At 42.1% G+C, this 72,089-nt stretch overlaps 1 protein-coding gene and 1 long non-coding RNA gene across 2 annotated transcripts; one reads left to right on the top strand and one right to left on the bottom strand.

The window, feature by feature from the left end:
- Positions 1 to 33,762: 33,762 nt before the first annotated feature.
- LOC137770205 (uncharacterized) lies at positions 33,763 to 55,216 on the bottom strand. The gene is made up of 4 exons (XR_011075135.1): positions 55,123 to 55,216; positions 50,925 to 51,070; positions 41,415 to 41,489; positions 33,763 to 33,856 (listed from the first exon to the last, which is right to left on the bottom strand). It is a non-coding gene; the product is annotated as an uncharacterized lncRNA (long non-coding RNA).
- A 3,860-nt stretch (positions 55,217 to 59,076) lies between these two features.
- Positions 59,077 to 71,180, top strand: LOC137770995 (NUT family member 1-like). Its single transcript, XM_068554021.1, has 12 exons — positions 59,077 to 59,119; positions 61,075 to 61,789; positions 62,743 to 62,871; positions 63,918 to 64,090; positions 64,544 to 64,839; positions 65,225 to 65,341; positions 65,785 to 66,401; positions 67,355 to 67,483; positions 68,530 to 68,702; positions 69,156 to 69,451; positions 69,837 to 69,953; positions 70,392 to 71,180. The coding sequence occupies exons 1-12, from the start codon at positions 59,104 to 59,106 to the stop codon at positions 71,178 to 71,180; spliced, it is 3,567 nt and encodes a 1,188-aa protein (XP_068410122.1). The 5' UTR covers positions 59,077 to 59,103.
- The last annotated feature ends 909 nt before the right edge of the window (positions 71,181 to 72,089 follow it).

Genomic DNA, 72,089 nt, shown 5'->3' with positions numbered 1-72,089 from the left:
GAAGAACTACAGTCCTGCAGCCTGTGGAACAAAAACCACATTCACAGAAAGATAGACAACATGAAAAGTCAGAGGGCTATATATCAGATGAAGGAATAAGATAAAATCCCAGAAAAACAATTAAATGAAGTGGAAATAGGCAACCTTCCAGAAAAAGAATTCAGAATAATGACAGTGAAGATAATCAAGGACCTCGGAAAAAGAATGGAGGCAAAGATCGAGAAGATGCAAGAAATGTTTAACAAAGACCTAGGAGAATTAAAGGACAAACAAACAAAGATGAACAATGCAATAACTAAAATGAAAAATACACTAGAAGGAATCAATAGCAGAAAAACTGAGGTAGAAAAACGTGAGTGACCTGGAAGACAGAATGGTGGATTTCATTGCTGTGGAACAGAATAAAGAATAAAGAATGAAAAGACATGAAGACAGCCTAAGAGACCTCGGGGACAACATTAAATGCAACAACATTCACATTATAGGGGTCCCTGAAAAAGAAGAGAGAGAGACAGCACCAGAGAAAATATTTGAAGAGATTATAGTTGAAAACTTCCCTAACGTGGGAAAGGAAATAGTCATCCAAGTTCAGGAAGCACAGAGAGTCCCATACAGGATAAACCCAAGGAGAAATATGCCGAGACACATAGTAGTCAAAGTGGCAAAAATTAAAGACAAAGAAAAATTATTGAAAGCAGCAAGGGAAAAATGACAAATAACATACAAGGGTACTCCCATAAGGTTAACAGCTGATTTCTCAGCAGAAACTCTACAAGTCAGAAGGGAGTGGCATGACATACTTAAAGTGATGAAAGGGAAGAACCTACAACCAGGATTACTCTACCCAGCAAGGATCTCATTCAGATTCGATGGAGAAATCAAAAGCTTTACAGACAAGCAAAAGCTAAGAGAATTCAGCCCCACCAAACCAGCTCTACAAGAAATGTTAAAAGAACTCTCTAAGTGGGAAACAAAAGAGAATTATAGGACCTGCAAAAACAAACCCAAAACAACTAAGAAAATGGTAATAGGAACATACATATTGATAATTACCTTAAATGTGAATGGATTAAATGCTCCACCCAAAAGACACAGGTTTGCTGAATGGATACAAAAACAAGACCCATATATCTGCTGTCTAAAAAAGACCCACTTCAGACCTAGGGACGCATACAGACTGAAAGTGAGGGGATGGAAAAAGATATTCCATACAAATGGAAATCAAAAGAAAGCTGGAGTAGCAATACTCATATCAGAAAAAATAGACTTTAAAATAAAGAACGTTACAAGAGACAAGGAAGGACACTACATAATGATCAAGGGATCAGTCCAAGAACAAGATATAACAATTATTAATATATATGCACCCAAAATAGGAGGACCTCAATACATAAGGCAACTGCTAACAGCTCTAAAAGAGGAAATCAACAGTAACACAATAATAGTGGGGGACTTTAACACCTCACTTACACCAATGGACAGATCATACAAACAGAAAATTAATAAGGAAACACAATAGACCAGATAGGTATAATTGATATTTATGGGACATTCCATACAAAAACAGCAAATAACACTTTCTTCTGAAGTGCACACAGAACATTCTCCAGGATAGATCACATCTTGGGTCACAAATCAAGCCTCAGTAAATTTAAGAAAATTGAAGTCATATCAAGCATCTTTTCTGACCCAAAGGCTATAAGATTGGAAATCAAATACATGGGAAAAAATGTAAAAAACACAAACACATGGAGGATAAATACTACGTTACTAAATAACCAAGAGATCACTGAAGAAATCAAGGAGGAAATGAAAAATTACCTACAGACAAATGACAATGAAAACACGACAATCCAAAACCTATGTGATGCAGCAAAAGCAGTTCTAAGAGGGAAGTGTATAGCAATAGAAGCCTACCTCAAGAAAGAAGAAAAATCTCAAATAAACAATCCAACCTTACACCTAAAAGAACTATAGAAAGAAGAACAAACAAAACCCAAGTTTAGCAGAAGGAAAGATATCATAAAGATCAGAGCAGAAATAAATGAAATAGAAACAAAGAAAACAATAGCAAAGATCAATGAAACTAAAAGCTGGTTCTTTGAGAAGATAAAGAAAATTGATAAGCCATTAGCCAGACTCATCAAGAAAAAGAGGGAGAGGACTCAAATCAATACAATTAGAAATGAAAAAGGAGAGGTTACAGCAGACACCACAAAAATACAAAGCATCCTAAGTGACTACTACAGGAAATTCTATGCCAAAAAAAATAGACAACCTGGAAGAAATGGACACATTCTCAGAAAGGTAAAACCTTCCGAGACTGAACCAGGAAGAAATAGAAAATGTTAACAGACCAATCACAAGTAATGAAATTGAAACTCTGATTAAAAATCTTCCAAGAGACAAAAGTCCAGGACCAGATGGCTTCACAGGTTAATTCTATAAAACATTTAGAGAAGAGCTAACAACCATCCTTCTCAAACTCTTCCAAAAAATTGCAGAGGAAGGAACACTCCCAAACTCATTCTATGAGGACATCATCACCCTGATACCAAAACCAGACAAAGATACTACAAAAAAAGAAAATTACAGACCAAAATCACTGATGAATATAGATGCAAAAATCCTCAACAAAATTCTAGCAAACAGAATCCAACAACACATTGAAAGGATCATACACTATGATCACGTGGGATTTGTCCCAGGGATGCAAGGATTCCTCAATATACTCAAAGCAATCAATGTGATACACCATATTAACAAACTGAAGAATAAAATCCATATGATCATTACAATAGATGCAGAAAAATCTTTTAAAAAAATTCAACACCTATTTATGATAAAAAACCTGCTGAAAGTGGGCATAGAGGGAACCTACCTCAACATAATAAAGGTGACAAACCCACAGCAAACATCATTCTCAATGGTGAAAACCTGAAACCATTTCCTGTAAGATCAGGAATGAGACAAGGATGTCCACTATCACCACTGTTATTCAACAGTTTTGGAAGTCCTAGCTACGGCAATCAGAGAAGAAAAAGAAGTACAAGGAATGCAAATTGTAAAAGAAGAAGTAAAACTGTCACTGTTTGAAGATGACATGATACTATACATAGAGAATCCTAAAGATGCCACCAGAAAACTACTAGAGCTAATCAATGAATTTGGTAAAGTAGCAGGATACAAAATTAATGCACAGAATTCTCTTGCATGCCTATACAATAAGGATGAAAAATCTGAAAGAGAAATTGAGGAAACACTCCTATTTACCACTGCAACAAAAAGAATAAAATACCTAGGAATAAACCTACCTAGGGAGACAAAAGACCTGTATGCAGAAAACTATAAGACACTGATGAAAGAAATTAAAGATGATACCAACAGATGGAGAGATATACCATGTTCTTGGATTGGAAGAATCAATATTGTGAAAATGACTATACTACACAAAGCAATCTACACATTCAATACAATCTATATGAAAACACCAATGTCATTTTTTACAGAACTAAAACAATAAATCTTAAAATTTGTATGGAGACACAAAAGACCCTGAATAGCCAAAGCAGTCTTGAGGGAAAAAAACGGAGGTGGAGGAATCAGAATCCCTGACTTCAGACTACACTACAAACCTACACTAATCAAGACAATATGGTACTGGCACAAAAATATAAATATAGATCAATGGAACAGGATAGAAAGGCCAGAGGTAAACCCACGCAACTATGGTCAACTAATCTATGACAAAGGAGGAAAGATATACAATGGAGAAAAGACAGTCTCTTCAATAAGTGGTGCTGGGAAAACTGGACAGCTACGTGTTAAAGAATGAAATTAGAACACTTCCTAACACCATACACAAAAATAAACTCAAAATGGATTAGAGGGCTTCCCTGGTGGCACAGTGGTTGACAATCTGCCTGCCGATGCAGGGGACACGGGTTCGAGCCCTGGTCTGGGAAGATCCCACATGCCGCGGAGCAACTAGGCCCGTGAGCCACAACTACTGAGCCTGCGCGTCTGGAGCCTGTGCTCCGCAACAACAGGGGCCACGATAGTGAGAGCCCTGCACACCGCGATGAAAAGTGGCCCCGCTTGCTGCAACTGGAGAAAGCCCTCGCACAGAAATGAAGACCCAACACAGACAAAAATAAATAAATAAATAAATAAATAAATAAATAAATAAATAATTTTTAAAAAATGGATTAGAGAGCTAAATGTAAGACCGGACACTATAAAGCTCTTAGACGAAAACATAAGAGGAACACTCTTTGACATAAATCACAGCAAGATATTTTTGATCCACCTCCTAGAGTAATGGAAATAAAAACAAAAATAAACAAATGGGGCCTAATGAAAGTTAAAACCTTTTCCAAAGCAAAGGAAACCATAAAGAAGACAAAAAGACAACCCTCAGAATGGGAGAAAATGTTTGCCAATGAATCAACTGACAAAGGATTAATCTCCAAAATATACAAACAGCTCATGAAGCTCAATATTAAAAAAACAAACAACCCAATCAAGAAATGGGCAGAAGACCTAAATAGACATTTCTCCAAAGAAGACATACAGATGGCCAAGAAGCATATGAAAAACTGCTCAACATCACAAATTATTATAGAAATGCAAATCAAAACTACAATGAGGTGTCACCTCACACCAGTTAGAATGGGCATCACCAGAAAATCTACAAACAAAAAATGCTGGAGAGGGTGTGGAGAAAAGGTAACCCTCTTGTACTGTTGGTGGGAATGTAAATTGATACAGCCACTATGGAGAACAATATGGAGGTTCCTTAAAAAACTAAAAATAGAATTACCATATGATCCAGCAATCCCACTACTGGGCATATACCCAGAGAAAACCGTAATTCAAAAAGACACATGCACCCCAATGTTCATTGCAGCACTATTTACAATAGCCAGGTCATGGAAGCAACCTAAATGCCATCAACAGACGAATGGATAAAGAAGATGTGGTCCATATATACAATGGAATATTACTCTGCCATAAAAAGGAACGAAATTGGGTCATATGTAGAAACATGGATGGATCTAGAGACTGTCATACAGAGTGAAGTAAGTCAGAAAGAGAAAAACAAATATCGTATATAAACGCATATATGTGGAACCTAGAACAATGATACAGATGAACCAGTTTTCAGGGCAGAAATTGAGACACAGATGTACAGAACAAACGTATGGACAGCAAGGGGCAGAGCAGCAGGGGTGGTGGTGGTGGTGTCATGAATTGGGAGATTGGGATTGATATATATATACTAATATGTATAAAATGGATAACTAATAAGAACCTGCTGTATAAAAATATAAATAAAATTCAAAAATTCAAAAAAAAAGAAAAGAAAATCGGAGCTGGAGGAATCAGGCTCTAGGACTTCAGACTTTACTACAAAGCTACAGTAATCAAGACAGTATGGTATTGGCACCGAAACAGAAATTTAGATCAACGGAACAGGATAGAAAGGCCAGAAATAAACCCAAACGCATATGGTCAACTTATTTTTGATAAAGGAGGCAAGAGTATACAATGTAGAAAACACAGCCTCTTCAATAAGTGGTGCTGTGAAAACTGGACAGCTACATGGAAAAGAATGAAATTAGAACACTCCCTAACACCATACACAAAAACAAACTCAAAATGGATTAAAGACCTAAATGTAAGGCCAGACACTATCAAACTCTTAGAGGAAAACATAGGCAGAACACTCTATGACATAAATCACAGCAAGATCCTTTTTGACCCACCTCCTAGAGAAATGGAAATAAAAACCAAAATAAACAAATGGGACCTAATGAAACTTAAAAACTTTTGCACAGAAAAGGAGACCATAAAGAAGACGAAAAGACAACCCTCAGAATGGGAGAAAATATTTGCCAGTGAAGCAAGTGACAAATGATTAATCTCTAAAATTTACAAGCAGCTCATGCAGCTCAATACCAAAAAAACAAACAACCCAATCAAAAAATGGACAGAAGACCTAAATAGACGTTTCTCCAAAGATGATATACAGATTGCCAATAAACACATGAAAAGATGCTCAACCTTCACTAAGCATTAGGGAAATGCAAATCAAAACTACAATGAGGTATCATCTCACACCGGTCAGAATGGCCATCATCAAAAATCTACAAACCATAAATGCTGGAGAGGGTGCGGAGAAAAGGGAACCCTCTTGCACTGTTGGTGGGAATATAAATTGATACAGCCACTATGGAGAACAGTATGGAGGTTCCTTAAAAAACTAAAAATAGAACTACCATGCGACCCAGCAATCCCACTACTGGGCATATACCCTTAGGAAACCATAATTCAAAAAGAGTCATGTACCACAACGTTCATTGCAGCTCTATTTACAATAACCAGGACATGGAAGCAACCTAAGTGTCCATCGACCGATGAATGGATAAAGAAGGTATAGCAGATGTATACAATGGAGTATTACTCAGCCATAAAAAGAAACGAAATTGAGTTATTTGTAGTGAGATGGATGGACCTAGAGTCTGTCGTACAGAGTGAAGTAAGTCAGAAAGAGAAAAACAAATACCATATGCTAACACATATATATAGAATCTAAACAAAAAAAAGGTTCTGAAAAACCTAGGGGCAAGACAGGAATAAAGACACAGATGTATAGGATGGACCTGAGGACATGGGGAGGGGGAAGGGTAAGCTGGGATGAAGTGAGAGAGTGGCATGGACATATATACACTACCAAATGTAAAATAGTTAGCTAGTGGAAAGCAGCCACATAGCACAGGGAGATCAGCTCAGTGCTTTGTGACCACCTAGAGGGGTTGGATGGTGAGGGTAGGAGGGAGATGCAAGAGGGAGGATATATGGGGATATATGTATATGTATAGCTGATTCACTTTGTTATCAAGCAGAAACTAACATACCATTATTGGAGTAAAGCAATTATACTCCAATAAAGATTTTTTTAAAAAAAGAAAAATAAATAAATAAAATATTAAAGACAGACTTTCAAAAAAATAAAAAGAAACTTCTAAATAAATAAATAAATAAATAAATAAGGTCTACATGAGCCAACTAAAAGAGCTTCCAATGGCTAAAGCTGAAGCAATTTGACCAATAAAATAAATAATTTAGTATTGGGTTATAACCCAAAGTATAAAATTAATATCCATGAATCCTTATTAATAAATAAATGAGTAAGAAAGAAAGGATGGAAGGAAGGAAGGAAGGAAGGAAGGATAATAGAAAGTATCCTGTACAGAAGAATTCCAAATAACTTATATAGACACTCTGCTCTCAGGAGGTGCAGTGTAACTCCCCACTTTTTAACTGTGGGCTGTACATTGTGTCATACTGTCAAAGAAGACAATATGGAAAGGGAATAAACAGACTATACAGTGAAGAAATTTGACAGGAGCCCACCTCAGCCAGGAGACTAAGGTCAACAACACTAGGGAAAAGTCATGTTGATAGTATGTGCCATTGATATGTGAAGAGAATGACACTTTACATCTGTGGTCTTCCTCCCCAAATCCTATAACTTCCATCTAATCATGAGGAAACATCAGGCAAATCCCAAATAGGGGACATTCTACAAAATAGGTGACCAACACTCCTCAATACTGTCAAGGTCTTCAAAACCAAGGAAAGTCTGAGAAACAGTTCAGCCAAGAGGAGCCTAAGGAGACTAAATGTACCTTGGTATCTTAGATGGAATACTAGAAACAGAAAAAACACTTTAGGTAAAAACTAAGGAAATCTAGGGACTTCCCTGGTGGCGCAGTGGTTGGGAGTCCACCTGCCAGTGCGGGGGATAAGGGTTCAAGCCCTGGTCCGGTAAGATCCCACATGCCGCGGGGCAGCTGGGCCCGTGCGCCACAGCTACTGAGCCTGTGTTCTAGAGCCCATGAGCCACAACTGCTGAGTCCATGTGCCACAACTACTGAAGCCCGTGTGCCTGGGGCCTGTGCTCCGCAATAAGAGAAGCCACCGCAATGAGAAGGCCGTGCACTGCAATGAAGAGTAGCCCCCGCTTGCTGCAACTAGAGGAAGCCTGCGCACAGCAACGGGGACCCAATGCAGTCAAAAATAATAAATAAATAAATTAATTAATTTATTAATTTATTTTAAAAAACTAAGGAAATCTGAATAAAGTGTGGACTTTAGTCAATAATAATGTATCAATATTCATTTATTAATTGTCATAAATGTGCCATACTAATACAAAATGTTAATAGAAGAAACTAGATGTGAGGTATATGCAAGCTGTATTATCTTTGCAATTTTTCTGTAAATCTAAAACTATTCTAAATTTTAAAGTTTCCTCTAAAAATATATCATTAGAACAGTAATATCATTATTGTGATTTCTGTGATTAATATCATTAATCACAGAAAGCTGGAGTGGTTATATTAATGTGAGACAAAATGGACTTCAGAACAAAGAAAATTACCAGCGTCAAAGAGAGAGATGATAATGATGAAAGGGTCGATTCACTAAGAAAATATAATCCAAAATGTGTATGCACCAAAAAACAGAACTGATAGGACTGAAAAGAGAAGCAGACACATGGTCAATTATAGGCAGGGATTTTGACACGCATCTCACAGTCATCGATAGAACCACCAGATAAAAGCAGCAAGGGTATGGAAGAACGACACTATCAACAAAATGCCTACAGTATTTTGTGTAGATGTCGATAGACTGATTATCAGATTTTGTGGGAAGGCAAAGAAACTGGAACAGTTATTTTTAAAAGTTTTGAAAATGAAGAATAAAGTTTGAAGACTCACCCTGCCCAAATTTACGGAGTTGTGTATATCTATAGTAATCAAGACAGTGTGATACTGGCAGACAAATAGACCCATAAATCAATGGAATAGAATAGAGTCCAAGAATAGACCAACACAAGTATGGTCAAATGTTTTTGTTTTAAATTGAGATATAATTCACATACCATAAAATTTCCCCTTTTAATGTGTACATTAAGTCGTTTTTTGTATATTCACAAGATTTTTAATATGTCCACAAGACTGCAACCATCACTACTATCTAAACCAGAATATTTTCATCACCCTCCATAAGATCCCATACCAATTAGCAGTCACTTCCCATTCCCCTCTCGCCCCAGCCCCTGACACCCACTAATATACTTTCTATTACTGTGAATTTTCCTAGTCTGGACATTTCATATAAATGAAACCATACATATGTGACATTTTGTGTCTGGCTTCTTTCACTTAGCATAATGTTTTCAAGGTTCATCCATGTTGTAGCATGCATCAGTACTCATTCCATTTTATGGCTGAATAATATTCCGCTATCCGGATATACTTCATTTTGTTTATCCATTCATCAGGTGATAGACATTTGTTTCCACTTTTTGACTCTGACGAATGCTGCTATGAACACTCATGTACAAGATTTTGTGTGAAATTATGTGTTCAATTTTCTTCGGTGTATTTGTAGGAGTGGAATTGCTGGATCATATGTTAACTATGTTCAACTTTTTGAGGAGTTGACACATTGTTGTCCAAAGTAGCTGCAACTGCAAAAGTTTACATTCCCACCAGAAATGTATGAGATTCCAATTTCTCCACATCCTTAACAACATGTGTTATTGACCATCTTTTTTATTCCAGCCATCCTAGTAGTATCTCACTCTGCATTTTATTTGTATTTTCCAAATAACCAATGATGTTGAACATTTTTCTCGTGCTTTTTGGCCATTTGTATATCTTCTCTGGAGAAATTTGTGTTTTGGAGCAATTTGTGTTTGGGATATTTGTGTTTTTATTGTAGACTTGTAAGAGTATTTTATGTATTCTGGATGCTAGACTCTTATCAAATATATGACTTGCAAATGTTTTCTTCCACTCAGGGGTTGTTGTTTTTTTGTGTTTTTTTTTTTTCACTTTCTTGATAGCGTCCTTTGAAGCACAATTTTTTTTTATTAAGTTCAGGTTATCTATTTTTTTCTTTGGTTGCTTGTGCTTTAGGTAGCATATCTAAGGAATCATTGACTAATCCAAGATCACAAAGATTTATGCTTATACTTTCTTCTAAGAGTTCCGTAGGTTTAGCTCTTACACTTAGGTCTTTCATCCATCTTTTGTAGATAGTGTGAGGTAGAGGTCCAACTTCATTATTTTGCACGTGAGGATATATAGTTGTCCCGTCAGTGTTTGTGAAAAGACTATTCTTCTCTTTTTGCATTGTTTTAGAACCCTTGTCAAAAATCAGCTCCCCATAATGATTGGATTTATTTCTGGAGTCTCAATTCTACTCTGCTGATTTATATGTCTGTCCTTATGCCAGTATCACCTAGTCTGGATTACAGTAGCTTTGTAGTAAGTTTTGAAGTTGGGAAATGTGAATCCTTAAACTATATTCCTATTTTTCAAGATTGTTTTGGCTATTCTGGGTCCCTTGCATTTCCATCTGAATTTTAGGATCCGCTTGCTAATTTGTGGGGAAAAAAGTCAATTTTGTAGAGATTGTAGTGAATCTGTACATAATTTGGGAAGTATTGCCATCTTAAGAATATTAAGTCTTCTAATCCATGAAGACAGGATATCATTCTATTTAGTTAGATCTTCTTTAATTTCTTTTTTTTTTTTTTTGGTAGTTTTCAGTGCATAAGTCTTGTGCTACTTTTGTTAAATTTATTCCTAAGAAGCTTATTCAATTTTTGCTATTGTAAATAGAATTGTTTTCTTAATTTTATTTTCAGAGTGTTCATTGCTACTTTATAGAAATACAACTGATTTTTGTATATTGATCTTGTGTCCTACAACATTGTTGAACTTTATTAGCTTAATAGTTTTCTTGTGGATTCCTTAGTATTTTTTATCTACAAATAGAGATAGTTTTACTTCTTGCTTTCTAATCTGGGTAGCTTTTACTTCTTCTTCTTATCGGATTGCCCTGGCTAGAACTTCCAGTAAAATGTTGCATGTAAGTGGAGAGAGCAGACATTATTGTCCTGATCCTGATATTCGGGAGGAAATTTTCAGTCTCTCACCATTAAGTATGATGTTAATTGTGGGGTTTCCATAGACGCCTTTATTAGGTTGAGGATGTTCTCTCCTATTTTTATTTTGTTGAATATTTTTATCCTGTAAGGGTTTCGATTTGTCAAGTGCTTTTTTCTGTGTCTATTGAAATTAGCATGTGAGATTTGTCCCTTATCAATATGATATATTACATTTATTGATTTTCTTATGTTGAGCACTTTGCATTCCTGAGACAAATCCTACTTGGTTGCTGTGTATAGTCTTTTAAACACACACACACATACACAGACACACAGATACTTTATTTTTTGAGAAGATTTAGGTTCACAGCAAAACTGAGCAGAAAGTACAGAGAGTTCCCTTATACTCCTTGTTGCTCTGCACACACAGCTTCCCCCACCATCAACATCCTGCACCAGAGCGGTACATTTACTACAATTAATGAACCAACATTGACACTTCATTATCATTGAAAGTCTATAGTTCACATTAAGGTTCACTCTTGGTGTTGTATATTTTACGGATTTTGGCAAATGTATAATGGCATGCACCCACCACTATAGTATCATATATAATTATTTCACTGCCTAAAAGTCCCCTGTGCTCATTCTATTCATTCCCTTCACCCCAGCCCTTGGCAACCACTGAAATTTTTACTGTCTCCATAGTCTTGGTTCTTCCAGAATATCATGCAGTTGGAATCACACAGTAATTGGCTACTTTCACTTACTAATATGCAATTAAAGTTCCTCTATGCCTTCTCGTGGCTTGGTAGCTCATTTCTTTCTCACACTGAAAAATATTCCATTGTCTAGATATACCACAGTTTATTTACCCAATCACCTACTTAAGGGCACCTTGGTTGCTTCCAAGGTTTGGTAATTATGGTACAAAGCTGCTATAAACATCCACGTGTAGGTGTTTTTGTGGAATTAAGTTTTCCACTTTTTTGGGTAAATACCAAGGAGCACAACTGCTGAACTGAATGGTAAGAGTATGTTTAGTTTTGTAAGAAACTACCAAATTGTCTTCCAAAGTGGCAGTATCATTTTGCATTATCACCAACAATGAATGAACATTCCTCTTACTCTCCATCCTCACAAGAATTTGGTGTTGTCAGTGTTTTGGATTTTCACCATTCTAATATGTGTGTAGTGGTATCCTCATTGTTGTTTTAATTTGCAGTTCCTAATGGCATTTGATGTAGAGCATCTTTTCATATGTCATTTGTATATCTTCTTTGGTGAACTGTCTGCTCAGACCTTCTGCCCATTTTAAAATCAGGTTGGATAACAGTGCTTTATCAGCTGTCTTTTGCAAATATTTTCTTCTAGTCTGTGGTTTGTCTTCTCATTATTTTGATATAATCTTTTTTATACTTTCTTGATTTGCTGTGCCAGTATTTTGTTGAAGATTTTTAAAGTCCATTTTCATTATCCATATCCACTTTATCCATAAAGGATACTAGTTTATAGTTTTCTTCTGATATCTTTGTCTGATTTTGGTATCAGGGTAATACTGGACTCATAAAATATGTTGGAAAGTGTTCCCTTCTCTTCTATGTTTTGAAATATGTGAAGGAGTGGTGTTAATTCTTTAGACATTTCAGAGAATGCACCAGTGAAACTATTCCTGGGCTTTTCTTTGTGGGAAGTTTTATGATTATTAATTACTTGCTATGTATATATTCAAAGTTTCTTTTCTTCTTGAACAATTTCAGGAGTCCATGTCTTTCTGTAAATTTGTCTATTTCATCTGGATTATCTAGCTTCTTTTGCCATGCAATTGTTCATCGTATTCCAATATAATCCTTTTTTTTTTTTTTTACATCTGTTAGGTCAGTAGTGATGTTTTTCGTTCATTTTTTTTTTTTTACAGCTAAGATTTTTTATTTGTTTATAGATTTTGTTCTTTGTGGAATAATATTGAATGAATCTGGTTTTATTTCTGGGTGCCAAACTGATATATTCCCATACTTAGTGAAAACCTAAGTAAGGGTCATAGAAAATGGGGAAATGGAAATCTCTCCTCTCCCTTTTTAAATTTATTTACTTATTTATTTTACTGATTTTTTTTTTTTTTTTTTTTTGCCTGCGTTGGATTTTTGTTGCAGCATGCGGGCTTTCTCTAGTTGCGGTGAGCAGGGGCTACTCTTCCTTGTGGTGTGCGGGCTTCTCATTGTGGTGGCTTCTCTTGTTGCAGAACACAGGCTCTTGATGCACAGGCTTCAGTAGTTGTGGCTTGCAGGTTCTAGAGCGCAGGCTCAGTAGTTGTGGCTCACTGGCTTAGTTGCTCTGTGGCATGTGGGAATCTTCCCAGACCAGGGCTCAAGCCCATGTCCCCTGCACTGGCAGGTGGATTCTTAACCACTGCACCACCAGGAAAGTCCCCTCCTCTCCCTTTTTTTAATTCTCTGGAACCTGACACGAAATTCCTAACAAACACAAGGTAACATCTGAAGTCACAGTTTGTAAATAAATCAGCTGTGTCAGAAAAAATTTCAGGAGGAATGAGTCAATAATTAATTAATTCCAACCAATGAGTAGGTTATAAACTCTTGGTATAATTTGCTTGCTCATAATGGGGAATTCAGTATAGCCCTTAGGTCCGTGCTGACTTACAGGGTCTTCTCTATCCGTGAGGTGGGCCATCTTCTGCACAGCTTATGCTTCTGTACTGCTTAAACTCTACCCCTAGTAAGTGTAGAATTGGAAGTGTCTTAGTATACAGGAGGGGTCCAGACCCATCACGCTGTCCAAGGGCCACTTTTTAGGAGTTTTAATTTATGTGGATTTATAATACTCTTCTCATTAAAAGAAACTTATACTTATCTGTACTTGCAATTTCTTAAGGAAAGTCCAGGCTGCTTTTTTCTTTTGTTACTTATATACAGTAAATTCACTCCTTTTGGTGTAGAGTTCTAAGAGTTTTAACAACTACCACCACATTCATTCTTGATTAGAGTATTTTGAATTTTCTCTCTTTTTCCTGGTCAGGCTAGCTGTACTAAATGTATGGTGGGCATGTCCCCTGCCATCTCCCCCAGCTCCAAGTAAGACCAAATTTTTATCTTCTCTCCTGGAAGGAGCTTGTCCACACATCTAGCACCACAGTTTTCAACTGCCACCTAAGGGACTAGCCCCCAATTCACCTAGCTCTGGGAGCTGAAAGGGCTCAGCCTTCATGAGTCCCTGGGACCACTAAAAACAAAGGCTGTTTTACTTGGACAGAGAAGCATTCAGAGCAACTATTTCCCTTGGCTCAGCACAGAGTGAGGAAGAAAAAACTCTTCCAGCTCTGGATTCTTCTTCATAGGGGCTAGACTACATATGTCATATTCTGACTTTTCCAACTCCTGCCTGATAATTGGGCTTCCAATTAACCTGCATCAGGGAGTTAAAGCAGCAGGCAACTGGCAGTTGTCCAGAAGCCTAAACAGGCATATGAGCATTAACCACATCTTTGAGGACACTGATGGGTCTTGGAACACCCTCAACTACTGGAAGTCACTAAGAACAAAGACAATGGTTTCAACAACCAGGCCAGGCTGATTAAGGAGGTTCATATCCTATACAAGGCCAATCTGTCAAAACTGGGAAAAGTGGCTGTTTTATACAAAAACCAACACAGAGAGTCAAGGAAAGTAAAGAAACGGGGATGTTTCAAACAAATAAACAGACGTCTAGGAGCTGACCTTAATGAAGTGGATATAAGTGAATTACCCAACAGAGAGTTCAAAATAATGGTAATAAAGATGCTTACTGATGTCAGGAGAATAAAGCATGAACAAAGTATGAGTTTCAACAAAGAGACAGAAAATATTAAGAAGTACGAAACAGAAATCATAGATTTCAAGAATAAATGAACCGAAAAATTCAATACAGGGCTTCACAAGCAGACTAGACCAAATGGAAGAAAGAATCAGACAAGGCAGTGGAAGTCATCTAATCAAAAGAGCAAAAAGAAAGAAGACTAGAAAAAGGTGAAGATCACATAAGGGACACCAGTAAGTGGATCAATATATGCGTTACAGGTCTTCAAGAAAGAGAAGGAAAGAAAGGGCAGAAAGCATATTCAAAGAAATAATGCCTAAAAACTTCCCTAATGTGGGGAAAGAAAGAGATATCCAGATTGAGGAAGCCCAAAAACTTCCAAAGATTAATCCAAAGAGATCTACACATAGACAGACTATAATGAAATTATCAGAAGATAAAGACAGAATCGTAAAAGCAAGAACAGAAAAGCCACTTGTATAATACATGGGAATCCTCATAAGATTAACAGATTTTTCAGCAAAAAATATTGCAGCCCATAAGGGATAGGAACGATATATTCAAAGTGTGCAAAGAAAAAAAAAACTGCCAAGAATACTCTATCCAGCAAACTTGTCCTTTAGAATTGGAGAGACAGAGTTTTCATAGACAAACAAAAGCTGAAGGAGTTTATACAAAAGCTGTTAAAAGTTCTTCAATCTGAAATGAAAGCATGTTACTTAATTAGGAACATGAAAACACATGAAAGTATAAAACTCATGGGTCAAAAGATAGTTAAGTTCAGAATACTCTAATATTGTGATGGTGACGGGTAAACCTCTTATAACTTTAGTATAAAAGTTAAAGACAAGAACAACTATAACTGCAATAATTTTTTAATGGATTCACAATATAAAAAGATGTGAATTGTGACATCAAAGCGTAAAATAAGGAGAGTGTAAAATTGTAGCGCTTTTGTATGTATTCAAAATTAAGTTGTTATCACCTTAAAATAGTATGTCATAAGTCTAAGAGGTTGTATGAAAGGCTCACGATAACAAAGAATCAAAAACCTTTAGTAGATGCCCAAAAAACAGAGACAAGAATCAAAGCATACCACAACAAATTGTCAATTCACAAAGAAAGACAGCAAGAAAAGAAGAAAGGAGTAAAAGAACGACAAAAAAGCCAGGAAACATTTAATATGATGGAATTAGTAAGTCCTTACCTGTCAATGATTCCTCTATATGCAAATGAATTAAATTCTCGCATTAAAAGACATAGAGTGGTTTTATGAATTTAAAAAGAAGACCCAACTGTCTGCTGATAACAAGAGTCTCATTTCAGCTTTCATGACACACTTACACTGAAAGTAAAGGGATGGAAAAAGATATTCTATTCAAATGGAAAACAAAAGAGAGCAGTGGTAGCTATACTTATATAAACTTGAAGTCAAATACTGTAACAAGAGACAAAGAAGGTCATTATATAAAGATAAAGAATAAATTTAGTTATAACAGGACATACAATTATACATTTGTATTCCTCCAATATCAAAGCACCCTAAATATATAAAGCAAATAGTAACTGACCTGAAGGCGGAAATAGGCAGCAAATCAGTATTTCGGGACTTCAATACCCCATTTTCAACAATGCATAGATCATCATCCAAAAAGAAAATCAATAAGGAAACATTGGACTTAAGCTACACATACTACACATAATACCAGATGGACCTAGCAGACATATGCAGAACAGAAGAATATACATTCTTCCCAAGCATACATGGAATACTCTCCATGATAGATCATCTGTTAGGTCATAATATAACTGAAATCACTGTATCGTTTCCGACTACAATGGTTTGACACTAAAATACATTATAGGAGGAAAATCAGAAATATCCCAAATATGTGGAGGTTAAACAACAGGCTCCTAAACAAAAGGGCTGAAGAAGAAATCAAAGGGTAATTGACAAGATATTTTGAGACAAATGAAAATGAAACACAATGTACTACAACTTATGAGCTGCAGCAAAAACAGTTCTAAGAGGGAAGTTTATAATGATAAAAGTCTACATTAAGAAAAAAGAGAGGTCTAAAATAAACAACCTAAAAAAACAACAACTAAAAAACCTCAAGGAACTAAACAACATACTAAGCCTAATGTTAACAGAAGGAAGGAAATAAAAATTAGGGCAGATATAAATGAAACAGAGACTAGAAATACAAGAGACGACCACTGAAACTAAGAGCTGTTTTTTTAAAAGTTAGGAAACAAAAAAGATGTGCAAGCCTTTAGCTAGACTAACTAGGCAAAAAAGAGAAGACTCAGTATTATCCGAAGTGAAAGGGGATCTATCACCACACGTAACAGTAACAACAAAGATAAAGGATCAGAAAATATTACTATGAGCAATTTTATGCCAACAAATTAGATAACCTAGAAGAAATGCATAAATTCCTAGAAACATACAACCTACCAAGACTGAATCATAAGAAAATAGAAAATATGAACAAATTACAAGTAAGGAGATTGAATCAGTAAATAATAAACCTCTCAACCAAAAGTAGTTCCAAGACCAGATGGCTTCACTGGTAAATTCTACCAACACTTTAAAGAAATTAACCATTCTATCTCAAACACTTCCAAAGAACTGAAGAGGAGGGAAAACTCCCAAACTCATTTTACAAGGCCAATATTACCCTGCTACCAAAGCCAGGCAAGCACACTACAAGAAAATAAAATTAATGCTCAACATCCTTGATGAACACAGATGCCAAAATCCTCAACAAAATATTACCAAACAAACTTCAACAGCACATTACAAGAATCATACACCATGACCAAGCAGGTTTATTTCTGGGATGCAAAGATGGTTCATCACATGTAAATCAATAAATGTGATATAGCACATTAATAAAATGAGGGATAAAATCATATGATCAGCTCAATGGATGCAGCAATAGCTTTTGACAAAAGTGAACATTATTTCATGATAAAAACTCAGCAAATTGAATGGATAAAAAAACAAGACCCATATATATGCTGTCTACAAGAGACCCACTTCAGATCTACGGACACATACAGACTGAAAGCGAGGGGATGGAGAAAGATATTCCATGCAAATGGAAATCAAAAGAAAGCTGGAGTAGCTATACTCATATCAGATAAAATAGACTTTAAAATAAAGAATGTTACAAGAGACAAGGAAGGACACTACATAATGATCAAGGGATCAATCCAAGAAAAAAATATAACAATTATGAATATATATGCACCCAACATAGGAGCACCTCAATACATAAGGCAACTGCTAACGGCTCTAAAAGAGGAGATCGACTGTAACACAATAATAGTGGGGGACTTTAACACCTCACTTACACCAATGGACAGATAATCCAAACAGAAAAGTAAGGAAACACAACCTTTAAATGACACAATAGACCAGATAGAGTTAATTGATATTTATATGACATTCCATCCAAAAACTGCAGATTCAACTTTCTTTACAAGTACGCATGGAACATTCCCCAGGATAGATCACATCTTGGGTCTCAAATCAACCTTCAGTAAATTTAAGAAAATTGAAATCATATCAAGCATCTTTTCTGACCACAACGCTATAAGATTAGGAAACAATCACAGGGAAAAAACAGTAAGAAGCACAAACACTTAGAGGCTAAACAATACATTACCAAATAACCAAGAGATCACTGAAGAAATCAAAGAGGAAATCAAACAATACCTAGAGACAACTGACAATGAAAACACGAGGATCCAAAACCTATGGGATGCAGCAAGAGCAGTTCTAAGAGGGAAGTTTATAGCTATACAAGCCTACCTCAAGAAACAAGAAAAATCTGAAATAAACAATCCAACATTACACCTAAAGGAACTAGAGAAAGAACAACAAACAAAACCCAAAGTTAGCAGGAGGAAAGAAATCATAAACATCAGAGCAGAAATAAATGAAATAGAAACAAAGAAAACAGTAGCAAAGACCAATAAAACTAAAAGCAGGTTCTTTAAGAAGATAAACAAAATTGATGAACCATTAGCCAGACTCATCAAGAAAAAGAGGGAGAGGACTCAAATCAATAAAATTAGAAATGAAAAAGGAGAAGTTACAACAGACACTGCAGAAATACAGAGGATTATAAGAGATTACTACAAACACCTATATGCCAATAACATAGACAACCTGGAAGAAATGGACAAATTCTTAGAAAGGTATAACCTTCCAAGAGTGAACCAGGAAGAAATAGAAAATATGAACAGACCAATCACAAGTAATGAAATTGAAACTGTGATTAAAAATCTTGCAACAAACAGAAGTCCAGGACCAGATGGCTTCACAGGTGAATTCTATCAAACATTTAGAGAAGAGCTAACACCCATCCTTCTCAAACTCTTCCAAAATATTGCAGAGGAAGGAAAACTCCCACACTCATTCTATGAGGCCACCATAACCCTGATACCAAAACCAGACAAAGATACTACAAAAGACGAAAACTACAGACCAATATCACTGATGAATATAGATGCAAAAATGCTCAACAAAATACTAGCAAACATAATCCAACAATACATTAAAGGATCATACACCATGATCAAGTGGGATTTATCCCAGCGATGCAAGGATCCTTCAATATATGCAAATCAATCAATGTGATACACCATATTAACAAACTGAAGAATAAAACCCATATGATCATCTCAATAGATGCAGAAAAAGATTTTGACAAAATTCAACACCCATTTATGATAAATGGGTTTCCTCCAGAAAGTGGGCATAGAGGGAACCTACCTCAACATAATAAAGGCCAGATATGACAAACCCACAGCAAACATCGTTCTCAATGGTGGACAACTGAAAGCATTTCCTGTAAGATCAGGAATGACACAAGGATGGCCACGCTCACCACTATTATTCAACATAGTTTTGGAAGTCCTACCAAGGCAATCAGAGAAGAAAAAGAAATAAAAGGAATACAAATTGTAAAGGAATAAGTAAAACTGTCACTGTTTGCAGATGACATGATACCATACATAGAGAACCCTAAAAATGACACCAGAAAATTACTAGAGCTAATCAATGAATTTGGTAAAGTCGCAGGATACAAAATTAATGCACAGAAATCTCTTGCATTCCTATACACTAATGATGAAAAATCTGAAAGAGAAATTACGGAAACACTCCCATTTACCATTGTAACAAAAAGAATATAATACCTAGGAATCAACCTACCTATGGAAACAAAAGACCTGTATGCAGGAAACTATAAGACACTGATGTAAGAAATTAAAGATGATACAAACAGATGGAGAGATATACCATGTTCTTGGATTGGAAGAATCAATATTGTGAAAATGACTATACTACCCAAAGCAATCTACAGATTCAATACAATCCCTATCAAATTACCAATGGCATTTTTTTTACAGAACTAGAACAAATCATCTTAAAATTTGTATGGAGTCACAAAAGACCCCGAATAGCCAAAGCAGTCTGGAGGGAAAAAAACAGAGCTGGAGGAATCAGACTCCCTGACTTCAGAATATACTAAAAAGCTACAGTAATCAAGACAATATGGTACTGGCACAAAAAGAGAAACATAGATCAATGGAACAAGATAGAAAGCCCAGAGATAAACCCACACACCTATGGTCAACTAATCTATGACAAAGGCGGCAAAGATATACAATGGAGAAAACACAGTCTCTTCAATGAGTGGTGCTGGGAAAACTGGACAGCTACATGTAAAAGAATGAAATTAGAACACTCCCTAGCACCATACACAACAATAAACTCAAAATGGATTCGAGACCTAAATGTAAGACCGGACACTATAAAACTCTTAGAAGAAAACATAGGAAGAACACTCTTGACATAAATCACAGCAAGATCTTTTTTGATCCACCTCCTAGAGTAATGGAAATAAGAACAAAAATAAACAAATGGGACCTAATGAAACTTCAGAGCTTTTGCACAGCAAAGGAAACCATAAACAAGACGAATAGACAACCCTCAGAATGGGAGAAAATATTCGAAAATGAATCAACGGACAAAGGATTAATCTCCAAAATATATAAACACCTCATGCAGCTCAATACTAAAGAAACAAACAACCCAATCCCAAAATGGGCAGAACACCTAAATAGACATTTCTCCAAAGAAGACATACAGATGGCCAAGAAGTACAATGAAAGCTGCTCAACATCACTAATTATTAGAGAAATGCAAATCAAAACTACAATGAGGTATCACCTCACACCAGTCAGAATGGGCATCATCAGAAATTCTACAAACAACAAATGCTGGAGAGGGTGTGGAGAAAAGGGAACCCTCTTGCACTGTTGTTGGGAATGTAAATTGATACAGCCACTATGGGGAACAGTATGGTGGTTCCTTAAAAAACTAAAAATAGAATTACCATATGATCCAGCAATCCCACTACTGGGCATATACCCAGAAAAAACCGTAATTCAAAAAGACACATGCACCCCAATGTTCATTGAAGCACTATTTACAATAGCCAGGTCATGGAAGCAACCTAAATGTCCATTGACAGATGAATGGATAAAGAAGTTGTGGTACATATATACAATGGAATATTACTCAGCCATAAAAAGGAACGAAATTGAGTCATTTGTTGAGACGTGGATGGATCTACAGACTGTCCTACAGAGTGAAGTAAGTCACAAAGAGAAAAACAAATATCATATATTAACACATGTATGTGGAACCTAGAAAAATGGTACAGATGAACCAGTTTGCAGGGCAGAAGTTGAGACACAGATGTCGAAAACAAACATATGGACATCAAGGGGGGAAAACCGTGGTGAGGTGGGGATAGTAGTATGCTGAATTGGGCGATTGGGATTGACATGTATACACTGGTGCGTATAAAACCGATGACTAATAAGATCCTGCAGTATAGGAAAAAAAAACAAAAAAACAACTAATACGAAACTTTCTTTGGGTTATTTGTATGGAAATATGTTAATATAAATGTTTCAGACAGTACATGAAATTTCTAAAAATCTTATATGTTCTGGTATAATGTTATAAGTCATAATTCTAGTTATTACTTTAAAATGTATATCTCAGGAATAACTAAATTTCCTTGTCAATTGCATTATTATGAACTTTCATCAAATCTTTAACCGTGGTCATTTTTAAGTCTTTTGTCATTTACAGACAGTTCTGGGTGTACTCTGATGCTTTCGCAAAAATGTTCCTATAAAAGGGTTTCATATTCAAGGCATTCATGGAAAAGACTCTGACAAGTACAGGTTTCTGGTAACTAACTATACTGCTGACCTGAATGAATAAGCATATTCGGAACTCTAATGAAAAAATGATGAATTCATAAAAGTGCTAACAAAAGATCAAGATAAAAAAAATTAATTACATGGGACTGAGTGAACTGATGAGGATGATTATAATTTCTGTGACTTTCTGTTTGAATAAAAAAAAAATCCCACAAGGACTCAGAGGCAAAAAATATACAAATCAATTTTCACTGCAAAGTAAAGGAGCTGTTACAGTGGAGGATTGCTGGACTGAATGTCAATATTATGACACAGTATGAGTGTGTTTCGTGTTTGGTAATTGCAATCATTGTTGCTTTTGTTGTGGTCATCCATTTACAATGCATCGTGTCAGTTTAACTCTTGTAAAAATAAAATACAGTGTGTGTGTGTGAAAAAAAAACTCAGCAAATTATGTATAGATGTCATGTACATTATCGTAATAACGGCCATATATGATAAGACTACAGCTAACATCACACGCAACAGTGAGAAGCTGAAGCAAGGAACAGGATCGTCTAAGATCAGGAACAAGACAAGGATGCAACTCTCTGCACCTTCATTCACCATATGAATGTAAGTCCTAGCCACAGCAATTAAGCAAGAAAAACGAATAAAAGGCATCCAAATTGTAAAGTTATAAGTAAAATAAGTCTGTTTGCAGATGACATGATAGTATATGTGGAAAACACTAAACACACTGCAAAAAAAAAAAAAAACCTGTTAGAATAACTGAATTCTGTAAAGTTTCAGGATCAATATACAAAAATCAGCTGCATTTGTATATGAACGAATATTAACTAACAATGAATTATCAGAAAGAAAAATTAAGAAAATAATCTCATTTACAATAGTATGAAAAAAAGTAAAATACTTAGGAACAAATTTATCTAACAGGGTGAAAGATCTATACACTAAAAACCATAAAACACGGATGTAAGAAATTGAAGAAGACACAAACAAATGGATAGATATTCTGTGTTCATGGATTGGAAGGGTTCATATTGTGAAAATGCCCATACCATCCAAAGTGATCTACAGATTCAATGCAAGCTCTATCAAAATTCCAAAGCATTTTTTAGAGAAATAGAAAAAAAATCCTAAAACTCATATGAAACCACAAAAGACTCCAAAGAGCCAAAGCAATCTTGAGAAAGAAGAACAAAACTAGAGACAAACTAGAGACAAAACTAGAGACATCACACTTCCTGATTTCAAACTATAATACAAAGCTATAGTAATCACATAAGTACTGTATTGGCAAATAACAGAAACACAGATCAACAAAAAGGAATAGAGAGCTCAAAAATAAACCCACGCATATATAGTCAATTAGTTTTCAGCAAGGAAGTCAAGAATAAACAATGGGAAAAGGAGAGTCTCTCCAATAAACGGTTTTTGGGGAAACTGCATAGCCACATGCAAAAGTCACATTACGCCAGACATAGAAATAAGCTCAAAATTAATTAAAGACAGGAACATAGGACCTGATCCTTAAAATTCTTAGTAGAAAATATAGGGGGTAATCTCCTTGACATTAGTCTCATCACTGTTCTTTTGGATTTGACACCAAAAGCAAAGGCAACAAAAGCAAAAATGTACAAGTGGGACTACATCAAACGAAATAGGTTCTGAACAGCAAAGGTAACCATTAAGAAAAAGAAAAAGCAACCTATGGAGTGTGAGAAAATATTTGCAAATCACGTATCTAAAAAGAAGTTAATATCCAAAGTATACAAGGAGCTCATACAACTCAGTAGCAAAAACACCATATAACACAATTTAAAAATTGGCAAAGGACCTAAAAAGACATTTTTCCAAAGATGACAAACATTTGGGGAACAGGTATATGAAAAGGTGATTCACATCACCAATCATCAGGGAAATGCAAATCAAAACCACAATGAGATATCACCTCACACCTGTTAGTATGTGTATTATGAAAAAGACAAGAGATAAATGCCGGTGAGGATGTGGAGAAAAGGGAATCTGTGTGCACTGTTTTTGGGAATGTAAATTGGTACAAGCAGTACTGAAAACAGTATGGAGATTCCTCAAGAAAATAAAATTAGAATACCATGTGATCCAGCAACTGCACTTCTGGTCATATAGCAAAAAGAAACAATATTTTTTTAGGCGTTCCCCGGCTGTCCAGTGGTTAGGACTTCGTGCTCTCACTGCTGAGGGGAGGGCCCGGGTTCAATCCGTGGTTGGGGAACTAAGATCCCACAAGCCACGTGGTACGGGAAAAAAACAAAACACAAACAAAAACAAACTTTGAAATGTTATTCACAGTAATGGTATGGAAAGAACGTGCCTGTCTCTCACAGATGAATGGATAAACAAAATCTGATACACACACACACACACACATACACACAAATATACATACATAACATACACAATGGGATATTATTCAGCCTTAAAGTAAATCCTTACACTTGCAAGAACATGAATGAGCCTGAAGAACATTATGCTAAGTGAAATAAGCCTGATGGAGAAAAGACAAATGCTGCATGGTATCACTTATGTGTGGAATCTAAAAAAAAGTTGGAATCATAGAAACACAGAGCAGGAATTGTTGCCTGCAGTTGGGCATGGGGGGGAATGGGAACACGCTGGTAAATGGATACAAATTTTCAGTTATAACATGAGGGATAAAATGAAGGAATAAGGTCTGAGGAGCTAATGCATAACATGGGGACTAACTGATGATGCTGTATTCTGTAACTGAAAATTTCTGGGAGAGTAGAATTTGTGTCCTCACACACAAAAAGTAAATATATGACAGGTGATGGGTATGTTAATTAACTTGATTGTGAGAATCCTTTCACAATATATACGTATATCAAATAATCATGTTATATGTTTTAGATATATTACAGTTTTGTCAGTTATGCCTCAAAATAGCTGTAAAAAGAGGAAAACGATCAACAAAATTGACAAAACTAGTTAGATTGACTATTAAAAAAAGAGATAAGAACAAAATATGTAAAATCAGAAATGAAGAAGGGGACTTTACTACCAATTTTGTAGAGATAAAAAGGCTTACAATAGAGTACTATTGACAGTTGTATACCAACTAATTTGATAACTTAGATGAAATGAACACATTCCTAGAAACACACATCCTACCAAGAAATACAAAATCTGAACAGATCTAGAAGTTAAGATATGGAATCTGTTATCAAAAATCTCCCAACAACTGAACGCCCAGCACCAGGTATCTTCATGGTGAATTCTACCAACACCTTAAAGAAGAATTAACACCAATCCTTCTCAAGTTCTTCCAAACAATTTAAGAGGAGAGAATGTATCTTCACTCATTCTATGAGGTTAACATTACATCAATTACAAACCTAAAGACACTACAAGAAAAGTACACTACAGACCAATATCCCTTATGAATACTGATGCAAAAACCCTTTAAAAAATAATAAGAGACAGAACAGCCCATTATAAGGATTATACATCATGACCAAATGGGATTTATTCTTGCAAGGCAAGGTAGGTTCAACATATGAAAATCAATCAATGTAGTAGAGCATGTAAACAGATTGAAGGGACTAAACTCCATGTGATCATCTTAATTGATGCAGAAAAAACATTTGACAAAATTCAATGCCATTTTATGATTAAAAAAAAAAAACTCAACAAACCAGGAATACAAGTTGATGACTTCAACATAACAAAGGTCACAGATAGAAAACCAACAGCTATTATATTCAGTGGTGAAATCTTTCTCCCTAAGATCAGGAACAAAGGAAGGATGCCTGTTGTCACCACTTCTATTCAGCAAAGTACTGGAATTCCTAGCCAAATAAATAAGGCAAGATAAAAAATAAAAGGCATCTAAATCGGAAAGGAAGAAATGAAATTATATTTGTTCAGAGACAACACACATGCACCAAAAAAACCCTGTTAGAATTAATAAATGAATTTCGAAAACTTGCCAGATACAAAATCAACACTCAAAAATCAGTTGTTTCTCTATACACTAAGAATGAAAAGTTTGAAAAGAAAAGTAAAAAAAAAAAAAATACCATTTAAAATATCATGAAATATAGTAAAAAACGAGGAATAACTTAACCAGCGGGACAAAAGACATGTACATTGGAAACTAGAAAACGTTGCTGAAGGAAATTAATGAAGACACCAATAAACGTAAAGGCATCTTGAGTTCACAGATTGGAAGACTTAATGTTGTTAATATGTCAACACGACTTAAAGGGATGTACAGATTAAAAGCAATCTCTTTAAACATCACAGTGAGGTTATTTCAGAAGTAGTAAAATTCATCCTAAAGTTCATATGGAATTTAAAAGGCCTGAATAGTCAAAATAATGTGTAAAAAGAACAAAATTTGAAGTTCCAAATTTCTTGATTTCAAAACCGACTACACAACCACAGTAATCAACATAGTATTGGCATAAACACACATACAGGACGGAGAATAGGCCAGTGGAACAAAACAGAAACCCAGAAGTAAACCCGTATGTACATCACCAAATGATTTTCAACAGGAGTGCCAAGACCACCTAATGGGGAAAGGATAGCGATTTCAACAAATGGTACTGGAAAAAAAATATCCACATTCAAAAGAATGACAGTAGACCCTTACCTTACACCACATACAGAAATTAACTCAGTGAATCAAAGACCTAAATGTGAGACCTAAAACTATAAAACTCTTAGAAGAATGTTCTGGGAAGAAAACCATGACATGAAATTTGGCAAAGAGTTCTTGAATATGACACCAAAAGTGGAGGTAATAAAAGAAATAGATAAACTAGGTATTCAGAATTTAAAAATACTTCTTTCATCAAAAAATAAAACAAACCTGCTGAATGGGAGAAAATATTTGCAAATCCTATAGCTGATAAGGTTAATATCCAGTATGTATACACTTGTACACTGTTAGTGGGTATGGAAAATGGTGCACACAGAAAGGAAAACAGTATGGTCGTTCCTCAAAACATTAAAAATAGAATTACCATATGATCCCATAATTCGAGTTCCTATTAAATACTCAAAAAGAATTGAAATTATGAACTCAAAGAGTTATGTGTTCACCCATGTTCATAGCAGAATTGTTCGCTATAGGCAAAAGGTGAAAAAACTCAAAGGTCCATTGAGGGATGAAGGGATACACAAAATGTGGCCTATACAAACAATAAATCAATATTCAGTCTTAAAAAGGAAGGGAATTCTGACACATGCTACAACATGGATCAACCTTCAGGCATTACGCTAAGTAAAATAAGCCAGTGTCAAGAGGACAAATACTGTATGATCCCACTTATATGAAGCACATAGAGTAATCAAATTCACAGAGATGGAAAGTACAATGGTGGTTTCCAGGGGTGAGGGGGCAAGGGAAATGGAGAGTTGTTGTTTCATGAGTACAGACTATTATAGTTTTGCAAGATGAAAAGTTCTGTGGATGGATGATGGTAATGATAGCACAGCAGTGTAAATATATTTCATGCCTCTGGCCTGCACTCTTAAATTGTTAAGATGATAAATTTTATGTTATGTATATTTTACCAGATTTTTTTTAAATAAAGGAAAATTAAGACATTCATATAAAGAAACACTGATGAAGTTCATTACTAGTAGATCTGCTCAATAAGAACTGTTAAAGGAATCCTTCAGGCTGAAATGAAACGTAACTTGAAACCATATGAAGAATTAAAGAACAATGGTAAAGGTAACTACACTAAGTTTAAAAGGCCAACACATTTGCAGTTAGGGTTTGTAACGCCTCTTTTCAAAATGTGATTCAAAAGACAAATATATAAAATAGTTATTATAAGGCTATTAATGGGCATACAATGCATAAGGATGTCATTTGTGACAAGTGCAGTGTAAACAAGGATGCGGGATGTAAATAAGCAGAATTTTTGTTATTATTAAATAAAAATGTTATTACTTCAAATTTGTTTTTTCATTAACTTAAGATGTTTACTTTAACCCCTAGGATAAGCACTAAGAAAACTACCTCACAAATATACAGAAAAGAAATAAGAAGAGAATCAAAATGGTAAACTGGGAAACACATCAACCACAAAAGAATGTAATAATGAAGGAACTGAAGAACAAAAAGGATATAAGATATCTAGAAAATAAATAGTGTAGCAGTAGAAGTAAGTTCAAAGGGCTCAATATAGGATCAACACAAAGAAGACTACACGCAATCACGTTATAATCAACTTGTTAAGTGTGAAGTACAAAGAGAGAATATTGAAAGGAACAAGAGAAAAGTGACTTGGAACATATGAGGGAACTCCCAGAAAACAATTTGTGAATTTCTCAGCAGAAACCTTAAAGGTCAGGAGAAAGTTGGATGATATATTCAAAGTACCGAAAAAAAAAACAAAACCTGTAAGCAAAAATGACCATACCTAGCAAAATTATGCTTTAAAAATAAAGGAGAGATAAAGTCAACAAAATCAAAGTGAGTTCATCACTACTAGACCTGCCTTATAAGAAATGCTTAAGGGAGATCACTTTGAAATGAAAACATGTGAACAGAAATGCAAAAGCAAACAAAAGCATAAATTTCAATGGTAAACTCATACACACACAGACAAATATAGCATAATAACACTGTAATGGTGCTGTATAAAGTACTTTAACCTTGAGATGAAAGTTAAAATTTGTTAACAATATACAAAGAAGGAAACTGACTATAAGGACACAAAGTTTGGGTGGGAGTAAAAGAATAGATGTTTAGAACTACAAGGTTTCTATGTAGCCTTCAGCTAACCACAAAGAAAAGGCCTACTATAAATAAACAAAAGATAAAGAGAAAAGGATCAAAGTAAATCATTACAAAAAAAAGATCAAACAACAATGAAATAAAGCTACAGAGAAAGAGGACAAAACAGCTGCAAAACACACATAAGACAATTAACAAAACAGCAATAGTAAGTCCTTACTGATTGATAATTAGTTTAATATAAATGGATTAATCTTCCCAATCAAAAGGCATAGAGTGGCTGAATGGATATACAAACAATATCCAACCTTATGTTACCTACAAGAGACTCATTTTAGATTAAAAGACACATACAGGCTCAAAGTGAAGGGATGGAAAAAGATACTCCATGCAAATGGCAACCAAAACAAAGTGAGAGTTCCTATATGCATAACAGACAAAATAGACATTAAGTCAAAAATTGTCTGTATAGACAAAGAAGGTTTCTATATGATAATAAAAGAGTCAACTCAACAGGAGGATATAACAATTATATATGCATCCAGCATCAGAGCACATAAAGCTCTAAAGGAAATATTGAAATTAAATGGAGAAATTGATTGCAGTACACGAATAGTAAGGGACTTCAATAACCCAGTTACAATAATGGATAGAACACCCAGACGGAAAATCAATCAACAAACATGACTTGAACAACACTATGGACCATATGGTCCTTACAGACATATACAAAACACTTCATCCAACAGCAGCACATACACGTTCATTTCAAGTACACACACAACATTCTCCAGAATAGATAATATGTTAGGCCACAATCAAGTCTTAACAAATTTAAGAAGTCTGAAATAATTTCAAGTATCTTTTCTGATCACAATGGTATGAAACTAGAAATCCCATAATAGTAACAAAACAGGAATATCTGCACGTCCCTGGTGGCACAGTGCTTTAAGAATCTGCCTGTCAATGCAGGGGACATGGGTTCAATCCCTGGTAAGCAAAGATCTCACATGATGCAGAGCAACTAAGCCCGTGCACCACAACTACTGAGCCTGCGCTCTAGGGCCCATGTGCCGCAACTACTGAACCCGAGTGCTGCAACTACTGAAGCCTGCGCACCTTAAAGCCTGTTCTCCGCAACAAGAAAAGCCACTGCAATCAGAAGCCTGTGCACCACAACAAAGAGTAGCCCCTGCTCACTGCAACTAGAGAAAGCCTGCATGCAGCGACAAAGACGCAACACAGCAAAAAATTAAATTAAAAACAAAATTCTAATAAAGAAAAGAAAACAAGAAAATTTACCAATATGTGGAAACTAAACAATATACTCTTTTCCCTCGTTCCACTTTTATTGAGATATAACTGCCATAGAGCCCTGCATAAGTTTTAGGTGTACAGCATAAAGATATGACTTATGTACATCAAGAAATGATTACCACAGTAAGTTTAGTGAACATCATCTCATATGGCCACAAAATAAAAGAAAAAGAAAAAAATGTTTTCCTTGTGATGAGAACTCTTAGGATTTACTCTCTTAACCTTCATACATAACACACAGCAATGTTAATTATATTTATCATGTTGAATAATACAGTCTTGAGCAACCATTGGGTCAAAGAGAAAATCAAAAGGGAATTTTAAAAGAATCTTGACACAAACTAAAATGAAACACAACACACCAAGATTTATGGGATGCAGCAAAAGCAGTACTACAGGAGATGTTTGTAGTGATAAATGCATACATTAAAGGAGAAGTAAAACCTCAAGTGAACAATCTCACTTTATGCCTCAAGGAACTAGAGAAAGAAGAAAAAAGTAATCTCAAATTTGGCAGAAGGAAGGAAACAGTAAAGATTAGAGCAGAAATAAATCAAATAGAGAATAGAGAAACAATAGAAAATAGAAACAAAACTAAGTGGTGTTTTTTGGAAAGATAAACTTGAAAGACTCTTGACTACACGAATTAGGAAAAAAATACAAAAGACAACTCAATAAAATCAGAAATGAAAGAGGAGACAATACAAGTGATGCCTCAGAAATAAAGGAATCATAAGGGTCCATTATCAATTATGCCAACAAATGTGATAATCTAGAAGAAATGGATAAATTCCTACAAACATACAACCTACCAACACTGAATCAAGATAACACAGAAAGTCTGAACAGTCCAATAACAAATAAGGAGATTGAATCAATAATTAAAAAAAAAAAAACAAAATAGAAAATCGAGGACCAGATGGCTTCCCTGGTGAATTTTGCCAAATATTTGAAGAATTACTACCAATCCTTTTCAAACTCATTCAAAAAATTGGATAGGAGGGAACACTTCCAAACTAATTTTACAAGGTTAGCATTACCCCGATACCAAAGCCAGACACAGGCACTAGAAGAAAAGAAAATTACAGCCAATATCTTTGATAGACATAGATGCAAAAATCCTCAACAAAGTATTAGCAAACCAATTTTAACAATAAATTTAAATTATTATACCCCATGCTCAAGTCAGATTTATTTCTGGGATGCAAGTATGGTTCAACATACACAAATCAACCAATGTGATACACCACACTAACAAAATGAAGGAAAAATCATATGATCATCTCAATAGAGGCAGAAAAGGATTTGACAAAATTCAACATCCTTTCATGATAAAAACTCTAAACAAATTAGGTGTAGAAGGAATGTACCTCAACACAATAAAGGCATATGAAAAAGAAAAGACCACAGCAAACATCTTACTCAACAGTGAAAAACTAAAAGCTGTCCCTCTAATATCAGGAAGAACGCAAGAATGTCCACACTTACCACTTCTATTCAACATAGCACTGGAAGACGGAGGAATTAGGCAAGAAAAAGAAATAAAATGCATCCAAATCAGAAAGGAAGAAATAAAATTACCTCTGTTTGCAGATGACATGATCATACATGTAGAAAATCCTAAAGATTCAACAACAACAGCAATAAAAACTGTTAGAGGGGCTTCCCTGGTGGTGCAGTGGTTGAGAATCTGCCTGCCAATGCAGGGGACACGGCTTCGAGCCCTGGTCTGGGAAGATCCCACATGCCACGGAGCACATGGGCCCGTGAACCACAGCTACTGAGCCTGCACGTCTGGAGCCTGCGCTCCGCAACAAGAGGCCGCGATAGTGAGAGGACCGCGCACCGCGATGAAGAGTGGTCCCCGCTTGCCACAACTAGAGAAAGCCCTCGCACAGAAATGAAGACCCAACACACCCAATCATAAATAAATAAAAACCAAAAAACTGTTAGAACTCATAAGTGAGTTTAGTAAAGTTGCAGGATATAAAATCAGCATATAGAAGTCATTATACAAAAGGAATGACCTACCCAAAAAAGGAAATTAAGAAAACAACCCCATTCTTAATTTCATTACAAAGAATAAAATACTTAGGAATAAATTTAGCCAAAGGGGTGAAAGATCTCTACATTGAAAAGTATAAAAAATGGATGAGGAAAATTAAAGATGACACTGATAATATGGAAAGACATCCCATGTTCATGAACTGGAGGATTTACTATCATTAAAATATCCATACTACCCAAAGTGATCCACATATTCAATGCAATCCCTATTAAAATCCCAATGGGGGACTTCCCTGGTGGTGCAGTGCTTAAGAATCCACCTGCCAATGCAGGGGACACGGGTTGGAGCCCTGGTCCAGGAAGATCCCACATGCCGTGGATCAACTAAGTCCACACGCCACAACCACTGAGCCTGCGCTCTAGAGACTGTGAGCCACAACTCCTGAAGCCCGCGCACCTAGAGATCGTGCTCTGCAATGAGAGGAGCAACTGCAATGAGAAGCCGGAGCACCACAACAGAGTAGCCCTCACTCGCCTCAACCAGAGAAAGCCCACGCTCAGCAACAAAGACCCAACGCAGCCAAAAATAAATAAATAAATTAAATAAATTTAGTTTTAAAAATGGGCAAAGGACTTGAATAGACATTTCTCCAAAGGAGGCATATAAATGGCCAACAGATGTATGAAAAGGTGCTCAACATCACTAACTGTCAGAGAAATGCAAGTCAAACCACAATGAGATATCACCTCACACCTGTTACAATGGCAATTATCAAAAAGACAAAAGATAACAAGTGTTGATGAGGATGTGGAGAAAAGGGAACCCTCGTGCATTTCTGTTGGGTATGTAAATTGATACATTAAAAATACAACTACCTTATGACGCAGCAATACCACTTCTGGGTATACAGCAAAAGGAAATGAAATTGGTATCGTGAAGAGACATATGCACTTCCATGTTTACTTTTCACAGTAGCCAAGATATTGGATCAACTGAAGTGTCTGTAGATTCATGAATAGATAAATAGAGTGTGGTATATAAACAGGCATATCTCGTTTTATTGTGCTTTGCCGATACTACGTTGTCTACAGATTGAAGGTTTGTGGCAATCCTGCATTAAGTCCATTGGTGCCATTTTCCCAATTAGCATTACTTTAAAATTAAGGTATAAACATTGGTTTTTTAGACATAATGCTATCGCCTATTAACATACTATAATATAGTATACACATAAGTTATTTATTTATTTATTTATTTATTTATTTATTTATTTATTTTTGGTTGTGTTGGGTCTTCGTTTCTGTGCCAGGGCTTTCTCTAGTTGCGGCGAGCGGGGGCCACTCTTCATCGTGGTGCGCGGACCTCTCACTATAGCGGCCTCTCTTGTTGCGGAGCATCGGCTCCAGACGCGCAGGCTCAGTAATTGTGGCTCACGGGCCCAGTTGCTCTGCGGCATGTGGGATCTTCCCAGATCAGGGCTCGAACCCGTGTCCCCTGTATTGGCAGGCGGATTCTCAACCACCGCACCACCAGGGAAGCCCTACACATAAGTTTTATATGCACGGGTAAACCAAAAAATTCATGTGGCTTGTTTTGTTGCAATATTTGCTTTATTTTGGTGGTCTGGAACCAAACCTGCAATATATCCAAGGTAGGCCTGTATACGATGGAATATTATTCCGCCTTTAAAATGAAGGAAATGCTGCTATTTGTGACAACATGGATGAACCTGAAAGAGATTATGTTAAGTGAAATAAGCCAGATACAGAAAGACAGCTACAAACACTTCATGATGCTGCTTTTACGTGGAATCTGAAATAGTCATAGATGTGGGGTGCAGAACAGTGGTTGACAGTAGATGAGGGGATGGGAAAATTGGCAGGTATTGATCACGAGCTACAAAGTTTCAGTTATGCAAGGTGAATAATTTCTGGAAATCTAGTGTACAACAATGTGCATATAGTTAACAATGCTGTATTGTGTACTTGTAATTTGCTAAGAGGGTAGATCTGAAGTGTTCTCACCATAAAGAAAGAAAAAAGAAAGTGGTAATTATATGAGGTGATGGATATGTGAATTGGCTTGATTGTGGCAATTATTTCAAAAATGTATATGCATATCAAAACATCAAGTTGTATATCTTAAATATATATTTTTATTTCTCTATTATACCTCATTAAAGATGGGAAGAAGAAAGAAATGAGGTAATGATACATACTACAATATGGGTGAACCTTGAAAATTATGCTATGTGAAAGAAGCCAGACATAAATGGTCACATACTGTATAATTTACACTTATATGAAATATCCAAATAGATGTCTCTATAGAGACAGAAAGCAGATTGGTGACTGCCCAGGGGTTAGGTAGAAGAAAGCATGGGTAGGTCTTCCGTTTACAGCGATAAAAATATTTTTGAACCACGTAGAAGTAAGGGTTGCACAACATGGTGAAGGTACTAAATGCTATTGAATCGTGCGAGTTAAAACGGTTAATTTTATCTCTGTAAAAAGTAAAACTTCTCCCCAAGTTACGTTTAGTTAATTTACTGTGTCCTGACAAGTTTTAATATGAATCATATCGTTAAGAAGAAACAGCCTCAATTCACACCAAATAAACATTCAGTTTAACGAGGTATCTCTTTTCTAATGGTTTTTTTAATGCCCTAACTTTAGCATACTACCCCATCCCTATTGTTGTGGTAGAGCAAATGGCATGAACCAGAGGTGGAAACCTAAATCAGACCTTAGAACTCTAACTGAATTTTTGAGACCATGCAACGGCGGGGTTTACGTGTTTTTGCTTCAACATGTTTGTACCTACAATTTTTTATCTTGTTCTACCTGACTTTTTAAAATCTTTAATTCATTTACCTTAAAATATGTAAATAGTTTATAAAAAGCAAGTAAATATCTATATATTGCTAGAAAAGAGATAATTTAATGATGAGCTTTCTTTATTCGTCATATTTTATACTGTTAGAAGAATGAGGCTATCAACTGAATTCTGTCCCCCCAAAATTCATATACTCAAGATCTAACAAAGTGATGGTATTTGGAGATGAGGCCTTTGGCAGGTAATTAGATTAAATGATGTCATGAGGATTAGGCTCTATTAGTGCCCCTAGAAGAGGAAACCAGAGAGTTTTTTCTGTCTCTCTCCACCATGTGAGGACACAGTGAAAAGACAGTTGTCTGCAAGCCAGGAAGAGAGCCCTCACCAGGCACTGAATTGGCCAGCACCGTGATCTTAGACTTCCAAGCCTCTAGAACTGTGAGTTATTAAAGTCACCAAGCCTATAGTATTACGTTATGGCAGCTTGAGCTATAAGAGTACTAAATGGAAGAGACATGGAGGAACCCTAAACACATATTGCTAAATGAAAGAGGCCAAACTGAAATGGATACATACTGTATGATTTCAGCTATATGACATCCTGGAAAATGTAGGGCACTTAAACTATTCTGTATGATACTGTAATGGTCAATGCTTGTCATACATTCGTCAAAACCCATAGGATATGCAACAGAGTAAACTGTAATGTAAACTATGGATATTAGTTAATAGGAATGTATGAACTTTGGCTCATCAATTGTAAAAAATGCCCCACACTAATGCAAGACGTTAATAATAGGGGAAACTTTGGTTTGGGGAATAGATGTGAGGGGGTGTATGGGAACTCTATACTCTGCTCAAATTCTCTTTAAACTTAAAACTACTCTAAATATAGGCTACCAATTTATTTAAACAAAATAAATCTAAGTTGCCTCATCATATTGTGAGGTTATTACCATCTTACAGTTTTTCTATTTGACCTACTTCTTTAATGTTCATTTCTATCTTCTTTTATCCTTGTAAAAAATATATCAAATGTTTTGTACTATTTCACCTCCCAGCCTATTATCTTTTTAGTTATATGTCTTTCACAAACTTTCATTGGAAACTACATTCGATATCCTTGACTTATTACACTCTATGCCCATTACTATTTTCACCACCTCCCTAGTAATGCTTGAACCTTGGCTATGACCGATTGGCACCTCTGGACAAATAGTTTCTGCTCTATTTTCTGTCTTCTGTCCTTCTGGGCCACTTCTATCTACCATCATTACCCAAAGAACTGACTTTACAGATTCTATATGCCAGTGTGTAAGACTTGCAGTGTTTTAAGAAGTATCCCAACTTCATGATGATGATTTGGGGTCATTACCAAAGCACTCGGGATCATACATACTATCTTAAGGTAGTTTTATAGGACAACGCACATTGGTATTTTCCTCCTATTAACAGAGTAGGAAACTGTGGGTTGATCTGCAGCGATTTTGATTAAGAAAGCAGGATATGAACTCTGCTTCTTTGCTGGGGTACTTGGCACTGCTCCTTCTCTTGCTGGGACATATTTTGCGCCTTTACAGCCTGGCATCTAGGCGTCCTGATCAGACTAATGTTTGGCTTTATTGGATACGTTGACCAGTCTGATTGCTATTCTGGTACATACAGGGTACTTGGTCATGGTTGCTCACCTCTGAACCTCAGCTTCATCACCTGCAAAGTGCAACTAATAGCACATCCGCTTTGTGGGGTTTTTATGGATTTGGCAAGCGTCATAGTGCCTGGCACGTGCTAGAGACTCAGGTGATGCAGTAATTACCCAAATTTGCATTTTCAGTGGATCCTTCCCACCTGGAGAAGGTGACTCACAGCCTTGGGGGAGGAAGAGCAGGACAAACAGCAAGGGCAGCATGGGCCAAGGGAAGGAGGTGAGAACTGACATGCAAGGGGGCCTCATGCTGCTATCACCAGAGGGCCCAGAGTGAGCCAGGATGTGGGGAGAGACTGGTCGGTCAGTAAGACCATGCCAAGAAGGGCCGTGTGAGTGGGCTTAGCTTTTACCTTGTGGTAGAGGCCATCCAAAGCAGAAAGTGGAAGATGGGTAGGTATAGACTTCTCCCTTAGGAATTGTCCTCGGGGTCTGTTTATCTCTTGGCAGGGTCCGTTCAATGAGTTGGCCCCTCCAGCACATTCTAGAGAGGACTGGTCATGTCTGACCCTCTGGAGATACAGCCCTGACCTCCTGGCCACCTCACTGAGGAGAGGGCTCATGGGGGAATCAGCCTCACTCTGCATCTGTCCACCAGTCCTGCACCCTGGACTCCAGGACCACTCACTTGCAAGAGACACATCCAGCTGCCAGAGGAAGTGACATTTCCTGACTCATCTGGCTAAGAATGAGCAGAGTATTGCTGACCATTCCAGGGGAGTAGCTGCCACAGAAGATCAGGATGGGTCCAAGCCATAGAAGATCAGAAGGAACAAAGGTCAGCCCACGTGGGAGTTCACATGGGCGCCTCACAGTCACCAACATGCCCTCGAGTTTCCCTTCCAGCCCAACACACACTCCACCTGCCCACAGTCGCCTGTGCCACCATCACACAGCCCCACAGAGCTCCAAACATCCTCAAACACACAAACTCCCTACCTATAAGCAGATGCCTGTGTGCCCAGAACCCTCCTGCTCCAGTATACATGCACTACAAACCCCAATAAAATCACAGCCACAGTCTTGAATACAAAAACACACCCCCAACGGCCCCCGATAATCAAACACCTAAATCCTCATATCCCACAAAAATCCACCCAACCCCATATAACCCCCCAATGCAAACACACAAACCCTTCAACAATAGCCAAATACATTCAAACCAAACTCACATACTTCTTAATATAAGACAGAACCCCCAAAATCCAAATATAACACATACAGTCCCCCCACAGCTGTGAACATCCACGTATGTACAATGCCTCAGAAGCTGAGACAAACACAAAATACCATCAGAGAGACACAATGTTTCCAACCTTCTCCTAAATACTCCCCCCACAACACATGATGAACTCACACCCCCAATACAAACATACACCCATCTCCCTCTTGAGATACTATAAACAGCCTCTGTCACATCCCCTGATTATACACACACAGCTAGCAACCCCAATTTACACTGACAACCCCAGTCTCTGCAAATTCCTCCACACCAAAAATACACTCCCTAAACTCTTACCCTACAGGATGAGCATATGTATAACCCCTATACTCTGAATACACACAGATCCAACACACAAAACATTAAAATGCATACCCCTACCTCTTCTCAAGTGCCTGCACACAGAGCCTCAAAACACCCAGAACCAGCCCCACCACCCAGCCGCACCATGCTACACCAACCGTACACTCATAAAGGCACTCAGGCCCCTCATCTCTCCCCAGATCACACATACACAGTCTCTACACAGCTTTACTATTACCCCAAACCATCCTATACCCCAAACATACATCCATGAGTTCCCCACACAGCCCTAACCCATGACAGAGGCAGCTCTACCAGGGGCATCATGGCACCCCGAGCGGGCAAATGCCGCTGAGGTAAGTGCCTACTATGTTGCTGCAATTCTTGCTGCTGTTGCAAATCATCCCTTGACCCCACTGAGGCTGACTGGGACACCCTAAACGGGAAGTGGCAGCATATGAGTCAGGGAAGAGGAAAACTCCCTTCCAGGTATTCCCTGTCACCATCCATTGCACCAAAACATCGGATGACCAGCATGAACAAGAAACAGAGACATGTAACTATACCATGATAGAAATGCAAATTTTTCTAGAAAAAATTTCTCCAAGGGAAGGGGGAGAACTGTGTTCCCCCTAATTATAAAGCCATGCTGTTACAATTCAAAGAAACGTCAGATACAGTACAACAGGCATTGGACTGCATCCATGTTGTAGCTAGATATGAGAAAGATAATTTTTCTGAAGCCCCAAGTCTCACTTGCCACTAAAGGCACATGGGCCCCGCTGCCCCATCGGCCAGGAACCCAACAGAGGACCCTTAAGGGGTAGAGGGACTTCTGGGACCCTTACTGGTCTCCACCAAGGGGTGGTGCTTCACACAGCTCCATCCTTCATGGGATGACTAACAGACCTCCCTGTATTGGCAGCTCTGGAGATCGGGGTCCCTAATGACGTAACCTTGGGACAGCCCAAGCACAAGGTAGAAATTTTTGCTCAGGCGTTACAGACTCTTCAGCAGACTGGAGTGATGGGCAGCTGTCACCTCTCCGAATCCTGTACCCTGACCTCTGCCAGGGCCTCTGCCTTAGGGACCTGGCAGATCCCTGGAGCGTGGCCCTCCTCTGGGACAACTGCCCATATACTTCTCTAATTATCCTTGGGACACACATAAACAACCTTTCTTATGGCTCTCATTGACAACTGGAGCTCAAATTACAGTGCTTCCTGGGAAACCCTTCAATTATAAGCAAGGGCCACACGTTAGATTACAACGCATAATAGTCAGGGGAGTGGAAAGCATTCAGCTTCCATTGAATGTCACTACTGAAACAATCTTTATTAAAAATCTTGTAGTGGTGGTAGCCCCTTTGGCCCTACCTTTTCCCGTTACAGCTATGGATGCCTTGATGTACCGCAACGCCATTTGGAACAAACCCAAATCCCTGGTCTTCCTGGTGGAAGCTGAATATTGGGAGCCCATAAGACTGCCACCTAAGACAGCAAATATCCCCCAATAACATGTATGACAGGGGGCTGTGGGATTGCAGCCCAAAATTCAAAATTTATGACAAGAAGAAGTCATTAAACACACCATTTCTCCTTTTCAATTCCCCCATTTGGCTGCTATTAAAGCCTGCTATTAATGAGTGGCGCCTTATAAGCAACTACGGAAATATCAATGCTGATCCCCACTAGTAAGGCTCCCATTTCCAACACTGTCCAGTTAATTAAGGCTATCCAAAGGGCTCCAGGGAATTACTTTGCTGTGACAATCTAGCTATTATGTTCTATTCAGTACCAGTTATTGAGGAGTCCCAGCTGCAGTCTACTTTTACTGCAGAAGGCACCCAGTATGTTCTAACCTGTCTGCCTACTGGCTATCTTAACAGCCCAGCTATTGCCCACAGTCTTTGCTGGCAAGACCTGGTGTCCCCTTGCACCGTCTGGCACTATACTGATGTTCTAATCCAGAGCCCCTCAGGAGATTGGTGCACGAGGCCCTAACATGGTTGGTGACCCATCTATAACATACAGGTGGCCTACTGCCCCACAGAAAATTCAAGGGCTCTCCACAACTATTACATTTCTGGGCATTAACTGATCCTCTAAAAGCCAGGAAATTCCTCTTGCAGCTAAACCTCAGCTGTTAACTATTCAGCCCCCCAACACACTATAGCAAGCCCAACTCGTCTTACTTAGGTCTCTTCACACTTCGGAGGCAACAAATACCACACTTGTCCATCATTCGTAGACCCATTTATGCAGCCACGTACAAACCCTCCATATTTTACTGGTGAAGAGCTAAACAATAAGCTTTATAGCAGGCACAAAGGTCAATCAGTCAAGCCCTCCCACTGGTTCCCCCTGGCTGCTCCTTCTGGGCTGAGAATGGACTATGTGTCCCGGAGCCTTTGGACTAACACAGCTCCTCCTAGCTGCCTGTGGGCTTCTGGACCAGACGGCTGCTCTCTACACCACTACACCCCCTCAGAACCGATTTGGGAACTGGTTCGTTGGTTTTGGTCTTGGTTTGGTGTGCACTGATGCCAGAGTTTGCTTGCGTCTTTTGCGTTTTGGTGTACACAATGGGAAATACTCCATCTACCCTGAAGGAGAGCCCTTTGGGGCCTATATTAGATAAATGGGTGAAACATAGCCCTGAGCCTATGACTAAGAAACACATGATATACTATTGTAATAGGGTGCGGACCCAAAATATAGGATCAGAAGGGTGGTAGCCCCTGAATGGCTCACTCAACTTTTATAGGATCTCGCAGTTATAAGTGTTTCGCAAAACAGGAAGCTGCACCGGCAGTTGTTCCAACTGCCCACCCTCCCCCCCATGCCGCCATCACATTCACCACCTCCTGTTTCCCCTACCCACGGGGATCAAATAGAAGTTTCTGTGTGAACCCCTAGAGCACAGGAGCCGGATTTAGTATCACCATCTAAGACTCCACAGGCCACCCAATTTGGACCGGGAGCCACTTCCACAGCAGGGCAATTTCCCTTGTGCTGACAACCTATAAGAGGCCCGGCGACGCCCTTGGACTTGAGGCATCTGATTCCAATTTCCCCACAGGAGCCCCAGGGAACTTTGACAGTGGGGAACGAGTTGATTGACTCTCCAATAGATACCACTCCCCAAACCCTCCCTGTTTATCTTAAGAGGCTTGTAAATATTAAACAAAGGGGAAACAAAGTCATCCTAGGAAAAACTTGCCTGTATCTTTGAGATGCAAACGTCCTTTCTGGTCTTCTCTGGAACCGTCATCTCTGCCATCTTTTTAAAATGCATCTTTTTAAAAGAGGGTAAAGTAATTTAGAAATTGACTTATCAAGGATAAATAAAAAACCTAAGTGTCTTTTCTGTAAAAATTCAGCCATCTAGACAAGTGAGTTTGATTTTTTCCATCTGTGAGAAACGTAATTTGAATCCAACCTCTTTTTGGAAACTGAGGGGTTTCACATGGCTGTACCTGACTCCCTGCTGAAATTTGGAAATGACAACTATGACGTCTCTGTATGTTTGTGTCCTCATATGTGTCTTTGTCTTTGGATAACATTGCTGAGGTTGATTTGTGGATGAGCTCTATTTAATTGGCTTAAAGAAAAGTGAGCACTTACAAACCAAACTATTCTAAATACAAGAGAAATTGAGCTAAATGAGCTTCAGGTTCATGTGAACTGGGAAATAGTCAGTATTAATTAAGACCTGGTACTAACGTTCGTTTGTTGATCTAATTAATATAGACATGCTGTTAGAGTCATCAACATTAAGTATAATACTTTTATTGTGCCTAGGTTTAATATAAGCTAAATAAAATCTTGTTATATCTATTGCAAATTTGTCAGCAAGGAAATAACCTGATGTGAAGAAACTTTTAAGGAAAGAAAATGCAAATGAAATAAGAGCTTTAGGTGAACTTTTTAAAATACTTATCTTTTAGGAAGGTCTATCTAAAATTAGTCTCTCCAGATATTTGACCACTTGAAAGTCAGAATTGTGCTAAAATAAGTGACAGAAGGTTTATGGAAAGTGGACCCTGAAAAAAAGAGTTCTGTACGTGGTCAGGATTGACTAAGTTTAAAATAAGTTTAATTGAGTAAATAAATTTTAAAAGTAAGCTGGTGCAAAACTTGCATTTCGCTTTTCTCTCTGTTAAGAAGACAAGGTTTCTTAAGATTTTGGACTGCCTTTGATACCAGATTTTAAGTTTTTCTACCTTTTAAGAGATCTGTTCTGTACTTGCCTTTGAAATCTTTTATTGTTACTTTGGCTAACTGAATAACTATTGTTTCACAGTGACATGTGATCCTATCTGACTGTTTTAAACCCTTTTCTTATTTTTTGGACAAAACTTCCCAAATCAAATTATAATGAAGTTCCTTTGACCTTTAGCTAGCTTTGGGGTGCTTCAAAGGGCCCCTGAAACATCCCAAAGAGAGATATTTACTAATTAGGTTGACTTGGTATGTTGAATTACACGGGAAGTGTTGTCAAATAAGCAATAAATCTTCTTAGGTTACATTGTATGCCAAATGATACAGGTATTCTACAGATTATATGGAGTTCCTAAAATTTGGTATGTCCTGGTAAAATGTTACCAGTCAGAATTCTCTTTATTATCGGAAAGTGTTGCATGTCACCGCAGTAACCACGTTACTTTGTCAATTGCATCGTAATCAGATTTAAACGTGCCTTCTCTTTGTTTCTTTTCAAGTAGCCAAATGTATGTCTCAGCCCACTCATCTTTGTAAAAATAGACATAGAAGTCTTTCAAATGCTGTTTTAGCAGGAAGTTACTGATGTGTATGTGCCATTTACAGTGATTCTGTATATACTCCCCAGCTTCAAAAACACTTAGAACTGCTGCTGTGGTTTCTGGAAGAGTCAGTTGTTGGTTCCTCAATTACACCTGTGCAGCTCGGGTCTGAGTTTTTAAAGAATAGTTAACTTTTAAAGAAGTTTCTTTATCAAAAGAGCAGCTTGAGTTATAGCCATGGTTTTTGCTGGGTTAACATTGGCTTCAGTTAAATCGTTTCAATTATAAAGTAAGTATAACTATGGTGAAGAAGCTTGTCTCATTTTTAAATGCTGAATCACATTTTATTTCTTGAATTAATGCGATAGAAACGTCAAAATTCTGGACCACTGGAATATGCCAACTTTTTTGTTTTGGGGTTGTGTGTATAGTTTTTGTTGTGCTGATTTGTTTGCTTGTTTTTTAAAGAAACTGAAACTGCTGTCTGCTAGTGGAAGAAAATGCTTTGTTTTGCTCTGAAGATTCTGAAATTATTCAGGCATATCGTGGTTCATAGAGTACAAAGAATAATGCTAGTTAAATGCCAATGAACTATTTTTACTCTTTTTATACGAAATGTACAAATTTCGGGGGGGGGGTGGTGATGGTAGCAGTGGTGCCTCTTAACTACCTTATGTAAAACACTTGAACATTTTCATCAATATTGCCATCATCTGTTTAATACTCCCAGTATATTTTCTCAACGTGTTTACCTAAAGTTGTATGGAATGACATAATAAGCAATAAAATCTGAATTACACCCAAAAAAAAAAAAAAAAGTGCCGCCTTAAGTCTTTTGTCATTGTACACAGTTATGGTTTCACTCTGATGCCTTTGCAAAAATGCTTCCTCTTCAAGAAGATTTATAGAAGGGACCTTCGGATAAATACAAGTTTCTGGGTTTCAGACCATAAAGGTGAACTGGGTAAGATCTTGAAGAATTCTAATGGGAAACCTGATGGCTTCATAAAGCTGTTAACAAAAACGATTAGTTGCACATGACTGGGTAAACTGGTGACTATGGTTATAATTTTTATGGTTTCTATCTGAAAAATGACTGTTTTAAATCTGTGTTTTCCAGGTGTAAGCAAAACCCTCCCCTTAAACTAACTATGACTTACAGTAATTTGTTAAATTATACCCTTGTAAGCAGAATTGAAACATTTATCTTTTTCTCTCTACCTGGTTGATCCTGCCAGTAGTGTATGCCTGTCTCAAAGATTAAGCCGTGCATGTCTAAGTATGCACTGCTGGTACACTGAAACAGCGGATGGCTCACTAACTCAGTTATGGTACCTCTGGTCACTCGCTATTGCAATTGGAGTACAAGTAGTTATACTGATCATTGTTCTTTGTTTCCAGATTGTTTGCTCTTTGTGTCTCCCTGCTGCACTGTGTCTTTGTTAACGTTACTAGCTGCATTACTTATATCCTGTCTATTTTATAAGATTGGTGTCTCTTACAGTACCCAGTATGTAACCAGGCCTCCAACAATACTTCTATGGCTAAACATCTTGAGGAAATAGATCACACTTATAACATAAAATAATTGTAATAGTGTGATTCTAGGTATGGGAGGAAGAAACAAGGGAAAATGTCTCCTGGGTCATAATTAGATAGAGGATCCAGAGGATCTTTAATTATCAATAGGGCCTAATCCAAAAACTAGCACCTGGAGTGGCATATCAAGAATTCTCCCCTGACCTGGGATGAGCCTCCCAGCACCGTGGGACAAAATTTGATCCTGAAACGTCTCCCAAATATTGGTCAAAATCCTGACCAAGAGGAGAGGATCTGAGAAATGGATTATTTCCTGACACATCAGTCATTAGCGATTGCAGCCCTCCAACGTGAGCCGGTGAGCCCTGACGAAACTCAGGATATGAGAATATAGGATACAGGCCCCGGGTAGCTGAGGTACATATCAAATGAATGATTTCAGTGAGCCCAGACTCTTGCATCTTCCCATACATAGAAAACTGCCAAATTCCTTAACTTGAGATGCTGCTTCCCAGGCTTGAAGCTCTCAAAATTCCCGTCAAATAGATCATAACTCTTAACTTTTAGGCTGAGAATATTTTTTTAAGGCTACAGGTGTAAAGGAGACACTTTCCAGAGAGGAACAACAAAAAAAAAACAACGTTTGGAACACTGGCACCGATGGTGGACACTCCCGGAAAGTTCCATCTGACGAAGCAATTAGAAGGGCCGTCACCCCTTTTTCCACAAGACTGTGGAATGGACATTGACAGTAGGGAACTGGAACAGGGAGGAGCCAAATCTGACTACACGTTGGATCTGTTTCTTTGACTTTAACCTTTGCCTTCCGCTGCTTTTGTTCACTAAAAGGATACTGTCTGTACATAATGGCCTGCCTCGGGGAACCCTGTTCCTCTGCCTGAATGTTAAACCAAAGTGCCTTTGTTCAGGGAAACATACGGACTCTGTCCACCTGTGGATGGCTGCAATTAAGAAGAAATTAACACATCCCCTCCCTGAGGCTGGCCATTCCAGGGGATATTCGCAAAACTTATGGCCCTTTTACTTTACCTCCTCATCTCCTCCCCATCTCTGTGCTATAAAAGAAACTGGCATCCAAACCCCGATAAGATGGTTATTTTGAGACTTTAGTCCGCCATCTTCTCGGTCTGCTGGCTTTCCGAATAAAGTCATATTCCTTGCCTCAACACCTCATCTACGATTTATTGGCCTGTCGTGCAGCAAGCACAGCAAGCTTGGACTTGGTAACATCTTTACTCAGGACACGGTGTCACAAAATGGGACACTGTTTTCTGTTTGTTTGTTTTGTTTTTGTGTTTTGTGTTTGTTTTTGTTTTGGGCTGCGCCACGTGGCTTGCGGGATCTTAGTTCCTCGACCAGAGATCGAACCCGCGCTCCCTGCAGTGGAAGCTCGGAGTCCTAAGCAATGGACTACCAGGGAATTCCCATGGGACACTGTTACCTTGCAGTCATGGTCCTCACCTTTGTGAGACAGAGGTAGTAGTGTAGCAGGATTGAGAACGTTGTAAAGTTTAAGATAAAGATTAGGTGGTGAAAGCAGGATTTCACAGGAAGTGAATCTAGTGACACTTGCAGTGAAATGTTGTCAATTCAGAGTTAAGAAGACTGTGGACAATGTGTGGAGTTTGCAAATAAACTTCATTTTCTAGAGTCAAATCTGCCAAGGCTTCCACTAAATTTGCAGTTGTGGCTATAACCTTAAGACAACTGAGATAGGCATAAGCAACTGACTCAAATTGCATGCTATAATAGGCAAAAGGCCTATGTTTACTACCATGCTCACATAGTTCCGCGGGGCCTGATTATGCCATTCATGCACAAATCAAGTAAAAGGTTTTGAATAACCTAAAGTTAATCTATTAGGTAGAGATCTCTTTGCTAACTTAAAAGGGCTAATATATTTTGCCTCCAGTGGAGATCTCACCTTAAAGTTTCCGGATCAACCTGAACCTGATCATTTGGGTAACCCTAAGGCAGGCAGCTCTTGCAGTGCTTGTTTTAGCCTTATAAAAGCCTGCTTATGTTTATCTTCCCAAGCAAAGGATTCAGGGACTAAATCTTTAATAAGTTCATAGAGTGGAAGAGGTAACAGAGAAAAATTTGGAACCCAGAGCTTGCAATAACCAGCTAAACCTAGAAATCCACAATGCTAGCACTTAGTTGTGAGTCTAGGAAGTTCCTGTATCAGCCTAATTCTCTCTGGAGATAGCTGAATTCCTTCAGTGCTTAGATTATGTCCTAGGTAATGAACAGAGTCTAGAGATAATTGTAATTTTTCCTTTGTGTTCTTTCTCAGCTAACTGTTGCAGCAAATAAATGGAATCTTTTATGCATGCCTTATGGAATCTTTACAGTAGCTGAGTACAGCAGGAGGTTATCTCCATATGGTAAAAAGGTTGATTTCTCAGGGAACTAGAGGGTACTTAAATCTTGGTGAGGTACTTGGGAGAAAAAAGAAGGGGTCCCAGTGAACCCTTGAGGCATAAAAGTGCAGGTATATTGTTGATTGTTCCAAGTAAAGGCAGATAGATATTGGCTGTTGGGTCTCCGGGATGCTGAAGAAAGGTGAACAAAGGTCTCCAACAGTAAACCATTCCAAGTCAGTTGAATCTTGTGACAGAAGGGTGGCTAGGTTTGGAACAACAGGAAAACAGGGAATAACTATTTTTATTAACAGCTCCCAAGTCCTGGACAAATCGCCATCCTGCCAGGTTTCCAACCAGGCAAGATTGGCATGCTGCAGGGACGAGTACAGGAATGACTACCTCTCGGGAAATTAAGTTTTCTACAATAGGTGTGAGACCTTGTGTGACCGCAGGATTTAATAGTTGTTGAGGAAACCTAGGGAGAGGTTTAGCTACATCTATCTGAATCTTTATAGGTTTGCATTTTTTTATTCTTCTGATGTTAACACTGTCAGAAGTAGCCCCCAAATTTGCAGGCATCTCCACCAAATTAGAGAACTTTTGCTGAACTTCCTCTTTTATGTCCAGAACAGATTGTAAGGAACATAAATAATCAGGTTCAGGTTGATCAGGAAAGTTTAAGGTGAGATCTCCACTGGAGGCAAAATGTACTGGCCCTTTTAAGTTAGAAAAGAGATCTCTACTGAATAGATTAACTGGGGCTATATTGCATAGCAAAAAGGAATCTTGTTTGAGATAAAAATTCTCTCTGAACTTTATTAGGTACTCCCACTTTGGAAACATCCTCTTGACTCAGAGGGACCTGTTGTTCTTTGAGGGTGGGATTTAGAGTAGAAAGCACAGCTCTGGTTAGGGCTAGGGATAGGGTGTTAAAGGGTTAGGTAATTATGTTTACAGTTAGGGTTAGGGTTTAATGCAGATTTCAAAGTAAAATATGAGAGTAGGGTTTAAAGTAGAAAGCATAGCTCCAGGATCAACTAAAATTTGGCAGTTTTTCATCAATTTTCATTCTATTTTCCTCTGGGCTGTTTAAGGTAATTGCTGGTAATAGTTTACCAGAGAACCTCTGGAGTTCTGCCAACTAGGGGGGAGGGTCATGGGGGGCCCTCCCTTTGAGACAGATATGAGAGCATTTGTGAAGAGTCTGCATAGGACCTTTGAGGACACCTTTTTTTCTAGTGTCCTCACTGATTACAAATGAAACATCAACTTCGGGTCATCGAATTGATCATGGACCCCTAGGAGGTTGTAATGGGGGAGGCCTAGGTGTTATTTTGTGTCTCTTGCCTTAGAGCTGTTGTAACTGTAAGGCTATGAGCTTGGTGGATTTCTGTTTGTAATCTTGCTCCAAGGTCCTTTCAAAATGCTCAGCTACAGTCAGGAGTTCAGTCAGGCCTACAGCCTCCCAGCCTATTTTCTGCCCTTTTATCAATCCACTAATCTCAGAAGATAATCCATTTACAAAGAGGGCAGTTAAAGTAGGCTGAGTGGCCTTTTTATTGCTTGCAACCCCAAATGCTGTAAAAAGAGAGCCTACAAACTGGCTCTGAAGTCTTCCACAGATTCACCCCTCTTTTGTTTGTATGAGTGAATAACAGGCCAATCATTATTAGGCCAATTAATAATAGACCAAGTGTGAGCAGGGAAGATTTTAGGAATAGCTTATAAAAGGTTAGTTGTTATTCTGCAAGCCTCTTTAGGTTGAGGATCTTGAATATCATCCTAGGGATTATGTCATTTTGCTTCCCGCGTCCATTCTGGGGCTTCCCCCAGTCCTACCAACATGTGTACAAGCGGATAAAGATCTAGCAGTTTGGGGACATAGGCCGTGACAGTGACTCTAAATTCTTCAAAAAATGTTGGGAGTTCCTCCCTAGGTTTAGAGAATTCTTTGACTATAGCTCTCAGTTCAGTCTTTGACCAAGGGGTAAAGGACATCTGAGGGGGCTCACGTGCAACCTCAGCTAGTTTTACTTTAAATGGCAATTGTTAAATATTCTCTTGGGAATAGAAAAGTATTTCAGACAGAAAATGAGTAAAACAAGAGTACTCAGGTGAAAAAGGAAAGGGGGGGACAGTAGGAGTTAAATCTGCAGTCACATCCGTCCTATGGTCTTTTGTTTCAGGTACCTTTTGTCTCTTTAATTTTTCATTAGCTTTTTGTTCTAAGTCTCTAAATGAAGCTATTTTGGAATCTTGAAACCTTCTGTAAACTTTTACATACCAATTAAAGCAGGCATCTCATTCTCCCTGTCCAATTTGGGAAGCCTTGCTCTCCAGTGTTTTCCTCAAATGAACAATCTTGTCTAACTGGAACATTCCCCACAATGACCATTGTAATTCTAGATCAATATTAGTATAATTTTGAAATCTTTCTAAATATCTACAGCCTCCAGGACCATAGTTCTCAAATATAAAATAAGCAGGTGTGCCAGAAGCTGGCATTCTCAACTCTTTGGTGATAAAGGATCTCATTTCCTTAGCTAGCCTTTGTCAACCCAAAAGAACACACAAAAGAACTGCGCCTTAATATATCAGCAGTAACAAAGAGATGTTACTATGTCCTGGCCAAAAGAAGGCCTGGTATGCACCACCACCAATTCCCAGGGATCCGTGGACTGAGGAAAAAGATCCAACCAGCAAATCCCAAGGAATGGGGACTGCAAACTGATGCCAAACAAAATGGAGAACTATAGCCGCCACCAACAGTTCCAAGCATGGAAACTGAGGGCTGATTCCAAACAGATGGGGAAGTGCAGACTACACTGTCAGCAGTGCCCAACGTGGAATCCAGGGAACAAAATTAGGGGCTAGGGTTTACCACTCAAAAATATACTGGCAATAACCAAGAGATGTTACTGTGTCCTGGGAATTTCCATCTGAAAGGCTAGGGGTTTGGCCTCAGGGAGAATCCTCTACCAGCCAAACTGACCTGCCCTGTAAAGGAAAGCCAATTAGATTGCGAGCACAAACTCAATCAAAGAGAATGGAGCTCAAACCAAGAGGAGCTTACCAACAACCTTCAGGAATGGCAAGAAAGACAGTGAACTCAAAGGAGTTGTGGGCACCACACCTGTTTCTCCTTGTCCCAAATGTTATCAGAAATTTGCTTCAGATCCCATCACTGCCACCAATATATTTATCTTTTTCTTTTTAAAAAGATAAGCATTTAATCATAAAATCACCCTGTTAGCAAGAGGAATCATAAGAGTGGATTTTAGAAAAGTGCACATACAAATTTTTATACAGAACATTTCTGGAGGGATACATATTAAACCGTTAGTGGCCACCTCTGAATGCCACCAATGTATTAAAAAACAAAATTTAACTGAGTAAATTTGAAGATTTACTTTGAATTTTGAATAAATTGGCTTTATTAAACGATTCATGAATCAGGCAGCATCTCATCTGATAGAAAGGGAGATACTCCAACGGGTTACACGACATGGAAGGCTTTTTGTTTTTGGCCACGCCACATGGCATGTGGAAACCTTAGTTCCCCGACCGGGGATCGAACCCATGCCCCGTGCATTGGAAGAGCAGAGTCTTAGCCCCTGGACCATCAGGGAAGTCCCAGAAGGCTTTTAAAGTAAAGAGGGTGGGACAAGGAAAGAAAGTCATCATCAAGGGAAAAAATGAAAGTTCACTGGAGGAAAGTGAAACTTCAGGTGACAATGGCTTCTCATTGGCTAAACTGCGGAATTTTCTATTAGCTATTTCTATTTTCTATTTCTTGTTGCTGGCCAGGAAGGAAGTCTTCCCTCCTCCAGCTGGGGTAGTAAAGTGGTTGCACTTCCTGTTTGGGGTCAGTAAATGACCTCTTCCCGTTGGGGTAATTGATGATGAGTGACACGGCATGAGAGCTCCCTCTACGGGCCTTCCAGACTCCAATTCTAGTTGAGGTTTCCTTTTGTTAACACTCACAGCATGTTTTATTGGCAGGAGGATTCACAATGAGGGAGAAAAGGCCACAAGACTCACCATAAAGAAGGCTCAGAAATTCCTGGGTGGGTCCAAGGGAGGCACAAGGTGGCTGTGGGGTCAGCTGGTGGCCACAATGATCACATGGTTCCATCTGATGGGTTTGCAGCTCGATGTGGAATAGTGAATAAAAGGGTCAGTTCATCCTATCAGAGAAACATGAAACTGAGATAAGCTTCCCAATGCTAGAAGCATCATGAGCCTTCAGAAAAGAACAGAGAACATGTCTAAAGGGTTTGGGAACATCAGAGCCATATCTCCTTAGAGTGAGACTCCCCAGGCTCTCCAGGTCTCAGTCCCCAACTCTCCCTCAGGGACAAAGCCTCCTCACCTCTGTCCTTGTCAGCTCACTGATCCCTAGAGGTCCTGCCTATCCCTGAGGACTTAGGTTTCCATGGAGACAGGTTGGTTGAGACCTAGTGATACAGTTGACCAGCCTGATACGCAACAGTTCCCACCACCCTGGGGCAGTTGCGCTCAGGGACACGTGGCTCTGAACCCCATGTGGAGGGTGTCCTTGCACGTCAGCTGTGCCCCAGAAGAGCCAGTAACGCCTGTAGCTGTCCAACTGATTCTCAGGGTATTTTCCTGGGAGAGCCCTTGGTCATCTGACCTCCTATCCAGGAAGCCCCGTGACTTTCTGACTGCTGCCTATCACGCCAACAACACACCTGTGAAGGTTCTGCTCTGCATGGCCATCTGTCCACCAGGCCCCCCCTTCTAGGGACCCAGATGCTAGGACCACACAAATGCTGAAGGAGTGTCCACCTGCCTAAGGTACAGACACCCCTGTATCCATCTGCATGATTTCTACTGGGAATCAACAACATTTATGGGGATTCTTTGGCCCTAAAAACAGACCAACCTGATAGGAGCAATGCAGTGATTCACAATTACCAGGGTCAATGCACATATACAGGGGCCCATAGCCCCAGATGCCCCACTCACAATTCACATGGGTGTCCCATACGTACCCACCAATGCCCAAATATTCTTGCTTCATACATACATACATCCAAACACGCACATCAGTGGTGTGCTGGTAAGTGCTAAAAAACTCTCCGAGAAAGGTGGGAAAGACTTCACCTATGCTATCTACGTGGTATAAATATTCCCAGCATGACCAATTTCAAGCTACCCACCTGACATCACTGAACACAGAGCTGGGAAGAGATATGCACCATTGACTATCCCAGGATAGTATGAACCAGTTCCAGCACATCCCATACCTTTTCCTATGAATTTCTGCACACAATCCACTTACACCCCAAGTAGAACCCTCAACTCCCATCACAGATATATAACCAAAAGGATACCACATACACATATGTGTTTGTACATATACATATATATATATATATATATATATATATATATATATATATATATATATATCCTGAACATACACGTACATTTCTACCCTCACCCTGAATAAATACACAAACAGACTACCTCTTACTACCTAAATTTTTACAGACAAAACCTTACTCACCCTGAATATTCACATTCCACTCTCACAACTATATGTACACACACAACATGGGCCTGAAAACAAACACGTGCAACCAATATGCCATCCAGATGTACACACTGAATACCTAAACACACAGGCTCACCAAGTACACAAGTGTCTCATGGGCAACCCAAAAAAGACCCATATGCAATCCCACAGCCCTAAAATACATATACTCCAGGATTCCTGCACACACACATAACCTACACCGTCTACTGGTTTCCAAACACACAAACTAAACTCTCACATTCCCCAGAATACATACCCCAGAAGCCCCAGGAACTCAAAAACACACACAGCCACATATAACCTATATTTATCAAATACAGCTGACCCTTGAACAACTTGGGGGTTAGGGCGCCAACCCTCCATGCAGTGGTTCTGCATCCATGGATCGTGTAGTAGTCCTGTAGTATTTACCGGAAAAAACATCCACTATAAGTGGACCCGTGTGGTTCAAACGTGTGGTGTTCAAGGGTCAACTGTACATATAAGTCCACCTCACTAATACTGAGAACACACATACAAGCAACACCACTAAATTCTTCAGGCATTACATTTTGAAATAGACACATAGAGGACTCTAAGCCTCCTGATATACTCACAAATCACAAATACACACACCCACCAACTACTCATGAGTATACACCCCAAATGCTCAGACACACTCAAAACAGAAAAACACCAACAACCTCTGCAGTCTTACTAATATACATACACAATTCTCACACACCTATGGACACACACATGCAAATATTCCCAAGCCCTAAACATACAGATCCCCTCCCAAACACTATACATTATGCTACCTCTCCAGAATACAAGCTCCCCACCACTACCCCAACATATAAACTGTATATGTGTGTGGGGGTGTTTATATATATATATATATTTCTACCCTCACCCTGAATATATAGACAGACCACCTCTTACTCCTACCAAACACATGTATAAACACCCTAGCATTCTCCAAAGAAATACACTTTGAATACTCCTAACAACTCCATACCTTATGAACAAACTTTGATAATGCATGAACCTGATGATGGACACACACACAGATTAGAATACACAAGTAAGATACATGGAAGTGTCTCCAGCAAACCATTTATGAAACAACTTCCATATATCAAATGATCCCTAGCTATTAGGAGCCAGCTCACACATATGCAAGTACTAACAAATACCCGTATCACATATTTCTAATACATAGAAATGCAATTGTCCAACTTCCCTGTAGAAACATAGAACCCCACCTCTTTATCAGATACACATATACTCACTTCCCAAAATACATAAGCTTCAGAGGCTCCTACTGAAAATTACAAATGCACAGCCTCAGCAAATATTCCTCCAAGTGGCCATGCCCCTTGAATACACACACAAACTCATTTAACACATAACTCTCCACAAGTCCCAAATGCAACCACAATTACCCAGAACACTACAAATATGCAATAATATCACCCTATATGCCCTTTGTTCCAAATACACATACAGTACCACACTACTGGCATATACATGACCCCACATTCCCAACCTCTCACACAGAATTAACTCTGCCATCTTGCAGAATACAGAATCATACAAACACAACATACCTACATATACAACATCCACCAGTCCCATAAAATAGTCACAGACTTGCCCTCTACACATCCAAGTATACATAGACAGCTCCTGAAAATGCACACACACAAACACCCCATAACCATACAACATGCCCTGAATACACAAATGATCATCCTACATTCCCCAAATATACAAAATAAACAGACTGGACACCCAAAGTAATATACACCACTACTTTTCCTGACATTGCCCTTATGCATATGCAGACAATCCTTCCAAATCCACCATTAGACACACATAAATCCCCAAATTCATGGGTGAAAAAAACACATGTAAACATATTCCCCAAACACCTAATTACAAACACCTAACCACCAACTCCTTGAGTATGCCTGCGTCACATCTCAACACCCTCCAAGTACAACACTCACTCTTACACACTCTCACAAAAACACAGGCATGACCTCCCTTCAGACACAAACATCCACAGACAAAACCAACCCACACATTTGACTACATATCAGATTCCCACCAACCAATTAAATATGTACAGACCCCATCTATGCTTGCAAATCAATCATGATTTGACATCAGACTACAAATACACGTTAATTACCACATTCAGCAAAGTTGCTCCCATCACTGACAAAAGAATGCAGTTTGAACATAAGTGTTGATTGATGTTTTTATGATAAGAAGGAAGACACTAGTGAAACCATGAGTGTGTTCCTTCGATCTTCACTCATTTTCCAATCACCTGAGCTACACCTTTGGAACCAGATGAGGGTTTTCAACTCGCAAGAACGTCCCTCTAGCTTTTGTACTCTTCAGAACGCGCAGCCTAGAACGGCACCTGGGCACCTGTTTAATAGCTCACACACACTATTTCCCCCCGACTGTAGGCCCCGCAATCACTGAACCCTTCATGCAGCCGGCTCCCCAGCGGTGCGAATAACCCTGGGGTAAACCCCTCAAGGGAATCGAGCTCTATTGGGGCGTGAATCCACATTGTGGGGAGTCTCCTTACACGGACAAGGGCACAAAGAACCCACAGGGTGAACAACAGCGCAGAGCGGTGACACCTGAGGGGTGAAAAGTCCCCGTACCCCTTACCTCAGGGTTCCTGGAATTGACTCTCGAGGCCGCCATGACAGGCCCCGCCCCCGCCGGACGGCCGTTGGGGCCCCACCCTCCGCGCTCGCGCATGCGCTCCTGTCTTCCGGAGCCGACTGCCCCAACAGACGCCAGGGGCCGTGGGAGGACGGCGGTCCGCGTGCCTGAGAGCCCCGCCCCAGTGGGCGTGCGCAGGCGTGCTGGCGCGGGGCGCGTGGGGATCTGGTCCTGCAGCTCTCTGCCGGAGAGGAGAGAGGTGGCGTGTCGGGCACGCTGCGGAGCGTCTCTGGCGACGCTCCTCGCCGGGAACTTTCGTGCTGGTCTCTTCTTAAAACCAGCTCTTGTGAGATGTGCACTCGTGATTTTTCTATTGCACACGTGAAACCCATGCACTTAGCTACAAAGAGTTCTGAAGAGCTCCGCTCTAAGCACAGTAGCCTCAAATTGGGGCAAGTGCTTTCATGCCCTTTGGACTGCAGTTCCTTGGTTCTTGTTTATGCCTTTCAAAAAACAGTAGGTCCTTTTTCCTAGCAAGCCTGAAGTTTCCGTTAAAGAACAATTCTAGCAAAGAATTCAGACCTGGGAAACACTCTTAAGATACTGTCTCCTGACTCCGTTCCTAGAGTTTTTCCAAACGCATTTACTCTACTAGACTATTTTTTCTTAGTGTATTTAATACATGCAGGTTTTTCAATAAATGTTGATTCACAGGTGTTTCCTTTGTACGGTTTTTTTCTTTTTTTAAAAATAACTTTGAGAGAGAGTGGACAATCTGGGCCAATTTCAACACAGCAGGTAGTATGGGAACAATTTTCCTTTCCCTCCCTCCTTTTTTGTAATATCTTGCAGACTTTCAGTTGGCATTAAAAACAACAACAACAACAAAAATAGTAGCGGGATCAACTTACTGACCTGACTTTGTAATACTTCCCAAAGAAACTTCAATCATCAGATCCTCTTTCTGGTCAATTGCAAGATTAGAGCATTTCTCACTCAACAGGATGCCTCTGAAGACCCCTCACATCTAACAGCACTAAGCGCCTCCAAGTGCCCAGACTTGAAAACTCCACAAGACACAAACATGGTATCTCTTCGTTTCTTTAACGTTTCGTGATTGAGTGGAAGATGAACTGTCTTCTGAGGCTTGTGATGCATGTCCAGAGTTGTTTTTTCTCAGTAGTTAATGCCTGCCCGCAGCCTCTGTGCAGGAATAGTCAGAGATCATGATCCAAAGGACTTTTAGATACTCCCTTCTGTGACTGGTCTTCCCAAATTACATTTGGGCTAATTTGATTCTCTCTGTCCCTGGGGTGTAGGATATTGAAGTATTACAAAAGTGATTGCAGAATTGGGACTGGCTAATTTTTGCACAGTGCAATTTTTGTATCAGTGGCCTTGAGAAGAGTCCTTCAAATACTGTATCAGAATTATGAGTGAGAATCTTGTAAATAATTGGTTGAATGACTGAACAAAGGGAGGAAGCAACAAGGAAGCCTGCCTTTCTCGAGTGCCTGGGTACAATAGTTTGCCTCACCATCCCTCTAGTATGAAGTTATTGGTTGAAAATCATATGAGCTTTCCTTCATTGTAAAAGCTCCAGTACTGAGCGATATTCCCAAACTGTTTATTTTTTTCAGTCCCCGACAGGAGTTTCTTTAGATATAAAGTTCATTTAGAAACTTTATGTCTAAAGTTTCTTTAGATATAAAGTTTCACCATGATGTTGCTTGAAATATTCTCACCTTATCTTCTCATCTTCTTCTGAGTCAGTTTTTCCTGACAAGGGGCAAGGAACTTCTTAAACACCAACAGGAGTCTTTTTCACACTGTGGAACAGTCCTTCTAAACCTCTGTTTCCTTCCCCAACACCCCACAATCAGTTGGAGTTCTCCTCAGCTACAGCAGTGAGAGAATCTCGTCTCCCAAGAGATTTGGTTGCCATCCTCTGAGGTTTTCAGCCTTCATCTCCCTTGACAAGTTTCCTAACAGTCCTCTCTTCTCACAACACAAACCACGAATACTCTTTCATATCATTTTGATAGTGGTAAACTGACTGACATGGATTCTGAATATGAAAATAATAATCAAACAAGTTTTGTAAAAGGAATGCTACCATGATTCCCATGCAGATGGGGCCATATGCAACGATGAGCCTAGATGGTAAAGAGCAAGTGTATGTAATGCAGACAGGAAATTAACAAACTTGTAAGCAGGGCTTGCAGGCTAGGATTTAGATGGAAGTGGGCTTGTCTGAATGGGGATTGGACACTGGTGGATAAACTCTTGGCATTGTGTCAAGGTGCACATCCATCTCATGGGTAGTGGACTTTTAACACCTAGAAAAACCAGGGCTCTAGGATGTTTAGTCCCTTTAACATAAGGAAAGAGAAGAAGATTTTCTGCCTTCTTGTTCCTTACTTCTGTCCTTACCCCTACTAAGCCAAGATGTTCAGTGCTATATGATGGCTCTTCCAAATCCATTTCATCCAAAGAGCCTGCAGATTTTGTGTATGTTTACAGTTGTGTTTTCTGTTGGAGCCAAGGTGCACACTTGAGTCTCATCACTCCAAGTTCTCTTTCTCATAAGGATGAGTAACTGATAATAGCTTAGTATGTTCTGATTTTTTGGTAGTGTTGCCAGATAAAATACAGATTTCGAGTTAAATGTAAATTTCAGATAAACAGGGAAAGAATTTGCAGTAAAACTACGTCCAAAATGTTGCATGGGACAAAGTTGTACTAAAAATGAATTCATTGTTTATGTGAAATTCAAAAGTCAAATTCAGTTAGGCATTTGTTACTTTTCTTTACTAGATCGAGCCACCCTATTCTTTCAGGTGCTTTGAAATTTAAGAGACTAGAAATTCTTGTTCTAGGAATCTAGTGCAGAAACAGAGGAGCCACGATAGCCGTACAAAGACAATCATTGGAACTATCCTCAGATATATTGGAACATATATGAATTTTCAACTAGAAAAAAAATGAAGGCATTTTTAAAAATGAAAACAGATTGCCTTCGTTTTTAGTTGCATGACGTATCTCTGGGAAGATTTTAGTGAAAGAGATAACACTGGTTTCCTCCGGGAAAGAGGATTGGGTTGACAGGGGAAAGAGGTGGGAGGAGGACTCGCCACTGCCTATTCCAATTTGCACAGTTTAATTTTGAACCATGAGAAGGTGTTGCTCGCTCAAAATATTATACTAAAATCATTTAAAAGGTAAAAAACTAAATGTTTTACAACCATGGAATACTATGAGAAAGACATTTAGTGAATTCTGGTCTTGGACATGGGGGCTGCATGACGGTTTTTTGATGGACGGGGGCTTCCCAGCACAAAGGATCATTAGTAAGGCTGGTCTTGCTGGATGTTGGTTGGAGCACAAGGACTACTCCCTTAGGAGTGATGTACATACAGCAGTCAAAGACACTGGATCTGCTGAGACAATCCTAATTTCAAATACTCAGTTCCATGTGGCCATAAATACCCAGGTGTTTATCAGACTAACAGTTCTGAATTTTGTTCAGAAAGCCTAGTCTCTGTTGAAGTAAGTCAAGAGCCAGGTAGGAAGCAGAGTGTGTTGAGGGACAGAAAACTAGGTTGATGGAAAAAGAAGTGAAAGGAAGGGACCGTCAAGTCCAACCTCGGTGCCGTGGATCAAAAAAACAGTCTATAAACTGCGTAAAGAGGCACACGCCAATTGTGTTGCCACTGTGTGAGGTGGAAGGAACTTCCGGTTCTTGCCTACCTGCCAGAGCCCTCCTGGAATGTCTCCCCACCCCCACCCTACCCAGACCCACGTGCCCTCTGCCCCTCCCCCACCGCAGAATGTTTCAGCCACATTCTACTGTTATGACTCAAACCTGCCCCTCCTTCATTTGGATCCTGAGCGTCTGTTGAAGCAGGTCACTCTCTGGGTCCTGGTCTTGACTTTTCTCATTGAGGCTACCAGGCAGCAGTAGTCCGTGCCCAAGCCTGCAGGATGGCTTCAGAAGGAGGTAAGCCTATAGGCTGGGGGTGTGTTCTCACAGACCCTGCCATCCCTCACATCCTTCGGGTTCACACGTGACACTTCACGGTGAGCACACAGTTGGACTGAAGTAGAGGGAGAAGAGAGCACTGGACACACGAGGACATTTCACCTGGGGAGACTGGGGAGCCTGAAGAAACCTGAGACTGCACTGGGGAGGAGGGGTCATTGGAGGTGGATCAAGAGGAATTGCCCTGGCTATGGAGAAAGGATGGCAGCAGGCAGGTTGATTCTTTCTAGAAGGGAGACAAGCCACTTTGAAACGTGTGTGTAAGGATGTGTGTGATGTCCTGGTGGTGACACAGGGAGGGTCATGAGGAAAGCCTAGACCTGTCTTGTGTTCCTGAGGCACCTGAAGCTTGCCTCACCATATCTTTCTAAGGGATTTGAACAGGAGCATACTGTATCTAAGGGGGCCATGGGGAGAGATGGTCTTGGTGAGAAAACTATTCAGTGGGGCTGTGTGTGGCCACACCTGCAGTGAAGTGTCCTCTCCGAGAGCTAGGCAGGAGGTTACTCTAACTGCCGCAGCCCACACCTCGTCCACTCCTCCCAGCCCAGAGCTCACTTCTCAGTTCAGGTAACTGTTGCTTGGGATTCAACAGGGGATGGGCAACCATGTAACTTCAGCCAAGAGAGGGCTCAGGTTCCTGAGTTGCTCTGAATTGTTCTTCCTTTTGTGGAATCGCAGTTCTTCAGACTTACTTCATCTCATCCAGTATCTCATGGTGGACCCTCAGGCTGCCTTGAGAGGAAGAGTTTGTTCATATTTCCTGTCACTCCTTCATGGACAGGGGACAGATGTGGAGTGGGGTTGTTTCGGGTGGAATGTGTGTGAAGGCTGCTTCCTCTTTTAAAGGGGGAAGGAGTGTAGCCCAGGGGCAGGAAGACGATCTTCTGTGTTATTATTAAACGTCCTATGACACCTGTTCTGGTTAATTAGGTGCACCGTGGTGTGTACCTTGTTCTCCTGAACAGGGATGTGTTCCAGACAATTTGATCGCCATGGCAACTGGCTTCTGCCTGCTTCTCAGATTGTCTTTCCGTTATTGGGAGCTGGAAGGGGAAGGACCACAGGCGGTCTGTACTCCCATGACCAATGTAACATGACAATTCCCTGGCCCTTGTTTAATCCTCTGCAGCCATCACTGGCTGTGAAATGACAGAATCTAAGGGACACGTGCCTACTTCTCACACACCACTCCCCCCACGCCCCCCTCCTAGGAACAGAACTCCTGAGTGATGACAGTGACTCTGGGCACTGGGGAGGGGGTGGCAGGACCTGGCCAATGTTACATGTCTGCTGTGGGTTGTTCTGAGATGCAGGTGCATTCTGGGCCAGTGTTATGGGTTTGTGTCAAAATTCCATTAGAGAGATATTTTCCAGCATTTTGTTTTGTTTTGTGAGGCTAGGAAAGAAAGAGGGGATTTATACTGAGCATCAGGAAAAGGAGGACTGAGGAGGAGGTGGGGCCCCAATATTTTACACAGTGCCTGTCCACAAAGGGCCTTTGGGTGCCTAGAACTTACCTTGGAGAAGGTCCCTACCTGCTAGTACGCCGGCTGAGGGGCATTTCTCACAGAGCGGATGTCCACATAGTTCCAGATCTTGGGAGACAGCCTGTGAGGCTTAGGTGCCAGGGGGTGCCTTAGGGAGGCTCTCCAAGTCAGTGCTTGCTGAGGCGATTTCTTCTCGGCAGACAGGGGTCAGGGACCTTGGTGGATGGGCGCGGGGTCACCAGTGGAATAATTCTCAACTGGAGGTCAGGGCATGAAAATCACTTGAAGACATTTGCACGCTGCACAGTTTCCCTTGTCCAAGTGTCCCTCACCTGTGGAGATTTACACTCTGATGCCACAGAAAGCCTCAGTCCCACTTGCCCATTCTCCTCCTCCATTCACTCCTTTCCTTTGCCTCAACAGCATCTCCAGTGCTGGGAACGGATGTGACCATGAACCCTGGTGCCTCCTTGTCTGCTTTCACGGCAGTGCCCTTCCCTCCACCCATTCCTGGCGCCCAGCACCGGCCACCCTGGCAGCAGCACCTGCCACGTCCCATCACCCCAGCATTCCCTCCTGGCAGCAGCCTGCTGCTGCCAGCTTTCCCCAGGACGCCTTTGGTGGCTAATGGTGGCCGTGGCCCCAGTGCCCCTGGGGCTTGCAACCTCACTGTCCAAGTCAGGTCACAAGGGAGGCCAGTGGAGGCCCCCCAGACTCAGACCTTTGTCGTTACTCAGGCCCCCCTCAACTGGAGCACTCCAGGGGCCGTCAGCAGGAGTGCTGCATGTCCTGCACCCGTATTCATAGCAACCCCTGTGATGGGGACCGTTGTGACTGCTTCAGCTGTTGGAGTTAGTCAGGCTGGCGAGGGAGGCTGGACCCCAGGCTTTCCTCCTCAAGCTCCACCACCAGCTGCCCAGCTGGCCCCTATCATTCGCCCAGTGAACTCTGGGCCATGGCCACATGGCACTTCCAGGGAGGGCCGCCTGGCCACCAACCAGTCCAACGCCTCGCGGGATGGCTCCTCTAACACCCAGAGCGAGTACAGTAACTTCCTACGTTGGCAGCACATCAAGCCCCTGGCCCGGAGACACTTTCGCCTGAGTCCTGATGCAGAAGCTTTTTCCTGCTTTCTCATGTGAGTGAACGCTCAGGGGGTCCTGAGCTTATGGGAGCTTTCAGATAAAGAGGAACTGGGGATGGACTCGCACGTTAGGTTTCTAGGGATACTGGAAGGAAGGTGTGAGGGCGATGTCCATGCTATGAGAGGGCACATTGTCGGTCACATGGGTGGGCCTGCCAGTCCGTGACATCGTGACTGAAATGTGCCCTATCTCAACGGGCCCCACCACCCTGTGAGTCTGGCCAGCTTGCTCTTCCATTATCCTCATGGTAATATGGACTGAAGACTTGCAGTCAGAGAGGGTCGTGGTGTAAGGTGAGGAGCCAAGGAGTGGATGCCGCACTCTCCTGTGGTGCCGTCTCCTTCATACAGGACTTGAGTGTACATGACCAGGGGAGGTCACTTCAGAGGAGGGGGAGGAGCGCGGGGCCCAGGAGAGCTCTTTATGCATGCCTCCACTTCGTTGTGGAGAATTCCACTAGGAACAGGGTGATGGTAGAGCTCTCCTAAGGGCGTGGGCTCTCTCCCACTAGAGTTGTGAGCCTGGCAGGCATTTCCATCCTAAACCTCCAGTCCCTCCTAAAAAGGGGACAGTTACACTTCACTCAGAGGACTGTGCAGAAGACGCCTTGGGCTAATCTATGAAGTGTTAACAGGTTGCTTGGCACATGCCATGCCTCATTGATGATGGTGATTTTTATTATGAAAATGCAGCCTTGAGGAGGAAAAGAGCTCCCCAAGGCACAATCTCCCAGCTCTAGCCTGGGAGTGGATGGTCATCCTTGAGTGAGTGTGAGGCGGTGACAGCAGTGGCCGGGAAGGCTTGTCTTTGCCCTCCCAGATGCCCGCCTCTCACCCTCCTGTTGCTCAGTCATTCTGGGTTGAGTGATGTGTGGTCCACATGGGCGGGTGGGGTCAGGCAGGTGGGGGCTGGGCTGGGCCCGGAGACTGACCCCGAGGGCTTACAGCCCAGTGCTTCGATCCGTGGCCCGCCTGAATCCCACCATGCCGCTGGAGGAGGGACTGTGGAGGGCCGTGCAGGAATGGCGGCGCTTGAGCAACCTTGACCGGATGATCTACTACGAGATGGCGGAAAAGTGAGTCAGCGTCCTGGGCCCAGGGGCTGCGTGGAGGGTGAGGCGAGTGGGTGAGGGCAGGGTCTGGCCGTGGGGGTGCTCATCAGAGAGGACAGAGGAGAAGGGCTGTCACCCAGCACGGGGTCCCCGCAGCCCAGGGGCCCTACTGTCCCCCAGAAACCCATCCCTCACCTTGAGAGTTTGAGACTTCTGTCCTTCCTCCACCAGGAGCTCTGCCTTCCCCTGATTTTGACCTACCTTTGCCTTGACATGAAGGTCTCAAGACGGGGCAGGTTGAAGCTGTGAGTCCAGTAGGGGTCCAACTCCGGCCATATGGGCTGGGCCGGGGAAAGAGCTCCACCTACCAGCCTGCTGCTTCCTTAGTGGTGGGTGGCTGGCTGACATTAACATAGATTTGGGACCACCTCTCCTCATGAAAAGTGCCCTGAGTGGGTACCCTGGCATCCCTGAAGAGGCTGGGGAAGCCAGCTGTCGTCGGCCCAAGGGTCTCCGGCCCTTCCAGTGTTTGCTCCATGGTAATCCCCTTGTTTTAAGAAACAAAAGCAAACAAACGAGCGCCTCTCAGAGGAAGGGAAGGCCTCTCCTCTAAGCTCAGCATCCACATCGTCCAGCCTCTCCTGGGCCCTGTCTCCAGGTCTATGTTCCAGGACTCTCAGTCCTAGCCCAGTGTCCTGGATTTGGGCAAGGACCCCTGTGGGGAACACATGCCTGTTCCAGCCTCTAGCTGTCAGCCCTTCATGTGGTTCTGGATGGGGATGGGGGCATGAGGAGGGTGCCCCCTGGGTCAGCCACGTGTCCCGTTGACCTGGTTCAATTCAGCGACCTGGGTCTATGCTGTTGAATGCCCTCCAGTGCTGGTGAGGCAGGAAGGGTCCCAGATCTTGTTGTCACTTCCAGGAGCAGCTCTCTGCTGTGGACAGCACCTCACAGGGCCTTGAGGGCCCCAAGGCAAAGCCTCTCCCAGTGCCCCATTCTTGGCTGCCTTTGTTGGGCTCCAGAACCCAGGTCTTTTTCTCAGGGTGGCCTGTGCCTCCGTCACCCCCCAGGTTCATGGAATTTGCAGCCGAGGAGGAGATGCACATTCAGAATTTGCAGTGGATGCAGTGCGCGCAGGACCTACCTCCTCCAGCCCCACCGAAGCTGGATCCTCGGGGGTCCCCAGCCCCGAAAGTGGGCCTTCAGCCAGGCACCCAGGTTCCCACTGGAGCTGAAGGCACAGGTAACAGGGGCCTAGGGTTGGGCACCGTCCCCATGTGGATCCTTTTCTTTCAAGACAGGGGCATTGGTCTTTCAACCAAAACAGCCACCGAGGCGGGGGGTGGGGGGGTGGGGTCTCAGCTGCCCTTTGTCACTACGGGGTATTGACTTGGTCAGTTTTGTAACTCCTCTCACACCTCCTTGTCAAAGGACCCCACACTAAGTCTGCCTAAGAAGTAGGCTTGATGGGGAGACCCCTAGAAAATTGGAGGTTCCCCACTTCCTTACTTGTGACTCTCTTAGATGACCCCCTAACCTCCCCTCTCCAACTGTGCATGAGGCTTCAGATGGTCCTGACCCCTCCCACACCCACATCAACGTCCCCCAAACAATGCCTTCACCAACGTGTGCTCGGTGGTCAGGAGGTGGACCAGGAGTCCCTCACCTTCCTTCCCTTCCTCCTGCTCTGCCTCAGCCTATACTCCCAGGATGTCCGGCCCCAGGGCCCAGCCCTCGCACCCGAAGCCACACAGATCCCAGTGGCCCCCGGAGCCCAAGGCGCCCAAGGAGATTCCCCCTGAGTCTGTGAGGGAGTATGTGGACATCATGGAGACGCTGGTGGTGCCCGTCCACTCAGCCACAGGCGAATCAGATGCAGAATGTGGAAAGGACGGAAATGAGCTGAAGCAGGAAGAAGACGACACCTACTTGGATCCGTGTCTCTTGAGCTACATTGACGAGCTGCGTTCCCGGGAACACTCTGTCACCAAGGTAGGCTGGGCCTGGAGCCTGGGGTCTACAAGATGCCAGGGAATGGAACTCTCAGCACCCAAGATCTGGGTTCTGCTCAGGCCGATGGGACTTAAGCTCAGCTCCTTGTTCCTGAGCCTGGTGTTAGGGAAGGTTTACGCAGATGTATGTGTGTATATGTTTGTGTCTGTGTGTATGCCTTTGTGTGTCTGTGTATGTGCATCTGTATATGTGCTCTTTTGTGTGTGACTGTGTATGTGCATGTTTGTGTGTGTGTGTCCTGACCATCCCCGCCTTGTGGAGGAGAGTGTGGGTGGGTCTCTGCTTTTCACTTTCCCTCCTGGTCTTCTTGTGTCACAGGCCACTCCTGGCCAAGGATGCTCACAGCCTCTTCTTTCTGTCCGAGGTGGAGGCAGTCATTCACCCTCGATTCCTGGCCGAATTGTTTTCCCCAGACCCACAGCTGGATGTCTTGGCCCTTGCTGAGGAGCTGGAGCAGGAGGAAGGACTCACCCCTGAAGAAGTGAGCCAGGGGAGGGAGAGGGATAATCAGGGAGCCAGGGGACTCCAGGGAAGGGGGGACAAGAGGGGATCCAGGGGACAGGGGAAACCAGGTGGCCCAGGGGAGCCAGAGGAGGGAGGGATCGCAGGTAGAACAGGGGAGACAAGGGACACCCAGGAAGACCAGGGCACGGAGGGACCCCAGTGAGCAGGGGAGAGGTAGGGCCCCAGAACAGGAGGCCCACATGGCTCTGTCCATCCCTTCCCTGCCTCGGAGGCCTGGCATGGGGAAGGGCCCTCTCCGGGGTGGGTGCAGCGCAGGGTGATAGGAAGGAGAGGATGGGGAGCCGGGAGCGGAGGGAAGGACACACAGCTGGGAATAAGGTGCAGGAGGATGGCAGGAATGCCACCGTGTCTGGATTTGGAGTCTAGTCCTGGGGTCACCCGTCCCCACCTCCCCCCCAGGGCCATTGTCCCACTGCCCAGTGCTCCTCCTCTCACACGTGGGCGTGGAGCCGTCACTGTCCTCCTCCCTCCTACCAGCTGGTGCAGAAACGATTCCTGGCCTTGAAAGAGGACGAGGGTGGGCCGGCAGCCCCAAGCCACAGTGCACCCGGAATGGGCTCAAGTCCTTCTGAGTCCCACGCTGGCCAAGGTGCCCAGAGGCACGACCAAGACCGCCATCTAGGGGTCAGTGATGAAGCCTGCCGACCAGAGATTGATTTTGAGGCTCTTCATAGGCCCCTCCGAACAGACACTGGCCCGTTCAGGCCCAAAGTCTTTATTCCCTCTCGAGGACATCAGGCTGGCAAGGGAGGCTGGACCCCAGGCTTTCCTCCTCAAGCTCCACCACCAGCTGCCCAGCTGGCCCCTATCATTCGCCCAGTGAACTCTGGGCCATGGCCACATGGCACTTCCAGGGAGGGCCTCCTGGCCACCAACCAGTCCAACGCCTCGCAGGATGGCTCCTCTAACACCCAGAGCGAGTACAGTAACTTCCTACGTTGGCAGCACATCAAGCCCCTGGCCCGGAGACACTTTCGCCTGAGTCCTGATGCAGAAGCTTTTTCCTGCTTTCTCATGTGAGTGAACGCTCAGGGGGTCCTGAGCTTATGGGAGCTTTCAGATAAAGAGGAACTGGGGATGGACTCGCACGTTAGGTTTCTAGGGATACTGGAAGGAAGGTGTGAGGGCGATGTCCATGCTATGAGAGGGCACATTGTCGGTCACATGGGTGGGCCTGCCAGTCCGTGACATCATGACTGAAATGTGCCCTATCTCAACGGGCCCCACCACCCTGTGAGTCTGGCCAGCTTGCTCTTCCATTATCCTCATGGTAATATGGACTGAAGACTTGCAGTGAGAGAGGGTCGTGGTGTAAGGTGAGGAGCCAAGGAGTGGATGCCGCACTCTCCTGTGGTGCCGTCTCCTTCATACAGGACTTGAGTGTACATGACCAGGGGAGGTCACTTCAGAGGAGGGGGAGGAGCGCGGGGCCCAGGAGAGCTCTTTATGCATGCCTCCACTTCGTTGTGGAGAATTCCGCTAGGAACAGGGTGATGGTAGAGCTCTCCTAAGGGCGTGGGCTCTCTCCCACTAGAGTTGTGAGCCTGGCAGGCATTTCCATCCTAAACCTCCGGTCCCTCCTAAAAAGGGGACAGTTACACTTCACTCAGAGGACTGTGCAGAAGACGCCTTGGGCTAATCTATGAAGTGTTAACAGATTGCTTGGCACATGCCATGCCTCATTGATGATGGTGATTTTTATTATGAAAATGCAGCCTTGAGGAGGAAAAGAGCTCCCCAAGGCACAATGTCCCAGCTCTAGCCTGGGAGTGGATGGTCATCCTTGAGTGAGTGTGAGGCGGTGACAGCAGTGGCCGGGAAGGCTTGTCTTTGCCCTCCCAAACGCCCGCCTCTCACCCTCCTGTTGCTCAGTCATTCTGGGTTGAGTGATGTGTGGTCCACATGGGCGGGTGGGGTCAGGCAGGTGGGGGCTGGGATGGGCCCGGAGACTGACCCCGAGGGCTTACAGCCCAGTGCTTCGATCCGTGGCCCGCCTGAATCCCACCATGCCGCTGGAGGAGGGACTGCGGAGGGCCGTGCAGGAATGGCGGCGCTTGAGCAACCTTGACCGGATGATCTACTACGAGATGGTGGGAAAGTGAGTCAGCGTCCTGGGCCCAGGGGCTGCGTGGAGGGTGAGGCGAGTGGGTGAGGGCAGGGTCTGGCCGTGGGGGTGCTCATCAGAGAGGACAGAGGAGAAGGGCTGTCACCCAGCACGGGGTCCCCGCAGCCCAGGGGCCCTACTGTCCCCCAGAAACCCATCCCTCACCTTGAGAGTTTGAGACTTCTGTCCTTCCTCCACCAGGAGCTCTGCCTTCCCCTGATTTTGACCTACCCTTGCCTTGACATGAAGGTCTCAGGACAGGGCAGGTTGAAGCTGTGAGTCCAGTAGGGGTCCAACTCCGGCCATATGGGCTGGGCCGGGGAAAGAGCTCCACCCGCCAGCCTGCTGCTTCCTTAGTGGTGGGTGGCTGGCGGACCCTAACATAGATTTGGGACCACCTCTTCTCATGAAAAGTGCCCAGAGTGGGTACCCTGGCATCCCTGAAGAGGCTGGGGAAGCCAGCTGTCGTCGGCCCAAGGGTCTCCGGCCCTTCCAGTGTTTGCTCCATGGTAATCCCCTTGGTTTAAGAAACAAAACCAAATAAACGAGCGCCTCTCAGAGGAAGGGAAGGCCTTTCCTCTAAGCTCAGCATCCACATCGTCCAGCCTCTCCTGGGCCCTGTCTCCAGGTCTATGTTCCAGGACTCTCAGTCCTAGCCCAGTGTCCTGGATTCGGGCAAGGACCCCTGTGGGGAACACTTGCCTGTTCCAGCTTCTGGCTGTCAGCCCTTCATGTGGTTCTGGATGGGGACGGGGGCATGAGGAGGGTGCCCCCTGGGTCAGCCACGTGTCCCGTTGACCTGGTTCAATTCAGCGACCTGGGTCTATGCTGTTGAATGCCCTCCAGTGCTGGTGAGGCAGGAAGGGTCCCAGATCTTGTTGTCACTTCCAGGAGCAGCTCTCTGCTGTGGACAGCACCTCACAGGGCCTTGACGGCCCCAAGGCAAAGCCTCTCCCAGTGCCTCATTCTTGGCTGCCTTTGTTGGGCTCCAGAACCCAGGCCTTTTTCTCAGGGTGGCCTGTGCCTCCGTCACCCCCCAGGTTCATGGAATTTGCAGCCGAGGAGGAGATGAACATTCAGAATTTGCAGTGGATGCAGTGTGCGCAGGACCTACCTCCTCCAGCCTCACCGAAGCTGGATCCTCGGGGGCCCCCAGCCCCGAAAGTGGGCCTTCAGCCAGGCACCCAGGTTCCCACTGGAGCTGAAGGCACAGGTAACAGGGGCCTAGGGTTGGGCACCGTCCCCATGTGGATCCTTTTCTTTCAAGACAGGGGCATTGGTCTTTCAACCAAAACAGCCACCGAGGCGGGGGGTGGGGGGGTGGGGTCTCAGCTGCCCTTTGTCACTACGGGGTATTGACTTGGTCAGTTTTGTAACTCCTCTCACACCTCCCTGTCAAAGGACCCCACACGAAGTCTGCCTAAGAAGTGGGCTTGAAGGGGAGACCCCTAGAAAATTGGAGGTTCCCCACTTCCTTACTTGTGACTCTCTTAGATGACCCCCTAACCTCCCCTCTCCTACTGTGCATGAGGCTTCAGATGGTCCTGACCCTTCCCACACCCACATCAATGTCCCCCAAACAATGCCTTCACTAACATGCGCTCGGTGGTCAGGAGGTGGACCGGGAGTCCCTCACCTTCCTTCCCTTCCTCCTGCTCTGCCTCAGCCTGTGCTCCCAGGATGTCCGGCCCCAGGGCCCAGCCCTCGCACCCGAAGCCACACAGATCCCAGTGGCCCCCGGAGCCCAAGGCACCCAAGGAGATTCCCCCTGAGGCTGTGAGGGAGTATGTGGACATCATGGAGGCGCTTGTGGGGCCCGTCCACTCAGCCACAGGCGAATCAGATGCAGAATGTGGAAAGGACGGAAATGAGCTGAAGCAGGAAGAGGACGGCACCTACTTGGACCCGGGTCTCTTGAGCTACATTGACAAGCTGTGTTCTCAGGAAGACTTTGTCACCAAGGTAGGCTGGGCATGGAACCTGGGGTCTACAAGATGCCAGGGCATGGAATTCTCAGCACCCAAGATCTGGGTTCTGCTCAGGCCCATGGGACTTAAGCTCAGCTCCTTGTTCCTGAGCCTGGTGTTAGGGAAGGTTTACGCAGATGTATTTGTGTATATGTTTGTGTCTGTGTGTATGCCTTTGTGTGTCTGTGTATGTGCATCTGTATATGTGCTCTTTTGTGTGTGACTGTGTATGTGCATGTTTGTGTGTGTGTGTCCTGACCATCCCCGCCTTGTGGAGGAGAGTGTGGGTGGGTCTCTGCTTTTCACTTTCCCTCCTGGTCTTCTTGTGTCACAGGCCACTCCTGGCCAAGGATGCTTACAGCCTCTTCTTTCTGTCCGAGGTGGAGGCAGTCATTCACCCTCGATTCCTGGCAGAATTGCTTTCCCCAGACCCACAGCTGGATCTCTTGGCCCTTGCTGAGGAGCTGGAGCAGGAGGAAGGACTAACCCCTGAAGAAGTGAGCCAGGGGAGAGAGAGGGACAATCAGGGAGCCAGGGGACTCCAGGGAAGGGGGGACAAGAGGGGATCCAGGGGACAGGGGTAACCAGGTGGCCCAGGGGAGCCAGAGGAGGGAGGGATCGCAGGTAGAACAGGGGAGACAAGGGACACCCAGGAAGACCAGGGCACGGAGGGACCCCAGTGAGCAGGGGAGAGGTAGGGCCCCAGAACAGGAGGCCCACATGGCTCTGTCCATCCCTTCCCTGCCTCGGAGGCCTGGCATGGGGAAAGGCCCTTTCTTGGGTGGGTGCAGTGAAGGGTGATAGGAGGGTGATTTGGAGTCTAGTCCTGGGGTCACCTGTCCCCTCCTCCCCCCAGGGGCCATTGTCCCACTGCCCAGTGCTCCTCCTCTCACACGTGCACATGGAGCCATCACTGTCCTCTTCCCTCCTACCAGCTGGTGCAGAAACGACTCCTGGCCTTGAAAGAGGACGAGGGTGGGCCGGCAGCCCCAAGCCACAGTGCACCCGGAATGGACTCAAGTCCATCTGAGTCCCATGCCGGCCAAGGTGCCCAGAGGCACGACCAAGACCGCCATCGAGGGGTCAGTGATGAAGCCTGCCCACCAGAGATTGATTTTGAGGCTCGTCATAGGCCCATCCGAACAGACACTGGCCTGTTCGGGCCCAAAGTCTTTGTTCCCTGTCGAGGACGTCAGGAGGTCTCTGCATTCCGGGCCGGACGACCCTCCCCTCCCCAGGGTCAAAGGCGCACTGTCCCTCTACTGGGACCGAGGGATGCGTCTGTTCTCAGAGAGGCGTCTCCTGTTCCGGAGGCCCGAGGGCCCAGGGACGCATCCAGTGAGGACGAGGAGGAGCTCCCCAGCCTGGCCTTCCTTTTGGCCTCTCCGCAGAGCCTGCTGCCTTGCGGGCTGTCCCAGACACCTGCCCCTGCCTCAGGCCTGGCCTCCCCTGGAAGTTGGGGGGCCCAGAGTGCTCCCCAGGCCCCCTCCCCTCAGAGAAGAGGCCTCAGCCCAGCTCCACCAGCCGCTCCCAAGTCGAGGAAGCGGGCTCTGTGTGGGCGCCCAGCCGCTGCTGAGAAGCTGCCCATCCCCAGGGCTGGCCACGGGGTCTCTGCGAGGCCAGCCTTGTCTCTGGGGCTGGCTCGAACCTCACAGCCGAGAAAGAGAAAGCGTGACCCGTTTGTCGCAGGGAAGAGGAGGAAGAGGAAGCACTGCAGCCAGTAGGGAACAGCTGGGCCAGCCCTCCAGGACGAGCCCCCCAGGGCGAGCCCCCCAGGGCGGCCCCCAGGGGAGCCTAGGGGCTCCTCCTCACCCCAGTGCTGATCCTGGAGGATGTGGGGGGAAGGGAGGGAGGGCAGGACCAGCAGGGCGGGGAGGGGGAGTGGGATTGTGGGGGGTTAGGGAGGTGGGGGAGGTGGGTGTGGGCAGGACCTTCGGAGTGATGTATGTAAATTGTGAATAAAGATAGTTTTGGTGGGAAATGCTCTCAGGCCACTGTCATCTTCTTCGTGTGGAGCTGCTCCACAGAGAGCGATCCTGAGAGGAAGGAAGGGTGAGGGAGGTCACAGGAGCTATGGATCTACAGGCGGCCAAACCTTTCCTCCACATAGACAAGGACTCCTCAGGCTGCCCCTGGGAACGCACAGCTCTCACTTTCCCCAGGGACCCCCTCATCATCCGCTTCTCTAAAGCCTGCTTGGCTAGGGGCCTTCTGGGGCATCTGTAGCATCTTCTGCATCCCTGAACCGTCTGGGGAGGGAGAGCTGCTTTTGTGCCTCTCAGCCCTCTGGACACTAACCAGTTTCTAGGACGGAGCCTGGAGACGGCCCTTGTCTTTATGGAGCTGCTCTCTGCTTCCCTGAAGTGGCCAGGCGATGGCGCTGGGGTGACTCTCCGCTCATCCAGGGTTTCCTGTGTGGGTGGCCTGACCAGAGAGGAAAAGTCTTGGCCATGGGGACAGGTCTGTATGCCTCGTCATAGCGGGAGTGTTCTCTAGTCCCACTGGGATTATTGCAATGTGGAGAGTGGTTGAGGCAGCTACCTCTTGATCCTAATGAGGATGCAACAAGGGGAATGGGTGTGGGGAAATTCATGGGGCACCCGTTAAAGGTGTGTATAAGGGTAGTGACTGTT

The sequence above is a fragment of the Eschrichtius robustus genome, chromosome 10, assembly GCF_028021215.1.
Source record: "Eschrichtius robustus isolate mEscRob2 chromosome 10, mEscRob2.pri, whole genome shotgun sequence".
NCBI lineage: Eukaryota > Metazoa > Chordata > Mammalia > Artiodactyla > Eschrichtiidae > Eschrichtius > Eschrichtius robustus.
The sequence above is the reverse complement of the archived record's forward strand: the minus strand, read 5'-3'. Positions and strand labels throughout refer to the sequence as shown.

Excerpts from the sequence above, each read along its gene's own strand:
- LOC137770995 (XM_068554021.1), top strand. Across the intron at positions 64,091-64,543 it reads CACTGGAGCTGAAGGCACAG|CCTATACTCCCAGGATGTCC; the intron begins GTAACAGGGGCC and ends GCTCTGCCTCAG. Across the intron at positions 69,954-70,391 it reads AAGGACTAACCCCTGAAGAA|CTGGTGCAGAAACGACTCCT; the intron begins GTGAGCCAGGGG and ends CCCTCCTACCAG.